Source organism: Eschscholzia californica, unplaced genomic scaffold, assembly GCF_041429995.1.
Source record: "Eschscholzia californica isolate CP2 unplaced genomic scaffold, dmEscCali1.0.p SCAF_3, whole genome shotgun sequence".
Lineage (NCBI taxonomy): Eukaryota > Viridiplantae > Streptophyta > Magnoliopsida > Ranunculales > Papaveraceae > Eschscholzia > Eschscholzia californica.
The window spans coordinates 36739316-36809857 of NW_028238420.1; the positions used below are offsets into that span (position 1 = coordinate 36739316).

A 70542-nucleotide genomic window follows, 5' to 3' on the forward strand; every position below is an offset into this window, starting at 1 on the left:
GAGTAGTTTGACCATGGAATCCAAAGACTTCTACTCTCGTAACATTTGAACTTTGAAACAGGCAAAAGTATTTGTTAAATATACCTTGACATGAAGAGTTCGTATTCTGCTTCATGAATTAGTGAACCCCTATATGCTTAACGATAATATTTGTGCCTAAAGATTCTAACTTCTATTCTGTTGCAAATATCCCACCTCTAACCGCCACATATGAAAAGGAACTCAAGAAAACTTGCTTAATTCTCAATTGGTCTAATTGGTAGGTCTTACATTATGGGTCTGCCTGAAGATTCTAACGAAATTACAAACCTGGGGCAAAGCATCTCGCCTCCTGCCAGCTGCATTCATTACCCGGGCAATTTCAGCACGGTCGAAGCAATTCCTACTGCAAGGTCTGGCTGCTGAGTACCACAAGAAATCAGCAACAGGGACTTCTCCCTCTCTTCGTATATGCTGCCTCTCAGGGTCAAGTAAAATAACTGTCTGGTTTTTCTTTTGCAATTTCTTAGTAATCCTAGCTGGAAGACCAGTTCCTCTTGATCCGTATATTACATGGCTTGCACCAGTTACCACAACTAGCATACCGGTGGACCCTCCGTCTTTCATTGCATTGAGAATGATTTGTGACATGGTGTAATCCTCAACCACTCTGGCTTGTGCAGATAAATACGAGCTGGGTCCAAAAGGAACAGCATCAATTGGAGAACTTCGATCAACTGACAACCTGCGACTTATGGCTGTAAAGCCTCCAATGAAGCCTGAACCAGCTGGAGGCGCATATATTTTGCGCTCTGCCTTGGAAAGGCCACGTATGCCTTCTGCTTGAACAGTTCTTAGTACCTGGTCAAGTGAAAATAATTCATAGAAGGTCAACCAAATATTAGGGCATAAAAAACTGAAACTGATTAACGAAGTGTGTTAACTCTTGGATAAGTGGCATGGTACCCAGATTCACAACTAAACTTTAGTCTTATGTAAGTGCAACCAAAACCATGGTCACATATGGCTTCTATGAATGCATTGCAGTGTCTAAGTCCTAAATGTTTATGAAGCTTCTGTTTAAAGTAGTTGTCAGTATCTAATAACAACCATATGTGGTAGGAGGCAGTAATCAAAAGCAAGGACAATGATATGTTCCAATTACTATCCTGCCTTTTTCCTCATACTGAAGCCACGGCGAACTACTGTTTCAGTGTGACCCCACGGACACTCGTGTAAGTTGTATGATCTAGAGTGAAAGTTTTGTAGTTCTAGTATGACATACTTATTATTTTGTTATAAGTAAGTTTCAGATGATAGCCAGACTTAATAAGTTTCTTATTCTAGAAAGACTGTATGCTAGTATGATGTTCTTAAGCAGGATTCTTATCAATAAATTCAGTTATGGCATTTACTCCGGGTCCAACTAACACACACACAACCATAAATCATTGATACATGTTAGAAGTGGGATATACCTCAACTGGAGTACCACAAGCAACAAGTCGAACTCCATTATCACGGCAATAACTTAAAAGGGGTTCATATTCCTGCCACCGTTCTGTTGGCCAATATGACGTGTAAGACTTCAAGGTTTCACCATCAATCCTGCCATCAACTCAAAATAGTGCAGCAAATAAGAGGATGTCTCTATTGTATTGTCTATTTCTTTTTTCCAGCCCACAGCTACCTACTACTATGTAGATGTAAAGCATCAGTTATATCCAATCAAAAGATGAAGAATGCACTTCCGAAGCACAATAGCTAACTAAATGGATGAAATAATCCACTCGTTTACCCTTTTCGAAAAAAGTTCAATCGTCCACAACATGTTCCTATACTTCAAACTACTCTAAGTCGGTAATTCGGTACAACTGTCAGCGGCAAACATTATCATACAGAAGTACCAGTAAAAGCATTCACAAGTACCGAACACATGTATCATGCATGCGTCAACATGGCAGAAAAAGTCATAAAGGAGTGGCAAATTACAAAAATGAAAATATGTGGCATAAGATACTACAAACATACTAAATACGTGAAAAAGCTCAGGAATACTATCAATGATGCAAAATAAGCAATACTCAAATCTCTAACGTTGATCATCTAAACATCCTAGGCTCCATTTGGTAATTGTTTGAACTTCCTCGGATGCAAATATTTGTAAATTCATCGTGTAAGCAGAAATCTAACAATAATAATAGATTGATTTCGCAATTGGCGAACAGAATCTGATGTGACATCTATTTTATAATATAATATCCTAACATATAAATTTTATTAGATCCAACAAGTACTATAAATTTTATCACTTGGGGATATTCACAACATAGCAATTAGAACCTTAGATTCGTTTGCATTTGATATAGGGCGTCAACCTACTGATTATATATTTCAGACACAAAAATAAACAAAGGGAACTCGACAAAAGCATAACAAACTCCTCAGATATCAAGATAAAACAGAACAGATATGATGTTAAAGGCCGTGTTTGTCTTTGTTCATCCTCTTCTGAACGTCAAATCTAAAACCAGACCATTCAAGTCATTGATCAAACCAGAGATCAAGTTATGCGGTATATCTCTATGATTACAATGATGTATCAACTTTGATTACAATTTGTGATCCTAGTGATTTACAACAGATTTTGAACTTGCAAATATAGTAAATGAAATGGAAGAACCGTGAACACAAAGACTTATTGTTAGTTTGTGGTCATTCAACTAAAAACCAATTGACAATGAGTGGAGACTGAGGACCTATACATTCATATTCTTGGTTGCTAGTTACCCCTTCTCCCATGTGAGACTATTCTCACACGCCCCTCACGTGTGGGGTAATTAGCCTAACACGTGTTTTTTTTTTGGGTGACGTGGAGCACGTGTGGCTTTAAGCCTATCACTTGTGGGTCTAGCTCTGATACCATGTTAAATTTGTGGTCATCCAACCGACAATGAGCGGACAAATTGGCAAAATGGGCAAGAAGGAAGAATAGTTCAAAGACTTGGAAGAATGTTCCATATATGTTAATCTCTTTATATTGTAATCGCACGTTAAAAGTTTAATAGATGCAATATTTCAACAAAAAAAAACCGACAATGAGCGGAGAGTTCTATACATTATATTCTTGGTTGCTAGTTACCCCTTCTCCCATGTGGTGGGACTATTCTCACACTTATCTAGATGTTCAATAAACACATAAAGAATTATGACTTCCCCAATCCCTACCAAATAAACTAAACTACGATTTATCAATAACACGTATATAATTTGGCAAAGAAAAAGTAGTCACCTTTTATCTATATACTGATTCAGTTGTTCTTGTAAGCCGAGAGGAAAAGCTTCAAGAGCAATAGATAATGATCTTTCCTGCTCCAAACATTTATTTCTCAAATTCTTCACAATTTCGAGTTCAAGTTCCCTATCATCACGAACTGGTACCTGCTCTGATTCACCTAAATATATAATTCTAGAATTCATTAACTTATCCCAAACCCTACTCTTATCTTTCCCAACAGCAAGAGGCTCTCCAATGGCAGTAGCATCATAAACCCTAGAAATTATAACATCTTCCTTCTTCTTCTCCTTAACCACCTCAACCGCAACTACTGGTGAACTATCAACTCCTTTCTCTTCAATTTGCGACACCGATGCCTCTTTCTCTTCAGCTTTAGCAACAATTGATCGTAAAAAATACGATCCAATCGCCAGAACTGGTGTAACCAGAATTTCTCGTCTCTTTCGATCTGGAACCTTCGTTTTATCTGTAATTTCGACATTTTCATCCGGTTTGGAGCAACAACAAAGGGTAATACTTCTCCGGCGATATGATTTTAGTCTGAGAGGCGAAACTGATCTGAGAATCAGATTTTGAGGAGTGAACTGCTTGGATTCAGTGAGGAAACAACGACGACGGTGAGGAATTGAAGATGTAGTCAGTACTGATTCTGAACTTACAAATTTATATGTTTGTATTGTCATTTCCTTTCCAAAACAGTTCACTCCTAAAAATATTGCCACATCTAGAGAGAGAGAGAGAATGTAGAGAGAGATAGAGTGGATTGGACATTGGTGGATTGTTTATATTTAGATATGGCCGTCGATTTTGAAGATAATGATGATGATATCTAATATCTACTAATATCTAACGGTGTTTATAGTGTTTGGATTGAAGCCACAAATGCCAGCAATTTCATACGTGGCTGATCGAATAAATTTGGAGGTTGTAATCTAAGGAAAGGTACGTGTTTGGTTGTTAGTCAAGTTACTAGTCTTGAGTCTGGACTGGCCGACTGGTTTGTAGATGTGGCGATTAGGATACAACATTTACGCGTTTCCTCCTTATTCCGAGGTTAGGAAGGATCAGAGGGTCGATTTTTATTAGGTTCGACTATGATGTTTCTGCTTAGGGTTGAGAAAACAGTCCAAAAAACTGGGATCTGAAGGTGAGCGCCCGGACCACGAAGGACTCACGGGCAAAATGACCTCGAGTCGGACCTATCGGGTTGTCACAATGGGGTGAAGCAGTTGGGACTCGGGTAAAGACTTCTACCCGAGTACCGACCCGTTATACCCGACCAATAAGGACTAGCTGAAATTTGTCCGAGAACCTGCCCCTTTAGTCCGCTCGATTACCACCCGTTGAGGGCCCGCAGAACCCGCATGTGAAGGTTGGATCCAACAGCTGAGGTATCATGTCTCTTCAAGAGAGACTCTCAGCCATTGATCAGAAGGGGCGTCAGATCAAAAACTTAAGACGCCCCCCTTTATCCCCTATTTACAAGGGGGAGATTTGTTGTTTGCCGTTTGGACCCCCTTTCGTATAATTGACTTGCTGTTTGGACTTCCTTTTTTCAAAGTTGTACTTTGGACTCCCTTTTGATGGAATCACTCGGGAATATTCCGTCTCTAGAGTTATACTTTTAAAAATTCCCACTTAACCCTTATATAACTAATATTGTAATTTGACCCCTAATTTATTTAATTGAGCACGATAGGATTATACAAGATTTCTCTCTCTCTCTAAAATCCATTTCATCTCTGCCATTAAACAAACACAATTTCACACACTCTCTAACTATTGATCTTCTCTCTCAAACTCTTGATCTAAAGGTTTCTTATTTTTGTTTGACATTCAAAAGATCAAGACAACTCTCTGGTGCTTGATCTTCACTTTATGTAACTAGAAAAAGAACACCATTATCAACATTTCTATCTCCCCCAACCTCTTCAATTCCACTACTACTACCCATTTCTCTGGCATATCGACTACTTTTAGGGCTCAATTGGACATCAATTTCACAGTTACTAGCTGAATTTTCTACCCAACAAGTGCCCAAACTAGAAGAACCTATCTCTCTATCATTTATAGATGACAAAAGAAAATAATTCAAGAAATTCAAACATTTTGATTCTCAGTATAAGAACTTATAGCCCATAACTAAATAAAAAAGGAACTCACTCCATGATTAAATGTAGCAACACAAAGACCAGTAACAAGACCTAAAAGACAAACAATCAACATTAAAGGACATTTAGGTGGGGCATCATCAACAAAAGGAACATTCGATGTTCATGAAGATGACGAGCCAACATCTTCACTATCCCTATTCCTACCAAATTCTTTCAGACTACCCATTTTTCTTCTTGAAATCTATGATCTAATTGTTTTAACAAATCTTTTAAAGCTTTCTTCTTCTTAACCCGATAAGATAGAAATGTTAATAATCCCACCATTATCAACATTTCCATCTGCTTCAACCTCTTCAATTCCAAAAGAATTGTTTCAATCTCTTTATCATCTTATATATTCTTCGGCCTGTGAAGTTTTGGTTAGATGGGGGGAAAGAATTTGGGATAAATCGATTTTAGCCAAAAAAAAAATCCAATCGTATGGAGGAGGAAGAAGAAGCTCGATTGCTATTTAGAACCTACAGGGTCAGCTCGCGGGTCAATACTCGGGGTTAGTTAACTCGTGGGCAAAACAGTATTTTCATCTATCATGTGTTTTTAAACGGTTATATTTAACTTTTTTTTGAAAAAGGGAGTCCAAAGTGCAACTTTCAAAAAAGGGAGTCCAAACAACAAGTCAATTATACGAAAGGGGGTCCAAACAGCAAATCTCCCACAACAAGGCCCCATAACCCTCTCTTAACTTTTAATGCCTCACTCCATTTTTGAAATCTTCTCGCACCTTCTCTTGTTCTCTTCATCTTCTTATCTTCAGACTCCCTCTCTTAAGCATATAGAAGTGGATCGTCGCTTCATTCGTTCCAAATTTCAAACTAAGCACCATTTTGTTTCTTCTTCTAATCAACTCGCAGATATCTTCACTAACGCTCTTCTTAAAAGTCAGTTAAAGAGTATATGCAGCAAGCTTGGAGTTTCGAATAACTACTCTCCAGTAGGGGTGTACTCGAGTCGAGCCGAGCCGAGTAGTAAGATGTTCAAGCTCGGTTCGTGTATTTGACTGTCGAGCTCGAGCTCGAGCTCGTTCGAGTAATTGTTCACTTGTTCAAGCTCGGTTCGTATAAGTTTGAAAGAGCTCGAGCTCGAACTCAAGCTCGCATTGTTTTAAGCTCGTTTATCAAAATACTTCAAATTAAAACTTTCTAAATCATCAAAATACTTCAATGATCATTTGTCACATACAATAATAATGATTAATGATTCATATTTCGATAATTTTTTAATGGTTGATATTTCATGTACAAGTTTCAATACTAATACGTAATTATGTATTATACTATTATAAGAGTATGTTAAACGAGTTGTTCACGAGTAGCTCGTGATACACTAAAGAATGTTCAAGCTCGGCTCGTTTATGTAAACGAGCTTGATTTTGAGCTCGTGTTAAGCTCGGGCTCGTTAATATTTGAGTCGAGCACGAGCAATAGTCGAGCCGAGCTCGAGCAGCTCGTTAAGAGCTCGGCTCGTGTACACCCCTACTCTCCAGCTTGATGGGGGTGGGGGTGCAGGGGGTGTTGAAGTTATGACTTATATGTAAATTTATATATATATATATATATATATATATATATATATATATATATATATAGTTAATGTAAGGGTGATCTAATATAAATTGTTTTTATTTATTTAGGTCTTTTTTTGTAAGAACTATGAGAGAAAATAATAAATGAAAACTAGTTCAACAAAGTTAAATTTTTCTTTACTCTCTTCTCAACTCTAGATCTACAATAGTACTCATTAACTGTTTGGTTGTGGGTGAATCCGTCGATACGTTCTTGGTTGATTGTCTAGGGTTTGTAATGACATTCAGATGGTTGTGAAACATCTTCACGAGTTGGTTTATTCGTTAATTCACCATGTGCATTGCTAACCATAAAGCATTGGTCCCTCACTCACGGTCGATGCTTGTGTTTCTATCCTCGCCTTCTATCGTTTAGCGATGAGAAACCTTGTTCTTGGTACTAACTGACGCAAGTAAAGCTCGAAAAGCTTTAAATATATGTCCAAAACTTAGAATACTCGAAACTCACAAAGAGTAAAAGAAAACTGAAATTTTATTGATAAAAACTTGATGAGTTTAACAACTACCGGATCCCCTTTATATAACATTAGAGTTTCCTGAATCTAATTAAATTCGAATTAACAACTATTTAAACAAAGAAATTTAGAATCTCAAAAAAATAGAAATCTACCTAAAGAAAACTTTTGAAGTAAAACTTACAAAAAATGGTAAAAGTAAAATATTATAAAGTCCTTTTTGAGGACCTAAACAATGGAATTTGACCCCCAAAGTGGGTCAATAGTGGAGTTAGCGACAACGAATGTGTGGAACGTTATTTCGCTCCAAAGATCAATATTTCGTCTAATTCCAACACCCGTAGCTTTGATTTTGGTCGTTTCAGATGTTTGCCTTTATTTTTGGCCGCATTGATTTCTTCCATATATTTTTCAGCTAGTTCCTCTACATCACAAGTCGATATCCATTTTGGCAAAGTTTGGGTTGTGTTGAGTGAGACCCTAGTGCTTCATCTTTTGGAAAGATATCTTGCTACAAATCCGAGTTGGATCATGTTGTAGAAGAATTTTAAAAATTTGATATTTCGAAACGCCTGAAAGAAAAAGATAAATGATTTCATTGTCAATTACTTGAGATGTAATGGTTGTCAATCTTTATATCGTGACTTCAGAATCTGTCTTTCCATTAGGCAAGAGAGTCATTGGTAATGAGTAGAGTAGTTTGATCCATGACATGTTGGAGAGCTCTGTGTTTCTACAATATCTTTGGAAAGTTCGATTTGAAGAATTTTTTTTTCAACTTTATCATCTTAATGATTGTATTACTCCAAAGGACTTCGTGATTGGCAAGGATCAGACTACTCATGTCGCATAATGTCTCAAGGTTGGTTAAATCTGATTTGTTATCTCTCTGATTTGTTATTTTCTGGTTTTTTAACTCTTTGTGTTTTTCTAACTTTTTGGTTCCTAACGTTCTACTTTTCTAACTTTATGGTTTTCTATCTCTCTGATTTTCTTTATCTGTGTTTTTATCTATTTAACTCTACCGCTCTACTTTTGTTGTTGCAGTTTTGATGGATGGTTATGATGTTCATATGATACTATATGTTGCGCTATCTCCATGTACGAATACCTCATGGAATTTTCGAAGACTTGGTTTAAGAAAACTACAGGCAAAGCTTGAAGATGAAATATGAAGTATGTTACTCTTTAGTTACGCCTCTGGCTCTCTCTCTCACAAAAAACTTTCTATCTCTGATTGTGCCTCTTGATTTATCAATGGGGGAAGAAGAAAGATATACAGATGGTGGTGGAAGCGTCGAATTCGTTCAAGATTCATAGAGAATTTATCACATACAAGCAAGAAACTAGACAGTGAAGGAGGAAGTGTCGAAGAAATCGTCCATTCTAGTTTTCTCTCTAAACTCAACTCCTTAATTGTCATGTGACTCCCTCTCTCTCTAAAACCAACAGTCGTGTTTCATTGTAACCAGAAAAAACATCGAAAAAATCGTCCATTCTAGTTCTCTTATCCAAATCCCTTGATTCTTGATTTGAGTACATGATTTGAGTTGAGAAGATGAAAGTTGGATTAAGGTTTAGTACATGATTTGAGTACATGATCTGATTACATAATCTGAGTACATGATTCTGGTTTATTTTAGTTTGAGTACATGATCTGGTTGATTTGTAGTTTGAGTACATGATCTGATTAAGTACTTACCTTGAATCTTGATTTAAAATCATCAAAGTTACCTTTGATTTTGATGATGATGATCTACTAACTAATTGCAAGTTGACAGTACCGTCGACTAACATTATTGATCTTGATTATTGCACTTCTGTACTAAAATCCCAATCAGGTTGAGAAGACGAAGCCCTAGCAGTGACGAGGGTCACAGTTGAAGGCTGAAATTGATTTGGACTTCAGAATTTTATGATTAACAAAGGGGTGTTGTTAGATTTTCTAAAGGCACTCCGTCAAGATTTTATAAAGGCACCATTTTCCTACCACCCAATCAAACACTCAAAGTTCCAATTTCACATGTGAAATTACTGATTTTCTTTCACATGAGAAAGATGGATTTTCACATCCAAACAATTTCCTATGTAACAAAATGGACTCTAAAGTAAAAAATGGTTGTTTTGGCATGGGACGCGAATTTTGTCCGTAACCCGAAACCTAGCTTGAAATGTTGGGTCAGATGAGAAAACATTTCACCCGATGTCCAACATAGATAGTGCCTACCTTACCTACTGATGAAAATTGGGGGGGTGGGGGGGGTGGGGGGGGGAGGGGGCTGGGCTTCACACAAAAAACTCTTTACGCGCTCATATGACCCATGTATGTACTGAACCTGTATCTAATACCCACCACAGAAGAGCAAGCATTAGACCTATCTATAAGCACCACGAGTTTAGTTTTGTAAGAACCCTAGATCCTCTCTATACATTAACCATAGCAACTGATGGTTGTATTCTCATTTTGATGGTTTTCAATATAAACTGAAGGTTATGTTTTACCTAATCCCTAGTTACCCTGAAAGATAATAAGAGGGAGGGAAAAAATAGGAACTAGAAAAAGAGAAAAGGGTAATCTTGGAAAGTTAAAATATGACGTTTTAGTCAATTCATAGAAAACACACAAAAGGGGGCCATCTCGACATTTTTCATACTTTAGGGGACCATACAGGAATCCGATCACACTTTTGGGGGCTAATAGAGAAATAACCCAAGAAATAGAGGGAGAGAAAAAGGGATTTTTGAAGCCTGGAGGGGAGAGCGACAGAGTCAATGTTTGAAGTTTGGAGAAAGATTGGGAGGCAAAGAGTCTACGTCTGAAGTTTGGAAAAAGATTGAGAGCAAAGAGTTTATGGTTAACCTTCGTAGTATGGTTGTGGGTGAATCCCTCAATAAGTTCTCGGTTAATGGTTGATTGTCTAGGGTTTGCATTGATATTCAAATGGCTATTAAACATCTCCACGAATTGGTATATTTGTTGATTCATCTTGTTCATTGCTAACCATAAAACATCGATCCTCGATCACCATCGATGGTTGTGTTTCTATCATCGACTCCTCCCATTAAGTCAGGAGAAACTTTGTTCTTGATGTCACGCACTAAAAAATTCATAAAAATTTACATCTAAGTCTGAAACTTAGAAAATTCGAAACTCACAAAGAGTAAAAGAAACTGAAATTTTATTAATAAAAAAACATGGTGAATTGAACAAATATTGGATCCCCATTATCTATATAACAAAGCAGATTGGTTGTGACTAGGACAAGCTGACTAGGACAAAAAAGAGAAAAAAAATTGCCAATTAGATTGATTTGTGTGACTAGGTCAAATCCAGAGATAAATGATCTTTAATCTAGACCTTTAGATTTCTTACCTTCTCAACAAAAATATTAATTTGTTCAGCTTCTCTATAGATCAATAATAACCTCCCATTGAATCATTGATTTGTCTTAAATCACTCAAGTCAAGAATTAATTAGTTTAAGACTTTGAGTTACAATTTCTTAAACTCTCCCTTTAATAAAAAAAAAAAAAACTCTCCCTCTCTTCATCCAACGCTCTCTTCATCGATTCTCTCTCTTTTGCAACAATTCTTATTCAATCTATCTCGACAATTGCTGTCTTGATTACTCCATCTTCAAATATTTATTTCAATTATTCTCAATCTCTTTAATTTCCTTTCAAACCCCACCCAATTTTATTCCTCATTTAGTTGAGCCTAAGGTTACAATATTACCCCACTCATTCATTCTCTTCTCAACACACGACCAAAACACCACCAAAACTTAATTAAAAATTGAAATCGAGAAGTAAATAGATTCATTCTTTTCCTTGAAATTTGAAATTACTTATTAAATAATCCTAAAACCCTAGCAAAGTTTGAAAATTCTTGGAGTTGTAGTTGTTTGATGAAAGTCCTCAACCAGTTCAGACATTATATCTCTAAGGTTATGTCAAATTTGTGTTATTAAGGTATTTGGTTATTTAACGTTGATGTTATTACGTCAATTTTGTGGATTCAATATGTTGTTTTGACCTTCATTCACTTTTGTTTTCATTTGTTGATGAAAGAGGGAGAGTAGTTTCCTTTATTATTTATTTGTTTTGTTATGTATAGAAGAATAATTCTCTTATAGAAATTGAAGTATTGTTTCAATGCACCGCGAGGAACTGAGTATCCTTCATGCTCAGACTTTAGTAGGATAAAATTCATCTCATTTTCCTGTCTTTACATGTATCTCCAATTCAGTAAATAAGAGTATTTAATTAACCTATTCATTATAACCAGGTGCAACTGGAAAGGCATAAAGAACACATTCCATATTTCTGAGCTCTACAAAATCTCTAAAATGATCTACATTGTTAGTAGTGAATTTTAATCGAAGACTCCTGATCTTTTTTTCGTCAATATTTTTTTTTTGAAACCAAGCGAAACCATTTTCCATTCATAAGTGATTAAATCACAATGTTACATGGATGGTAATTCTTATTTCTCTCATCTGAAAACTTCATGAGAATTACATACCTTTAAATGTAAAGTGCGGTTGAAAGCCGTCATATAAAAAAAAGAGCCGTTATAAAAAGTCCCGTTGCAAATACAGTTGCAACGGCTAGAGGCCGTTACAATAACTTTTTTTATAACGGCTTGTTGTGTTTCGGCCGTTATAAAAAGAGCTCACCAAACTGGCGGGAATGTGATGGCGCCAAATGAGAAGAGTCATTTGCAACGGCTGTTTTGAGTAAAACCGTTATATATGCCTCCTCTTGTAACGGCTCCATTTGAAAGTAGCCGTTAGAAATGTCTTTTTTTGTAACGGCTTTGATTAGAAAGGCCGTTATAAATGTCTGATTTCAAAAAAAAAAAATTTCAAAAGCTGTGGAATCCAGCTGCAAAATATTGCAGCTTTACAGATGTACCTGTTTATAATTAAGAAAACCAAAACAAAAGAGACATCTCGAGCTAACCACACAATAAATAAAACGAAACAACTCATATTGATTGATAGTAACACAAGTTTCAAGTTCGTGCATCGATCCAATCCAAATAGACCACATTATATAAAATCAAAATCTCACACGCTTCTCCCTTACATTCAAATCATCAGCAGGAGTTGGACCACTTCGTACCTCGACCTTGTATAGCTCCACATTGCATCATCTTTAACTCCTATAACTGTTAAATAAGAGTTACAACACAAATTAACCACATTTAGAATATTGATACGCTTGTATGCCATAAACTCTACTATAATCATTCAAATCAAATTCTAAAAGTTTCAAACATAACAAATATTAACAACTAACTTAGTGGTTCAGCCTAAGTTCGGCTTCGGCTAAACCCGAGCTGAGTTTAACAAATTATGACTTAGTTCATCAAAAAAAAAAACAAAGTATGACTCAATTCTCATGTATCACTACTGTTTTGAGACCTATGTGCAATAAGAAGCAGGTATAGGTTTGGTGCCAAATATTTAGAATTGCAAGGAATCAATGAGTAGAACTCAATTTTAGTAAAAAGGATTTCGTCATTGTTCACCATGGAGTAGAACTCATCACAAACTGAAGCAAATCTTGTGTTTTTTTATTGTGTACTTTTTTTTTCTTGGTTTGCTTGTTCTTTGTCATAATACCCCAGATAAAAAAGGTGAGCTAGTGGGTTCTGCCAGCCCACAATAACCCACTACCAACATCTCTCATGTGAGATGTGTCATCCTTTGTCACTTATAATTTTTTTCTTCAGTGTCAGATCATGATCTTCTAATTAATCTAAAAATTAAAGTATTTAATAGAGGGAAACAAGCTTACCTAGGTTGTGAAGATTCTGAAGTAGTTGGTTGTCGTTGTTGCTGCAAGAGTGTCATCAATGCAGCAATATCTCTATCTCGTCTCTCTGCCATTTCAGATTGTCTCTCTATCATTTCACGCATTGCAGCTTGGCCTTCCTTAAGTTGATCAACTTCCTTTCTGAGCTGGTTATTTTCATTTTGAAGATTTGAAATGCCACCCGAGTTTGGCTTTTTAAAACCTGCTTCCTTTGGTGATGTAAAGGGCATGAGTCGGATTCTCCCACGTGTCTCGGGTGGCATCTGGCTCCCGAAAACATCATTTGAACCAGGGGTGTCGACAAACTCGCATCCTGAGGTGTTCTCGCTTCGTCGTTGTTCCAGGACGTTGTCACACTTTTCCTGTTAATATTATACACACTCGATAAGATTGACAAAAACCACATGATATGAAATAAAAACAGTAATTAAGTTTGATTAAAACGTTACGGCAAATATTCCCGCTTCCTCGGTAACCCAAGTTCCATCACTTTTTAATCTAGTCTTCTTCCAAACTTGAAGTTGACTAGCCTCAGTGCCATATTTCTATTCAAGCTGCAAAATACAAAGTAAATGAAAATTATCATTTTAGTACAAAAGTAATTGAATTGACACAAAAAAACGTAAATGAAACTGAAATTGTTACATCATGGTATTGTTGAGCCATAGATACACGCCCTCCACAGTACGGGTACATATTCTTAGCCTTATTCATCCTGTTGGTCTCTGCTACCTTCTGTATTTCGAAAAAAATATTTTGTTAGTACATAAAAGTTTAACTCAATATAGATATGGATCGAGAAAGAATATAACCTGTACTGTGTCCTTGCTCCAATAGTCGACTACTCCAAACCATTGAGTAGCGGCAACACCTGGAGGGACACATGATTTGCACTGCTCTATATTTGGAAAGTAAGGTGTAAAATATTTACGCTTCACTTTTGCTTTCCAGGTTCTCCATCTCTCATTAAGTTGCTTCTTAATCCATTTCATGACAATTTCATGTTCGGGGAAATCCGACTGATGTTGTCACACAGGCGGTAATCATCGAAGTAAAAATTAGGGCAGGAACTTGCAAACGCAAGACAGTGGAGACAAGTGAGGCCAGACTTATATTAGATAAGTGGAACCTATCTATTCCACTAGTCAGGAAGGTTCAAATGTCATGTAAATGGAGTAATAAATAGCGATGGGGCTTTCGATTCCTCCTATGGTGGTTATGGTGCTTCTTAAGAGACCAGCAAGGGGAAATTACAGTGGCAGCAACTGCCATGACATAAATAGCAATGGGGCTTTCGATTCTTCCTGTCACACCTAACTTGTATAATAGAAAATAAGATGAGTTCTTATCCATGATCCATATGAATAATGACATTTGCTAGGGTACCTAATTAATTAAGTAATTAGTAAACTAGACTAGAAATAGTAACTGCAGACTTTATAAATCTATAAACTGTTTAAGGTAAAACTTAAATAAAAGAAGAAACCTAACTTAAGGACTATTCTAATTAGGGTTAGGGTATCTAAATACATATATCTAAATTCATTACTAGAAAAAAACTACATATTTTAAACCCAAAATCACTAAAATTTATAAACAAAATAACAAGTAACCTAATGCAATCACAACAGTTATCAAGCAAAAGCATATAATATGAAAACCCTAACTAACTAACCATGGAGTGGGAAGCTTGTTTCTCCTAAATTGGATTTCATCATCAAGACCAGAAACAAGACCCACACCCATTCCCATTTTCCAATTGAAATTATGATGAGATTGAGCCCTAAAAATATCGCCATTTTCAGAATTCATCAAAAGAAAAGCTGAAGAAGATTGAGGAAATGGACCTGAAGGTGGTGGATTATCATGGGTATGATTGTTCCAACTATTAAGCATCCAAATTGAGTAAATTATAATTGAGACTCCAACAAAAGTTTGAAAGAAATTTAAGAGCTTTAGATGAAAAGCTAGATACCCTCGACACCAATTATCCATATATATATATATATATATATATATATATATATATATAGAGAGAGAGAGAGAGAGAGAGGCGCCAACCTGACTTCAGGGTTGATGAACTAGAAGAAGTTGCAAGTAGCAGATAGACCTAGAAGAAGAACAAACGCAAATATCAAACAAAAAAAAAACCTAAATCAGTTCCAGATCGATAAAAGAGGAAGGAAATTATCGATCTAGGTATGAGTAAAAAACCTAAACGCAAATCACCAGAAATCGTTCCAACCGAGATACTCTGAAATCCGAACCTAAACCTAAAATCGAAATAGGAAGTAGAAAGAGAACTGGGCAACTGGCCGTGATTTCTAGGGCTCCCAATTATAACGGCCAAAAATACTAAAGGCCGTTATATATAGATACAGTTGTAACGGACCTAAGCCGTTACAATAAGTCCAGCTCATTTATCACGGCTACGCCAAATAAAACCGTTACAGTAAGACTCTGTTATAACGGAAAAACACCCGTTATAATAAAACGACAACACGCCAGAGGCGGGAAATAAATTAGCGCCATCAAAAAGTTGGCGCTAACTTAAAGAGTCCATTTGCAACGGCTATCCATATTAAAGCCGTTACAAAAGAGTATATAATTATAACGGTTCAGTAAAAGCCGTTATATTTATTGTATTTATAACGGCTCATGCGAAAGCCGTTACAATAGGCCGTTACAAATAGGACGTGTTTTTGTAGTGTCATGAAGAGAAAGAAATTGACTAGACACCGACTCAATAAAATGACCCTAAAGGTCTAAAGATGAAAAGATCCTGAGGATCGTGAATGAAAAGATTCTAAAGGTTGATAAAATAACAGGAAAAATTGCTACATTTATTCATATATATATATGCAATTTTATACGATTTGATTTTGCGGAGATGCTCTTATTTTCACTATTGGTACGATGATGTTTACACTTAAATTTTCTAAATATTGTAAACTTAAATCGCAAAAAATTAATATTTTATTTATATCAAAACTAAAATTTATTTTAGTTATAAATGTTTATTTCATGAACCGTTATATTTTATTATATTTTCATTGTTTATGTAAATTCATAAAGGTACGATTTCATCTTTATATTTATCATAGTCATATTTTTACCTCAGTTTCACTATGTAAGAACAATGAATTATAACATACTATTATATATATATACTAGGGTATAGCCCGTGCCTCCGGCACGGAATTATTTTGAAAAAAATTCACGCGTTTGAATATATATAATCGGTGAATAAAGAACTAAAATAGTAGAATATGATACGTCTTAAAAATCAAGCAAATCTTCAAATTTTAATTTTAATTTTAATTTATTATTGTGTAAATTTAAATTTAACATGTAATAAACACATTTGAATTGCATATATCACCATATTCAACTAATGGGATTAAAATCCTTATCTTCTAACCATTCTTTTATTTTTCGATTACACAGAGTAAAAAAGGCTAATCAAACTAATTATATCTATATTGTTCCAACTACGTCGGATGTTTTCGATAAAATCTTCAACTCATCAGCTGGAACCAATACACTTTGACAACAATGGTTCAATAGGTACAACATAAAGTGAATTCCAATCTGCATCAAAAACTTCTCGACGTTGAGAAACAATGGCAGGATTATAAGAACCAAACCTCACACCTGAAGTAGTATAAAAGTAATCCCAAATGAGATTGTTGGTTCCAATTAGAGCTCGATCATCGCTAACTACAAACTTAGCATGACTTACTCTTGTTCCATTAGCTAATGTTGGACCCTTTGAGTTGAATCCTGGAACCATGTAGTATTTGATATCTATTTTTCCAATACAGCTTTTGTCTTCGTACTTGCCGGATTCAGAAAGACTGCTTACAGTTGGTTTAAAAAGTGAAAAGAACTAATCAAACACTATAAGAAAAATTCTAATAAAAAAGAAAGTAAAACAACATTCCAAAACAAGAAACTTCATAAGAATACAAAAAATTAGAGAGATTTACATGAATATCAAGTTATCAACAACCATTTCCATGTGAAAGTAGTAACAACATTAAGAACATTTCCAATGTGTGATAGTTCTGGCTTTAGGGAGGAATCGAACCGAGTTGGATGAGGAACACAATGGTTTGGTAGGTTATGGAAAGTGACTTTGGAATTCTTTGAGGAACTCCACATGATAGCACAAAAATCTTCCACTAATTCCTCGAGCCTTTGTTTCTTGTTGAACACATTTGTTAGCCTACATGCAGACTTCAATTAACCATAAATGAATCATATACCAAAATCATTTTGTTTAAATTGTTCTTGCTATCAACCATCATTCAATTGAAATACTACTTCTAGACAGTTAGACAAATATTTCAATCCACGCGATAAATACTAAAGAGTCTGCAACATTAACATTAGACGATTTCATGACGCCGGATATAGGAGATCAAACTTGCACAGGACATTAATTTCTATTGACTTGTCATTGCCACTGTATTTTGCAGTATTGACAACGTTACATTATGCAAATGATAATTAGATTACTGCCTGCCCGAACCATTTCCATTAGGTAGTCCACTATGGCCAACTGCACTTTTGCATCAAATATATCTACCACCTATAGTAGTCCTAGTCCGTTGTAGCCCAAATATAACAGCGACCACGCACCAATTTTACTAAAACTGAATTGTTTTAGTAAAACTGAAGGTTCATTTGTGTGATGCTAATTGGCTTCTTGAATTCCCGGAATCTGGATTGTTTCATTTGCCCAGATATAACAGCGACCACGCACCAATTTTACTAAAACTGAAGGTTCAGGGTCAAATTCTCCAAACAATCTCGAAATACGAACTCTTTTGGACTAAACACGAGGATTATGAAACTACTTTCAAACTGGAATGGGATAGAGTGAAGGGAACTTTCCCAACAAATTACAATTTGTCAAAAACTCAATTCAAAGTTGGAGCAAAAGGGCTTTTGGTATTATCAAAACCAGATTAAAAATTCTTTGGAAAAGGTTGACTGATATTCAAGCTCTTACTCCAACTCAAGATTCACTTAATGTTGAAAGTACTATTCAAGAAGAAATTATTTTTCTGGAAGAGGTCCAAAGATCAAAAGCAGAACAAAGGTCTAGAGCAAACTGGGCTAAAAACGGAGATAGAAACACATCGGCATTTCATATTGCAGCCTCTATGAGAAAACAGAAAAATCAAATTAATAGTTTACTTTCAGAGAACGGTCAGACTTTGACAAATGAACAGGATATAGCAAAAGAACTTACGGAGTTTTTTCAGAACTTATTTCGGGCTGAACTTGTGGGTCAACCACCTATTGAGATCTTAAATGCATATAAGGTAATATCGGCTACGGATCTGGACCACATCTCAAGGGTGCCTTCAAGCGAAGAAATTAGAGCAGTAGTGATGGAAACTGGATCGATCAAAAGCCCGGGGCCAGATGGACTACCAAATTTCATTTTTCAAAAACACTGGGACATTATTGGAACCGAACTTACCTCTTACATCCAATCGGCATTCCAATCAGGTTCAATCGATCCGTCTCTCAATCTCACTACTTTAGCTTTGATTCCTAAGTGTCGACACCCGAGTTTAGCCTCTGATTATAGACCAATATCCCTTTGCAACTCAATTTATAAGTTCATCACTAAAATAATTGCAAATAGAATTCGGCCTTGTCTCGAGGACTCTATCATGTGGACACAAAATGCTTTTGTTCCTAATAGACAAATTATGGACAACATTATCGTGACCCAAGAACTCTTGCATTCTATGAACAATTCGAGAGCAAAGAATGGTACTTTTGCCCTTAAGATGGATATGGCTAAGGCTTATGATAGGGTAAATTGGGACTTTCTTAAATCAGTCCTTATTAGTACTGGGATCACTGGCCGTATTCTGAGTTTAATCATGTCTTGTGTAACCACATCTAGATTCAGGATCAAGTTGAATGGTAATTTAGTGGGGGATTTTCAGGCCACTAGAGGCCTGAGGCAGGGTTGCCCTCTGTCCCCCTACCTTTTTATCCTAACCTCCCAATCACTCTCTCTCCTTATTTCTCATTATGAAAATCAAAACCAACTTACAGGGTACAAGATTAATCAGTCCAGCCCAAGCATTACACATTTGCTTTTTGCTGATGACCTGATAATCTTTGGGAAAGCTACTGAGCATAATCTAGATACTATTATACACATGATGAATGAATATGCAGACTTTTTAGGGCAGAAAGTAAACTTCAACAAATCTTCTTTGTACTTCAGTAGGGGAGTGCCTGAATCCACAAAATCCTCATTTGTCTCTCTTCTTAATGCTCCAATCATGACCGACCAAGCTAAGTATCTGGGAGCTCTCATTCTCAAGCCGGGCAATCGCATCAAAAGTCATCAATGGTTAGTGGAAAAATTTAACAAACACTTATCTGGTTGGAAACAAAAACTAATCTCCCAAACAGGTAAAACAGTTCTTATCAAATCTGTATTAGCTTCTTTTTGCACTTATCCATTTAGCTATCAAATGATTCCTCATAATACTATTAAAAAGCTTGAAATAGCTGAAAAAAGTTTCTGGTGGGATCACAATCAAAATAGCAGTAAGATGCACTTTATCAAGTGGGAGATTATATGTTCTCCCAAGAACCATGGGGGATTGGGCATTAGAAATCTCAAACTTGTTAATGAGGCTTTAATGGCTAAAATGACTTGGCGTCTCCTAACCAATTCTAATGCAGTGTGGGCGAGACTCTTAAAGTCTAAGTACTTTAAAAATGATGACTTTTGGTCATCCGAGACACCTAGTTCTACTTCTCCCTTCTGGCAGTCGATCATGAAAACAAAATGCACAATGAGAAACAACATTTTATGGATCATTGGAAATGGTACTACTGTCAAGATTAGAACCGACCCTTGGCTGCCCCATCTCTCAAACAAAGTACCTAGTTTTAGAGATGAACTCCCTAATAACATATTTTGGGTCTCTGATTTAATGAAACAGGGGGAAAATAATTGGAATTTAGATCTCATTAACAGATATTTCGATCAATTAAGTGTGCAGGCCATCACAGAGATCTCTATTCCACATAATAACAGAAGTGATAAGCTAGTATGGTGTCCAACAGAGAGTGGGAGATTTAATACAAAATCCTACTACACAGAACACAGATCTTTCCCCATTCTTAGTGATGATGCTCATAACTTTCCTTGGAAGACTTTTTGGAATATTAAAGGCATGCAACCGAAGATTCAACAATTTATTTGGAAATTGATTCACGATGGAGTGGCTACATTACATAATATAGGTAAAAGAATCCAAGAAGTACCTCAAGATTGTATTTTATGCGACTTGAATGAATCAGAAACGGTGGATCATCTCTTTTGTTCTTGCCCGAAGTTCAAAGAGCTAATACAACTCACGGCCAATGCTCACCTACAACAGATGAACCAAGGATTAGTTTCAAATCTAAAATCTCTTCTTCAACAGAAAGAAAAGGAAAAAGAATGGTTCATCTTTACTCATCTGTTATGGGAGTGGTGGAAGACTCGAAACGAAACCCATTTTCACCAAAAACCTCCAGATCTAGAAAGATGTTGATGGAATACAAGAGAATCTCTAAGGTACGCACCCCCTTTACTCACCTCTTCTTCTTCGTTTCTTACTCATGATGCAGATAACTGGATTCCAACACAAATGGGTCAAATAAAGATCAATTGTGATGGTTCTTACTCCGAAAATAGGGCTTCAGCAGCAGCGGTTGCTCGTGATTTCAATGGAGTGATCGTGGGTTCGAAGAACTTACATTTCAGACCACGTTCGCCATTACACAGCGAATTTCTAGGGTTTTGGCTGGGATGCGACCTAGCTGAGGAGATGGGTTTGGGAGACTTTATATTAGAGGGAGACAGTAGGGTTTTGGTTGATATGTTATCAACCGTAGATGCTGATGTCCCGTGGAGATTGATGGATGAGATCGAGAGTCTTCGTAGGAGGCTGGCAAGTCGACACGTTACCATACTCTTTACCCCTAGGAATTGCAATTGGGTAGCCCATAATTTGGCTATGGCCGCATTCACCCCCTAAAGTGGAATGATTATTGGTTTAGTCCTTCTCAGTTAACTCTCATAAGTTTATGCTTACTCGTTTTGTTGTAAACTTGTGTTATTTTAATGAGATTTATTTCCCCTCAAAAAAAAAAAAAACCTATAGTAGTCCTAAAACATTGTCTAGCAATTTTAGTTTTTGTCACCATTAAGGCCACAGATCATTTTAATGGATATAATTCATTGAAAGACATTAAGAAATAGGTTTAAAGAGATAGAAAAGTTAAAGAAATAATTAACAGTGTGAGTTATGACAACTTACAGTATACCCATAGGCCTCTTTAAAGTGGGCAAGAGCTCCAACATATTCCAAGTAACTGCAACATTCATAATGAGAGACTCATCTGACGCTTGAGATCGTATTAACAAAACAAATAAAATAGTAGAACATCGTTTAAAAGCAATAAGGGTACTAAAAGTTTGCTTACAAATGGGTAATGATGATACTTGAGCATAAATAAGCCACCCGATTTAAAAATTAGAGAAATCTGGATATCGTCAGTGATCAAGATACCTCACATTCATTCTACAATCAAACATTTTCCTTCAATTGAAGCTGAAACAAAATAAACGGAATCTGAAGATTAATAGGGAAAGCGACATAGCAATCATCATCAAATATGAAAGAGAAAAATGAGAATAAGATATCTAAATTCTATCACAGATTGATGACAACATATGCAACAACCTCAACAAATTAGTATTTCATGCATATGTTTTTTATCACAAGATGAAGACTTGCAACTGCTAGTAGAGGTTCCCAATCTCTATTTCATGTATCCAAGGTCAGTCAGACATCTCAACAAACATATAATGAAGGTATTATCATGTATAAAGTTTGATTAGAGCAACCAAACTCAAAGAATGAAATCAAATCTCAAATCTTCTTTTCTGAAACATGAAGAGAATATAGTGTAACAACAAAAGAATACACCAAAGATATCACAGCAAGAAATAGTATAACATTTTCATCTTTTTTACTACACAAACCTTCTTGCTTTTGTTATTTCTTTCCTTGACTTCAACACAAACGTATCCGAAATGATTTTTGCCTAAAACTTGAGAGAAAAGAGTTTTGCCTAAAACTTCATTTTTGCCTAACACCTTCACGGGGACTCCACAAACGATCCGAAATGATCTTTGCCTAAAACTTGAGAGAAAGGAGTGTTCTGGCGAGGTGCCAAACTCGATTGAGTAGTTGCTAGCTGATGGGGAAGGTGTGTGTGTGAAGGACATGTATGAATACTATAAATGCTCTACGGTGTCGCACGTATAACCTTGTGTATAAAGTTTTACAAATATTTATAGCCCAAATTGTGGATTGACAATATAAAACTTGATAACTTGATTTTATTTCATCCAGATAGAGAGAAACCAGGGTGGCCTAGCGGTCGAATCTCTGTTGAGCTCTCATTTGTAGCACAAAATCTTAACCACTATTGCTAAAATTTATGTGAAATTGTTATAGTTTTCATTTGTGCTTTAAGATCACCCAGCCCCTTGGCTGTGCATACACGTAAATGTATGTTACATCTATCAATATAAGGGAACCTTAACTGTAAATAGCATAAGTGTTGGACTACTTCTTGGCACCCCTAAACATGAAACAGGTTTGAGACATCTTTAGGTCATAACTGAGTGGTAAAGGAAATTTTCTATCTTTTAATCGACCCAAGCATCATCAACAACAACCTCTCCCACCATTCTCGGAGGAGGTGTATATGTCAACTTGTATATATCATCTCCCTTTATTGATTTCCGACCAAAACCAGAAAACTTAGACTGTGCAACCATACTACTTTGTGTGTAGCTGATGCTCCTTTCTCCCTCCTCATTGCCATCTACATCACATGTCGGTATAAACTTATAAAAGATAAATTCACCATCAAGACATAACATGAAAGAGTAAAAGGCAAAAAATGGATAGAAATAGAATAACCCCATTTTTAAGGAATATGCGAACGTATTTACCAAGTTTTTAGTGGAAAGAAACCATGTCAGCTCACGAACATTCTTCGGCAAAAGCTTGTCCAAATAAATAATTTTTTTTAATGACCGTGAAATTCCGATGTCAGAATGAACAACTCCAAATAGAGGGCATGTTTTTTAAAGAATGCAATATTCAAATAAATGTTGCACTTTTTCAACGGAAAACACATAAGAAAAATCACATGAAAACACAACGGAAAACTTTTGAAATTAGTCGTTACTAAGAAAATCAACAAATACTATATTACTTAAATGATCTGACCTATTCTTTGAACTATGTTGGTTTCACGCTAACTTTCACATTAAGCAAACAAATGATATTCATCTCTCCATACTCATACAAACTCATCAACAATGAGAAGAGTTTGATAAAAACTCTATGCACACTGTTACTAAAGTTTGTGTCAATTAGATTTAAAGTCCCTTTACCGAATATAGAGTCTTTGTAAGTAATAGATTTGTTAACTACATGATGCTTAGAATGTAATAACTAATCAAAATGGTAAATGTGAACAAATCAATTTGGATTCTTAATATTCCCAGAGACATTTTCCATTCTATGGATTTTTGAACCACATACCAAAATAGAAAAAGATGAAAAAAAAAAACAACCCAAACCAAGTGTATGTAACAGCTAATCAAAAAAGGTAATCAGAGCAAATCAGTTTGGATTTCAAAATCAATGATGAAGTACCCAAATATTGAAGTGAAGAAGAGAAAATAAGAAATACCTTACAAATTAAAGTGAGAGGTAAAAAGAAAGAAAATACCTTAATTTTCTGGAATTGAATGGAACATCCAATATGTCGAGAAAGAAAAGAGAGATGAAGGGTTGTGTCAACAAACCCTAATCGGTGAAGAAAAGAGAGATGAAGGGTTTTGTCAACAAACCCTAATGCTGGAAAGATATGTTTCCACGAATGGAAGAAGAAGAAGGCTTTAAATCTCTTTCTGATGAGGGAGTTTCTTCTGCTCGGATTGAAAAGGAGATGGATTTAGAGAAACAACTTTAGTGAGGGAGAAGCCAATCGTTTAGAAGGAAAATAAGTCAATTTTAGAGAAACCAGGAACCGAAAAGATATGTCCGGTGACTTTGAGTGGGAACCGAGGAGATATGTTCGTTGAAAAGATAACTCTATAAGCGCCCGGGGTGAATCCAATGATGTACACGAATGCTGATGTGGGACGGACGGCTGGATTTATCCAGGGTTTGTCCCAGTCAGCATGTTTCAACCTATTTTATTATATAGACTAGGTATGACCCGTGCCTCCGGCACGGATACTATTGATCACTTCAGCTTATAAGTACTTAATAAACGAAGAAAGAACTCATTCATTATCAAAACCTTCTAGTAACCTACACGAGTTTAAATTGTTTGAGTACTTTTCCACATTGAACCAAACCTTAAGCATTGCAAAATAAGTTTTTTTTGAAGGTTAGGAACATACGTTTTACTTTGGTGAAAAACGCTAACAAACAACAGAAGCACAACGAATGGCTAATCTGAGAAAAAGATTCATTAGAACTCCGTGATCTTGTTTTATCAACTCAATCTTTGTCGACGAACGAATGATCTGTTTCTAAGTATTTGCGCTGATAGTCAGTCCGGAGTATAGCCTCCAGGGTGCCTAATTGCCCATTCATGTCTCTCAAAAACTTCCCCAGCCTCATTCACACTTAAACTCCCATCATGATTTGTATTGAGTAAATGGTACATGATATTCACCATATTGTTCGGTAGAGTTATGCCACATACACACCTGCCTGAGCATGATCAAAAAGATATATTTACATGACATTTTTCGTAATACTACCATAGTGTCCAAGTATAAAAGCAATTGAAAAACTACAAAGACGTAATGATAGTAGAAACATATTAGAAACAGTTAGTTTGGAACCCTTTTTTTTCAAAAAGCTTTTTTAATTTTCCATATGTGAAGATTGCCAAGGACACTGGCTCTAGTATCTTACGTGGCTCTGCAAAGGCCATGAATTCCGCCTAAGTGATTCAGATGTCTACGAGGTATGGTTCATTGTCTACTTCTTCAACTCAATCAAATGTTTTTCATAAGACCCATATCAGCAGAAGCAACCATGGACAATGCAGAATCCTGTGACGATATTGTTCCTTGTCCCCCCTGTAGTCATAATGAGTAAACTGTAGCTGCAATACCTAAAATTTTATTAGGAGAGTATTTTAACGTAAATTATTTGGTAGTGCATAATGGAAAGTAGATAGTACTCAGAGGCACTACCTAATGTAAAATAACTTAATTATGATTCTTTAGTAATGTAAGTACTTCTCCTTCTATTTCCTCGACTTTCGTCTGTGACTGTGCTTAGGCATATTACTTGCACTAAAGATGTAACTATCTTATGTTCTTCTGAAATATGCATCAAACTGCATTCTTACCAATGACGCCGGAAATTAATTACATTCCCGCATTATCTTCTAACCGAACAAGTTGAATTTATAAGAGAACCCAAGTACATCAAAACAGTCGAATGGAGCAATTTTCAAATATATAATGGCTATCAACAAAGGGAAAACATTAAACTACAATAGCAAAGAAGAATTTGCATTCCAAGTTGCAGTAACTGATTTGGCTAAGGATGAGCTCCTGCCATTTAAACTTCTCAACTACAAATGGAATTACCAAAAATAAGCTTTACATTTAATCAAATGGTATAGGTTTACAGTTGCCTTGATTATTATCAATGATTCTCAAATAATAAGAAATAATGGTGCAAAGAAAATCGCACACTCATCTCTACAATCAGTTTACATAGCTAAGTGGAAACAAAAGCGTGCCCATGTGAACGCCAATAAATCTTTTCTTTTGGACATGGGAGTGTAGGTTGTAGCTGGTTCACAATAAATGTTGGACATTCTTCCCCTGGGATCAACACTGAACAATCCTGGGAATACGACGTCCACATTTGTTCAAGAAAACCCCATAAACCAAAATACCAAAGAAAAAAAATATTGTCTGCATCGTAAACTTGATAGGAGGTTGAGTACTGATATGAGGATTTTGTGTCGAGTTACTATTTCAGATGTGCACAAAATTCTCACTCCCCATTAGAATGTAGGATTTAGACACATTAGAATTGTTGTTTATATATAAAGAAGATGGGAAATAAATAAAATAGGAAAAAACCTTAAAGTTTAGGCGAAGAGTACTTACATTTTGTGAATTTCCAAGTTTCTCGAGTGTATGGATTTGAACCCGGATCTCGTTCAGTTCTAAAGATTCTTTAGCTACATCAGGACGAGATAAGAATGTCGATTTAGGCCATATCAAATGTTCAAATATAGCCATGATAATAAACATGGAAATTAGAATTACAGTAGCAACAAAGCCAAAAGAAATTGCATTCAATGAAGTTTCTAAGCTTTCCGAGGGCACTACTTCTGGATCTCCTCTCCTTCCTGTATGAGATGGCCTTGGTGTATTCGCGCTTGTATAAACACTCCATGGTTTAGGTCTCTCTGGGTTGAACTCATTCATGGTGGGTTAATCACGGTCTTCGTATTTGAGTCTGTTTTAATGGAGAAGTCTCAAATTTCGACGACAAACAACGTGAATCAACTGAAGTATTCAGAGCTTTAAAGTTTCTTCTACGGAACTGCTGACACAATTCACCTGTAACTGATCACATATAAAGAGTGAATGAACCACACAACCATAAAGAGAGAAATGTAAGATCATATAGGGCCAAAATATGACACATTTTGCCAAATGAAGTTGAGAAACTAAGACAAAGAAACTATCAACAAAGAATTTGGGCATATAAAGAGTCGTCGATTACCGGATGAAAAAACCCAAGTTGATACAAGTTGTGACAGACTTTTCCCTTGTTCCCAATCTCTCAACCAACGATTAGAAGCCACAAATGTAAGAAAAATGACATTTTTAGTGACGAAAATGTGAAAAGAAGGATTTGAAAACAGAGCAGGGTGACAAAAGTAGTGAATTAAGCAATCTTTCAGAATGCCAATTACTAAAACATGAGCTGCCTGAAAACTCTGTTCTCGTACAGAACGACAAACTTGGGAGGACTTCTCTCTGACTTAGAGAAAACCCCTATGGGAAAATGAAGAAACTTGGAGAAAAAGGAAAAAATCTCATACGAAGATTAAGAAACTTATAGAGAAACTTTTGTGTACACTTAATGGGCAGTAAAAATCTCATAAGAAGATAAAGAAACTTATAGAGAAACTTTTGTTTACACTTAATGGGCTGTAAAGATTCATTGATGGGAAGATGAGGGGGTTAGATGAAACGGTTCCAAATAATCCCTTGAAGTGGTTGTCCTAATAAGCATTAAGGGTCATTATTTTGTCCTAGTCAGCCTCATTAATTTTGTCCTAATCATCCTTTGTCCCAATCACCACCGTTCTGTTTTGTTATATACAAGTGAATTCAATGAGAACAGTATCATATTTCATTATAGATGATTAGATTCCAATGTTGAACCAATCTATTGAATCATAAAATCGTAAATACAGTAATGCTTTCAGCTCCGCAAATATAAATTTTCATTTAAAAAATAAGAACAATGGTGTAGTACATCGTCGGCCATGCTTTGTGCACAAGAAAGTAATGAGAATACCACAACAGTCATGTTGCACAGTAAAGTAATGAGATTACCACAACAGTCACGTCCAAAATATACCCCAACATTATACCTCTTATGCTTCTTCTCAACTCCTTTTTTGTTTAAAAGTTTTACAGACCTCATTGAAAGTCAAAATACTAAAAGACAATAGAAAAGTAGAACTACAACTTCAACATAATAAAACAGGCAGATGCGATGTTCCCAGCATTAGCTTTTGTGACAAAAGAAGGTAGGTGTTAATCATAGGGTACGTGTCGGGTCGTTGTACTTGTAGTTCGAAAAACTTAGGGTGGTATTTATTGAATAATTCAAAGTGCTCTCCAAAGTTCAAGCTCTCCTGAAAACTGAATATCTTCCAAAAACTATCTCTAAACATAAATTGAACACTCAATTTATTTTCAAAAAAAAACCCCCAACCCAGTTTGTAATCGAAAGACTCTTCCCTAAACCTAATGGACTCTGTAACAACTTGACCAAATGGACCCAAAATCTAGCTGAATTCAGTCATTCAGATGAGAAACACTAAATCTAGGAAAAAAGTAAACACTAAATCTAGGAACTCTTTAAACCAATTAATAGTTATCCTTTTAAACAAAGAGAAAAAAAAATCAAACTGGGTTCTGGCTGCTCCATGCTCACTTATTCCTAATCAGATTCACATCAGAAACACTAAGAGTGTCAACTTACGTAAGCTAAAAGGTATGGCGTTGAGCCGGGGTTCCTGGTCACTTCATGGTGAAGTTCGGATAAATTATGATAAAGCAAAATGGATGACTTATAAGAAATCATTAGTACTGCAAATCCCCAGGGCGATGTTGACGAATTGATATGTATGAAACGTGTATTAAAATTTCACACATATAAACATTACAACATTCACAACATTCACACATATAAACATTACAACATTCACACAGACACTTAAACAAACATGTAGTGTGCAGAAACCAATGGAACATGTATCATTTAACCAAACTGATTCAAACAACCAAAAATTTAATGATAAGGAAAAAAATAAACTAAACTTGAAATTAGGAGAAGTGATTCAAAGAAGGATGACTGAACATAACACTCACCAAGGATGACTGAACATAACCCCCACCTTGCCTCCTTCTGCCTATCAAATTCTGATCCGGTGGTTTTTTATGAAGAATACTGACGCCACAGTGGTTTTTATAGAGGGAATTGAGAAGAGACATGCCGGAAAGATATGACTGTCCGTGAGAAGGGATAAGCTGAATCGAGAAGAGACATGCCCCCATAGTAACTCCATCCAGTGGTTTTCTCTTCCTTCCCCAAAGCTGCCATCAAAACCTTAAGCAAGGGGAGAGAAAGTACTGAAAAGATGTGTCCCGTGAAAAAAAGAATCCAGCATTGAGAAGGTGCGTCCGGTGGCTATAGGCGCCCCACTTGATGATATACTAATATTGATCCAAAGGTTTATATCAATGGTGATGTGGCACGGACGGCCGGATTTATCCGGGGTTTGTCCCAGTCAGCACCCATCCACCTGTTTTATTATATAGATATACTGCATTTGAATTCGTAAAGTGTTCACCGAACACGTCGTGCCGTAGGCACGGGTTATGGCTATATAGCATAAATTGCAAAATCTCAAAACAACAATAAAACATGTTGGAAATTAAAAGACTTTAATCTTCGAATGATAAAGGAAAATAATTTCGCAACAAAGAAGAAATTAAGAAGATTGAACTTGAATTTGATACTTCACTTGATTTGATTTGATAGAAAATAAACTACAAAGACGGTCTATTTATAGACCAAAGTTCTACCCACTAACTATGACCGCTACTAACATGATCCCACTAACTTATCCATTAACTCCACTAACTTAATCCTCTCATTACTTAATTAGTTAAAATTGAGTTTACATATCTGTTTTGGAACGGGTGCTTCTAAAGGCACCAAGCCAAAAGGTTGTTAGCATTTATCTCTATTAGCACCAGGCTCAACTGCTCATTTCTCTGTTAGCACCGTACAACTATGTAGGCACCAGTCAAAGCCAACTTAACCCTAACACCTCCATCCGTTTATCACAAAACCAAACAAAATCTATCGGACGGACTGAACCAGTCCGAGCCTTAAGAGGACTAAACAGATCAGCTGATCCGGGACCTAGGAGGACCAAACGGATCAGCTGATCCGGGACCTAGGAGGACCAAACGGATTAGCTGATCCGAGACCTAAGAGGGCCAAACGGATCAGCTGATCCGGGGCTTGAAAAACATCCCAATCCTCATTCTCTTTCTCGTGAACTCGACCATGACCAGCTCCTCTGCTACTTCTCGCAAGGTTTTCTTCATCTTTCTCTCTCTAAAAACCCTTATTCTCATCTCACTCTCACTCTCTACCTTTCTGAATCTTTCAATCTTTCTTCTACATTTACAAAGTGGGTATAGAAGGGATGAAGATGAACATGAGAAGGAAGAGGAGAGAAATTCAGTTTATTTTGTGGATGAAATTTGGTGAAGAAGGAAGAAGAGAGTGGACGCGTCTGGTGCTTGGACTAGCGTCCTGGCTCCGGCCAGGACGAGATCAGGCCTATTGGCCTCGGCTCGGACATGCCGGCCCTATGGGCCGTGCCATATCCGGACCTTGTCCAAGCCCTTTTGTGGGCTTGGGCCGGGACTTGTCTAGGACTTGTCCCGGGTCTTTTCAAGGCTTTTCGGACCACGAAAAGGGACCACTATTCGAGTGGGAGTTTTATCCAAATTTTCTCCCAAAATTCCAATCCAAATATTTCCGAAATTAACCCGGGCCATTCAAGGCCCAAACGGAATTTCTCTTTAAAATCAAATTTTAAAATCAAACCAAGACACACCATTAGTCTAATCTTTTGATGTAGACTTAAGGTGCGTACATGACATACGGATGTCGACAAAAGTATCTCCCGGATATACATGCATATATAATTGATAGCCTTGAAATATATTATATGATTGCATGTGATGTGAATGTGGAAACTAGTATGGCCATAGAATTTATTTCTTATTCTTGTTTTGAGCACGGATGGGTGCATGTTTTGTAATAATTTTAATTTCAAGTTTACACGATCTGCGAATTGTTTGAGTCTTGTAATTAGAGTTTAGGGTTTATGAGTCCATTGATGAAACTCAAGGAAGAAATTCAAAGGCGAGTGGGAGAAATCAATGGAGGTTCAAAGACGGAGATCTAGACGAACTAAAAAGGCGAAACAAGAAGCAAACCAAAGGAGATTAGATCTTCTAGGTTAGGGGCCATACTAGGATCCATATGTGCTTGATTTACTTTCTCGCGCGCATTTACTTACTTATTTACGCTTTATGTCGTGGATGTTAGTTAGGCTAATTAGTTCACTAAAACGAACGCCAGACTAGCGTAAAAGTCCCTAAAAGTAATTTTGAGTACAGTGCCTATCCAAATTAAGACACTCCTTGCGCCCTTGTTCGAGGAAGGTGGGTCGGCCTTCGCAGAGTACCTCCTCTACCTTGGGACATTGCGGGTAGGCCTATAGAAGAGGCCTACATGTCTAAATGGTTATACTCAACGAGATCAGCAAGAGAGTCTTGGATACTCGAGGCAAGAGGATGGATTTTACACTTAACATGTAATCCATCAACCGAGAATCATATGGTATGATCAGTGAAAGTATTCACTCACCTAAATCAATGGGAATTAAGGGCAGGGCCCTAGTCCGCTTAATCCTTGAGAGATGGGATCTCGGAATCGCATTATTCATCTAGGGACACGTTTTATCTTGAATAATGTGGCAAAAACTTAGGACTTTTTGCAAAAATTATCGAATGTAATACTTAGCAAAATCCTTTTTTCTGTTTCATGTAGTTTTACTATGGCAAAAATCAATCTTTTCAACCTATGTTCAATCCTTGATGAGGACAAATTGAACATGGATAACTTCCTTGATTGGGAAAAGAGATTGAGAAGTGTTCTCAAATCTACAAACAAAGAAAGCGTACTGGATACCCCTATTCCAAGAATAACTGCGAACTCAAAGATTGAGGAACAAAAGCAGGCCAAAAGTATCCGGATGAAATCAATTTCAGTAACTTGCCTTATGTTGGCAACCATGGAGCCTAATCTTCAAAAGAGATTCAGGAAAATGGATGCGCACACAATCATCCGTCGATTAAGGGACATGTCCCGAAACAAATCACGGTTGAGGAAGTACGGAACTTCTAAGGCAATCCGGAGAGGCATTGGAATGTCTGAATCAAAGAAAGAACTTCAACTGATTCAGAGGAACAAAAGGAAAAAGGAAGGAACTCACGATTCCGACCAAGGTATCTATGTTATCGAAGTTAACTTAGCAAATACATTTGATTCTCAATCCTGGGTATTCGATACCGGATGTGGTGCTCATATCATTTATGATGTGCAGGGCCTTAAGGGAATCAAGTATTTATCTGGAAGGGAGCTTGTCCTACGAGTAGCAAATAGAGCAACGGTTGCTGCGAAAGCTGTAGGAACTTCCAGTCTACCTTTGGAAACTGGTCTAGTTTTAGAACTTCATAATTGCTATTATGTACCCTCTATTTCTAGAAACATTATCTCAGTCTCAGAATTAGACAAAGAGGGATATCACCTATTAATAAAAAACCAGCGTTGTTCTTTATACAAAGGTGAAATGTTTTATACCAGTGCTAAGCTATACAACGGTCTCTATATTACGAATATTGAGAACGAAGTCTTCAACATAGAAACCAATAGGCTACGGTCAGATGATTCAAATCCAAGTTACCTTTGGCATTGTCGTTTGGGTCACATTAACATGACACGCATGAAGAAGCTCCATGAACATGGACTTCTAGGTTCGTATAATTTAGAATCATATGACACATGCGAATCATGTTTAATGGGTAAAATGACGAGGTCTTCTTTTAAAGGAAAAGGAGACCGAGCCAAAGAACCCTTGGAACTCATACATACGGATGTATGCGGACCAATGAGTACTCCGGCGAGAGGTAACTATGGCTACTTCATCACGTTCACGGATGACTTCACTCGTTATGGTTACATATACTTGATGAGGCATAAGTCCGAATCGTTTGACATGTTCAAACAATTTCAGAACGAAGTAGAGAATCAACTTGGCAAGAAAATAAAAGCCATTCGATCCGATCGAGGTGGTGAATATTTGAGTCAAGAATTTGACGATCATCTTAGGAGTTGTGGTATAGTATCTCAACTCACTCCGCCAGGAACACCCCAGATGAATGGTGTTTCTGAAAGGAGAAATCGCACCTTGTTAGACATGGTTCGATCTATGATGAGCTTAGCAAATCTTCCAAACACGTTCTGGGGGTATGCTCTAGAAACGGCTGCTTTCACACTTAACCGAGCTCCGTCAAAAGCTGTAGAAAAGACGCCATACGAGTTATGGTTTGGAAAGATTCCAAAGCTGTCTTTTCTCAAAGTCTGGGGATGCGAAGTTTATGTAAAACGCTTACAAGGAGACAAACTCGCACCTAAATCAGACAAATGTCTCTTTGTGGGCTATCCAAAAGAGACAAGGGGTTACTACTTCTACCACGAATCTGAGAACAAAGTGTTTGTTGCTCGAGATGGTGTCTTCCTTGAAAAGGAATTCCTTTCCAAACAGACAAGTGGGAGAAATGTAGATATCGATGAAATTCGATATGAGCAACAAATAAACACAGATATAGAAATATCAAGAGGTTTAGCGGCTCCTATCTATACACAAAGTATGGAAGAGGAAAATGAGGTCGAGAGAGTACCTCCCGCTCAAGTCGAATCAAATTCGCAGGAGACATCTCAACTAGTTGAGAACACTCCAAAAGTTGCTCAGGCCCCTCGTAGATCTCAAAGGCTCCAGGAATTATCTCAGAAAACAGATATCCTACTATTAGAAGATAATGAGCCGAGTACCTACAACCAAGCTATGACGAGCCCCGACTCCGAAAAATGGCTAAAAGCCATGAGATCGGAAATGGATTCCATGTCAGAAAATCAAGTATGGAACTTGATCGATTTGCCCGATGGAGCAAAACCAATCGGATGCAAATGGGTTTTCAAAGTAAAAACTGACAAGGATGGAAACGTTAGCGTTTTCAAAGCTAGACTCGTGGCAAAAGGATACAAACAGATTCATGGCATAGACTATGATGAAACCTTTTCACCTGTCGCAATGCTTAAATCCATTCGGATCATTCTAGCAATTGCAGCTCATTATGATTATGAGATTTGGCAAATGGATGTCAAAACCGCCTTCCTGAACGGACACTTGGAAGAGGATGTGTACATAACACAACCCGAAGGTTTTGTAGATTCCAAAAATGCTGGAAAAGTTTGCAAGCTTAAGAAATCCATTTATGGACTCAAGCAAGCAAGTCGGAGTTGGAATCTTCGATTCGACGAGAAAATCAAAGAATTTGGATTTCTCAAGAATGCAGAAGAATCTTGTGTTTACAAGAAGGTTAGTGGGAGCGACCTAGTTTTCTTAGTCCTTTATGTCGATGACATATTAATCATAGGAAACAATATTCCGATGTTGGAATCAGTTAAAGACTGGCTTCGGAAATGCTTCTCTATGAAGGACTTAGGGGAAGCAGAATACATATTGGGAATCAAGATCTATAGAGATAGATCAAGGAGGATGATCGGACTTAGTCAAGAAACTTATATAGATAAGATTCTTCAACGGTTCGAGATGACAAACTCCAAAAGAGGATTCCTTCCCATGTCACATGGTATGGTGCTTAGCAAAGATCAGTGTCCTAAGAGTCCTGATGAGCTAGCACACATGATGAAAGTACCCTATGCTTCGGCAATAGGATCAATCATGTACGCCATGATCTGCACTCGCCCAGACGTCTCATATGCTTTGAGCATGTGTAGCCGTTACCAATCAAATCCAGGCCAAGCGCACTGGCACGCCGCCAAGAATATCCTAAAGTACCTGAAAAGGACTAAGGATCATTTCCTGATATATGGCGGGGAAGATACACTAAAAGTTGTAGGCCATGTGGATGCAAGCTTTCAAACGGATAGAGACGACTTCAAATCACAATCTGGGTTCGTCTACTGTCTGAATGGAGGAGCGGTATGTTGGAAAAGTTCCAAGCAGAGCACAGTTGCAGACTCTACCACTGAAGCAGAATACCTAGCGGCCTCGGAAGCTGCAAAGGAAGGAGTCTGGATCAAGAAGTTCATGATAGAACTTGGTGTCGTACCTGGCATGGAAGAGGGCGTGACTCTCTATTGTGACAACAACGGAGCTATAGCTCAAGCCAAGGAACCAAGAGCACACCAAAAATCCAAACATATCCAAAGGAAGTACCACTTGATTAGAGAAATCATAGAGAGAAAAGATGTGGTAATTTGCAAGGTTCATACGGATGATAACGTTGCAGATCCGTTAACCAAACCGTTACCTCAGCCCAAACATGATTCACACATGAGGGACATTGGTATAAAGCGCATTGGGGAATGGCAACAAATGTAATTTGGATTCATAATAGAGTTTATGTGCCTAATTACTTACATTCGATAAATAAAATAAAAGAAATTTTATTTTGTCCTTAAAATTTGGTTTGGTATTTTAAGAGACAGTCCACACGATAAAGAAAACGCTCCGAGTAGGCTTGTCAGATACGTGATCTGATGAATGAAACCCTACTAAGTGAACTTGGAGTGATTCATTATCAATTCCCTAGTCCAGGTCATTGCATGGACAACAATGACTCACGAAGACTAGTACGGGAGTCGATGGGATAGCGCAGTTTCATGGGCTATAGAAATAGTGTATTCGATTCGACTACGTGAGTGCATAATAGGGATTATACACTGGAATAACCCTCAACGTGAGAAGTTCATCCAAAGAATGATGAAATCGTCAAACTTCTCACAAAGACAAGATTGAAGAGATTCCTCAAAACATGAGTGCTCAGCTCATCTTATGTAAGGAATGTCTGACTTTGGTTCCGTTAAACGCCGTGCCGTAAAAGGAGGTTATAAAGGTGGATACTGGGAAGGACAGGATAGACATGAAGTTGAGTGGGAGCGCAAGAATGGATTATGTCCTCCTAACCATGTTAGGGTACAGTGTCCTCGGGCCACTTGACGAGCAACAACTGAAAATGCATGGCCGTGCTCAAATGGATTAAAAGTTAATCATTTGTTTTGACAGTTGTACTCGAGATCAAGAAAGTCTGAATGACGTGACGTATCAGATGGGATACTAAGTGACATGGGAATCGAGCATTGTACTTGTTCTAAGTCCAAGTGGGAGTCTGAAGGAGTTGAAGGAGATGTCCTTCGACCAAGGTGACAATGCGAACAATTTGTCGGATAGGACAATTGATGTGGAAGATCATCAAGTCCGATTGATTTAGGGATCGTAGAGTTGTAGCTAGAGACCAACTACGATCGTCGAATTACGAAGTAATTCGCGGCTAACTTCGATCGGATCCTACAACGGGTTACACATAAGAGTGACAAATTGATCTAGGATATGACTAGTGGGAGTGAGATATAATCATGGGAGTGTCCCATAAACATATCTCATAGGCCTAAAAAGGAATTAGGCAAAGATAGTACAAAAAGGCCAAAAACAGGGTTTTTGGGCCTAGACCGGTTCGGGTACTTCTAGGACTCGGATTGGGCTGAATTTTGGAGGGTTAGTTGCTGATATAATAAACATTATATCTGCCAATTTTCGTGGTGTTTGGGCACCTCCTCCTTAGGTAATTGAGAAAATATCAATAGTTGCTATTTTCGACTATTTCCCTAAATCTTATTCTAAAGGGTGTTTTAGGAAACCTAAAAGGAGGTGGATTCTTATTAGGGTTCTATATAAACACTCTTAGGGCAGAGAATAAGGTGTGGAATTTCTCTCTAAGCTTTCTTACTCTACCACATCAAGTAGAGAGGAGAAAGTGAGCTAATTCCCATTAACTATCTATCTAGTCAAGAAGAAAGGAGTTCTTCTTTTCAACCACCATTGGTGTGCTAGCTATACAACAAGGTGGGAGATCAAATTGTTTGCTCGTGTCCCAAGTAGAGGAGCTACACTTGAAGCTCTTGATCTTCTCATAAGCAATTGGAAAGGTTCGAGGGAAAACTAGCGAACAAGGTATTTATCTTTCTAGTTTTAATTAATGATTATCATAGGTTTATGCATGTGATCCTGGGAATACTAGTGTAGACATTAGATGTCTTAATTCCGCTATAAACACTAGTAGAAGGGTGTAAAACCCAAAAATTCCTCTACGTGACAAGTCCATCTCCATGTTGGCAAAGTTTGGGTAGTGTTTAGTGAGACCCTACTGTTTCATCTTTTGGGAAGTTATCTTGCTACCAATACAAGTTGGATCATGTAGTCGAAGAGTCTGAAATTTTTTATATTTCAAAACGCTGAAAAATAAAACAATAAAAGATTTCATGTTGTCAATTGCTTGAGATGTAACGGTTGTCCACGTATCTATGGTTAGGGGTGGGAATCGGACGGGCTCGGACGGGCTCGGGCTTCAAAGTTCCGGGCTCGGGCGGATCGGGCTCGTACAAGCCGAGCCCGAGGTAGGGAGTCGGGCGGATCGGGCCGGACGAATCTCATGTTTTAAGTGTCCGAAGCCCGTCCGAGCCCGCCACCCAAGCAGGTTCCAACGGGCTCGGGCCGGACGGGCTCGGATTTTTAACTTTCTCTCTCTCTAGAACTTGATTCTGTATGTGTAAATCTAACCAAAACCCTAATTTCTAAAATGAACCCTAATTTCTAAAATGAATCCTAATTTCCACCTTACCTTCTTCTCCCACTTATCTCTTCAAACCAAAACCCTAATTTCTAACTTTGTAAATCTAAAATGAACACGAATGTGAAAGAACCAACTCTGTAAATCTAAAATGAACCCTAATTTCTAACCAAAACCCTAATTTCTAAAATGAACCCTAATTTCTAACCAAAACCCTAATTTCTAAAATGAACCCTAATTTCCACCTTACCTTCTTCTCTCACTTATCTCTTCAAACCAAAACCCACTTCCTTTCAAAACCTGATATACTATTTATCTCTTCATTTAAAATAAAATTTTAGGGTTTTCTTTTCAAAACTTGATATACTATTTAACTAAATACATCCATAATATAATATCATCAAAAAAGAACCAAATAAAACCTAAATATAACAAATCTATTAGTGATATAAACAGATCTATTCATGATTTCTTCAGATCTGTTAATATCACTAATAGATTTAACAGAAGATAACATATGAGCTTTACAAAGAACAAGGATAGAGAAAGAAACAAAAAAATATAAATCAAATACTTCTCTACAAGAACATCAAGAACATAGAAGAACTCGGTGCTAACACTCATCTCTTTAGGTTAATGGCGACGAAGAACAAAGAACCGGAAGGGGAGACACTTCATCTCGTTGATAGCAATCAATCTCTCTCTAGAAAACTCTCTCTATTTCTCTGTAGAAAACTCTCTCTATCTCTCTGTATAAAAGTCTCTCTCTCTCTCTAGTAAACCCTAGAAAATAATTAAGGTATAGTGAAAAGAAGGGTTTATATATGTAACCCTGTCGGGCTCTACCATCGGGTTCTTAATCGGGCCGGGACTCGGACGGGCTTAACGGGCCGGGACTCGGAATTGAGAACCTGTCCGAGCCCGGCCCTATTAGCCCGTTATATCGGGCTAGCCCGACTCGGGGCTGCTTCGGTCATCGGTCTCTCACGGTTCGGGCCGAACGGGCCGGATCGCGGGTTTCCGGACCGTTTTCCCAGCCCTATCTATGGTCTCTTCAGAATCAGTCCTTTTTTTTAGGCAAGAGAATCATTGGAGTAGTTTGATCCATGACATGTTAGAAAATTCTGTGTTTCTACAATATCTTCAAAAAGTTAGTTCAAGAACCTTTTTTTTCAAAAATCTTAGCGATTGTATTACTCTTGAGGAACCTGATGATTGGCAAGAATCAGGCCCTCCTGCTACATAATGTTCCATGATCTGTTAAATGTGATTTGATATCTCTTTTATTTGATATCTCCCTGATTTGCTATTTTATGGTTTTCTAACTCTGGCGTGTTTTCTCCTCAACAAAAAAAAAAAAAAAAACTCTGGCGTGTTTTTTTTTACTTTCTATTTTCTAACGCTCTAGTTTTCTAACTCTAACTTTCTAACTTTATGGTTTTCTATCTCTCTAATTTTCTTTATCTGTGCTTTTATCTATTTAGTTCTACGACTCTAATTTTGTTTTCTTTTGTTTTTTTGAGAAATCCTACGATCTACGTTAGTCGTTACAAGACATTGATACATCATGAAGATGTGATACTCTATATTACACTATCTCCATGTACGAACACCATTTCATGGAATTTTTGAAGATTTGGTTTAAGGACTACAGACGAAGCATTGAAGATGAAATACGAAGTCTGTTACACTTTAGTACTTTATTTGGCATTGCAATTACTGATTTGGTGTTCATTATTAGGATTGCTAACTTTCTTAAATTGCAATGCCAAACTTATATCAATTTCTTTCTAATGGATGTTAAGATTTAAGATGATATTACATGGAACAGGCTTGCTATGCCCGATTCGACCCTGAGTCTTGCCAATTGATATTTGAAATGTCCTACTGGGAAATAAACTCAAACCTAAACTACCCACGGGTCCGAATTCGGCTTGTTTCCCACCCCTGGTTACTAGTAATAAATTATTGTGATTTCTAACTGTAAAGTACAATTTTCAAAGTGCCGATCCATGGGAGAGTTTCTGTTACTGTTTTTCTAATATAAAATAGATAAATACATAATTAAGATGCAGACAACATGAACACTCCACAGGCACGCCTCTCCTTTAAAGCACCATGCGGGTGCCCTCTCTTTCTCTCTCTTTTTCAATTTCTAGAGAGGGATGGCCAGAGTCATATTTCAAAAATTAAGAGATACAAAAGACACTAGTCAATCAAAATTTCACAACTCCAACAACTTTCAGACCTAGAAAAGCAAAAGATTTAACTCACTTTGGATAAAGACATCAAAATGTGCATTTCTCATGTATTCAGATCACATGTGGGCATTAGGTTTAGTTCGTCAGCGTAGTACTGAGTTTGCGGCCATCCAACTTAAAACGGTAGATATACCCGACCACGTGGACCACGTGGACGTAGCTCCATTATATGTCAATAAGTAGATAGAGAGAGAGAGCAAAAGAACATCTTCCTTCAAGTTATTACAACACATTACTTAGTACTTGCTTCCTATAGAATCCCAACGCCACAAAATCAAACAAACAAAAACACAAGAAAAACTATAGCATATTCTTGTACTACTTAGAAGTGTTTCTCAAAGTTAACCCTAATTAGTTCATCTTCTGATACGAACTATAAAATAATACTTTTACATACATTTATAATCAATAGTATTCTAAGCATAAGAGGTGGGTTTACGCACAAAGTATCGGTAAGCAGCAACCTTCCTTCTACGAGAGTTTGTGTTGTCCACAGAGAGAACCATCTTTCCAAGTTCTTTCGAAGTGAATGTATCGTGAATTGGTTCTTCTGATGCGGCTATCCACCTTGGTTTCTGAATTGCAATTGTGTAGCTTCCTTCAGAACTCGGAACAAATTCAGCACTATAATCCAACTCCCAACCACCCACCACTATGTCCCAAGTTATGGTTGCACCAGCCTGAGTATCAAATGATCAAATACGCAGTTCTTAGTAAAACTACTACGAATCCAAGCTAGGAGTATGCATTAAGAATATAAACATACTTTAACATGAATCGAAACAATCACAATTTAGTATCAAATCAACCGTTCTATTGCGCTCCAACTCGAGAAAGTGTCAACCCACGTAGTAGAGACGCTTCATAAGGTTAATCAATTTATCAAGTGTTTAGCTTGACTTGAGATAAGTAAGAGATACAATAGTAGATTTCAAATACCTCAATACCATCGATCTCTAAATTCACTTTCTCTCCTCCCTTCATTGTGAACTCAGATGCCGGTTTGGGTGGACCGTTCTGCGAATCACCCGGACGACTCAGCCCACCATACTGAATCGGCACATACTCTGGCCGGATAAACCTGAATGAAAATTGGATATTAGTCCATTAACCATTAAACCATAAGTAAGACCACCTAGCAACTATGGAGCAAAACTCAACCCATTTGAGTACGAAGATCAAAATATCAAATATTCAAATTGAAGTAAAGAATAAAAAGAAAGAATGCAATTTAACGAGAACAAGCTGAAACTATGGTATTCGAACTCAAATTAACATCCACAGATCTACGCGCTATCACAAACATTTAGGACGGTTAAGTTTGGGTTATGTTTGAGCGAGTTCACTAATAATACTTAAACATTTAACTAGTAAAGTGCAGGAATGTTTTAGAAATTTAGATCAAAGATACTAAAACCAGAGGAATAAACTCAAAGATGTAGAAGAAAGCAAAATAAAGCTTTACATCAGATCTAAACCAGAATATTTAAAATGGAAGAAGTTTCACAAAGAAGGTCATTAAATAGCCTTATCCAAACCCAAACACAAGAGAAAAGTAATTTAAAACCTTTCAAACCCACTTACAATTTCTAAAGTTGCTATAAATGAAACAAAGAGTTGAAGAAGTCTGATTTTAGAGGAAGAACAGACTTACTTGTATAGGGTTTCTGCAACATTTCCTTCTCTAGCTATCACAAACTTGCTTTTAGTCCTTTGTGTTAGAAAAGGACTAAACATTGAATACAACATACTGAAGTACCATGGAACATTGATGAATACCTACATCACCATTACCCACTTAGAGAGAGAGAGAGAACATTAATGGTTTCTAGTAATTCATAAACTAAGCTAAATTATCACATTTAAAAGAGATAAGGAAAATGGGTTTACCTTCCTAGCAACCATTTCAGGGTAATTATCTTGAAAGAGAGAAAGAATCTGATTTGAAGCAACCCTAAGTTCTCTTTTAGGCATATCTTTAAGATCAGTAACTTGAATAATGGAATTAACACCACCAGGTTTAAAATGAAGAAGTTTTATACTTTTCTCCAAAACTTGAACTCTCCATCTAAGAAATGTTTTGAGTTTTTCTTCATCCCCAAAAATCCTATCATACATTTCTTTATCTTTAAAAACCCCATAAGCATTATAACAAACAGGATGTCCATCTCTATCTTGAGCATGCATGTAAGATATTACACCTTCAAGCTCTTTAAACCCTAAATCTTCATCAACAATGGTTTCAGCACCAAACTCTTTCCTCCAAGCTAAACATTTCTGTAACATTGAAAATGAATCTGAAACTTTGAAATCTCTAGCTCTTAGAAATTTTAGTAAAATCACATCAGCCCTTTCATCTCCACCTAAAAGAGGAATACCCCACATTGATTCTGATGAGTGAGAAACAGATAATTTGTCTTTCAGTTCTTGTAAAGCTTTTTTCTCTGATGTTTTGAGGTTAGAAGGAAGATAAGTATCTTCTTTGAATGAAGGAGAACGAAGGGTAGCAACCTCCATTAGTGAAGAAACAAAGCTCTTTCTAGAGGGTTTTTGTTTTGGAGAAGCTTCTGGGGTGGGTTGTTTTGGTTGGATAGGAAGATGAGATGTTGCGTCCATATCCATTGAAGAAGGTCTAGTGAGAGAAAGTGCAGAGGGAAATTTGAGTGTGAAAGAGTAATGTCGATTTCTTTTTCTTACTCTGTATAGTAGGAAAGGGTGTTGGATTTATACGGTTCAGAAGCTCTGTTTTTGAAAATGCAGAGAGGAAATTTCTTCTTTTTCTTTCTTGACAGAGAAAAGAGAAAGACGTGAAGACAGAAAAGAACAGTGGGTCTGAGAAGGGTAAGAAAGAGAAAGTAGAGAGAGAAAGCGGTAGACATTCTTTCTTTTATTATAATTAGTAATTAGTATTAGAGCATCCCAATGGTTAGCACCAAATTAGTCACCAAAAAAGAATCTTCACCAAATTATTTGGTGTTTTCAAATTCTTGAACCCAAAGGCAAACACCAAAACTCCACCAAATCACTATTCATCACACTAGATTTCATTTTTATCATTTTTAATACTCATTTTTTTAAATAAAATATGATGACAAATAATTTCTTAAAATAGTAATTAAAATTATAAGATTTAAATTACAAATTAAGATCATTACGACATTTTATTGTTTTATGGGGACCAAACAAAAATATTTTATGGGACCAAATACAAACATTAAAATAAATAAATGGACTAAATAGAAAACAATAATTCAAAAAGGATGATTTATATATTAAAAATTATGGGGCCCACTTCATCACAAATTTGATGAAAGGTGAACAGTAGCCGGCCATATCTGGCTGGCTACTGTTCATGGCACGGGAGATCTTTGGTGATCTCCCGTGCCATTGGGTGCCATTTGCCCTGGAGATCACCAAAATTTGGTGATCTCCAGGGCCATTGGGGATGCTCTTAGTATATGTTAACTGGATGAAGCGGATCAGCCTTTCGGACCATTGGTGATCCTGTCTGTTTTGGTAACTCTGTGCCTCACCGTTTTAAAATGCTTCAAAGAGTGTTTAACCTCTTAACAGAAGTACCACACTCCCTCTCATCACAGATGTGGAATTTGCTTTACATCACACCTTTCCTAAGACCACGTCACATTAGAACGAATCGTGTTGATAATATGTTACAGGATGATGCGGGTCATCTTTCTGGATTGCTAGTGATACTGCTCGTTTTAACATTTTTAGGCCTCAGTTTTTTAAATGCCCGTTATTTCCTTTTCGACCCTCTAGTTTGTGACCGTCTTCCTTTTTAATCATCTGTTTCTTGTAAATTCAAAAATGCCCCTTTTTTTAATAAAATCGTCAATTAACTCTGACAGCTGGTTATTTTGTTTCCTGAATTACTCTTTTATTATTTAATTGTTTCTTCTTATTTCTTTTTTTTCTCTAAATTTCTTTTTCTACTTCTTCTCTCTAAAATTCTTCTTCTTTCTTCCTTATTTCTTATTCTTCTTCTTCAATGAGTAAAATTACTCTTAATTCCCTGGGAGGTGGTGTCATGAAACACATATTTCAGCTTAAATTATGCTAGATCTAAATTTCCACTAGAAGAATTTGCAGTTCATGTCTGTTTACTACAATTGGGTATCTTTAAAAGGATTCCTTATAAGATTGATTAGTGAATAACATCCCCATCTAATTATATGAAATCAATACTAAAAATCTTACCTAATCTAGAAACTTAGCACAAATGAATAAAGAAATAGGAGATTAGGAGGTCCTTCTTATTACGTAAAAAAGTGTAATCAATTCTGAAATCTCAAAGACAAATGAAGTATACAATATTTCTACCATGAAATCAACAACAGGTCTACACACAAATACCTCTTGGTACAGGTTTCACCTTTCCACTACACAAATAAGCCAAAAAATCAAACCCCACTTCAAAATCTTCAGTCAAGTCCTTCAAATGAATTTTTCTCCCTCTTTCTTCCTCGTCTGGATTAGCAAATTTATTTTTGAAGGAAGGATTTCTAGCAGCTAAATACATCGATGAATTGGGATTTCACGAGAACTACAAACAACGATCTTAGCATCACTACAATCGAATTTAGATGAATCAAAGATGTTTTCTAGGCTAGCATTCGACTTTTTTAGTAAAAGCAAAAAAATCTAACATAAAAGTAGAAAGAAGATATTCTAAAACTACCTTTAACTTTTAATCTTAAAATTGAGGCGGCCCAGAAAGAGGAGCTCGGAGATAACATTGATTAGAGATCCTTGGAAGTATGAAGGAAACTCAATCTTTTGCTCAGCAACAAGAGAAGAAAGATACATGTAATTAGTAAGAACCTGACATTGTTGTCATACTCCAATGCGATCATTTGTTTGAATTTGTTATGAACCTTCTAGGTGCTTGCATTTTAATTCGACCCAAGGTTTCGAGATTTATTAATATGGTTGTAAGATCTCAGGTATGTCTAAATATCTTGTTGTTTGAATTTGAGGAACTGAATGGATTTCTGATAAGATTCTTTTCATGATGATTTTCATAAGATTTAGAGTGGAGAATAAGAAGAAATTTAGAGAAAAAGAAGAATAAATGTAGAGAGAAAAAAAACAAATTTAAAAAAAATTCAGGAATAAAAAAAGAAAAAAAAAGACAAATGTACAGTGATTATATAAAGAAAAAACTTAAAGAGAAGAAGGAATAAGGAAGAAGGAGCAATTAATTAATAGAAGGGTAATTCAGGAAACAAAATAACCATATGTCAGAATTAACTGATGGTTTTATAAAAAAAGAGGTCATTTTTTAATTTACAAGAAATAGAGGACCAAAAAAGAAGCTGGAGACAAACTAGGAACCAGAAAGGAAATATCTCTTTAAATTGTAAGGTTTTTTGAGTTTACCCCCTCAATACTAATTGGTAATTGAGTTTACCCCCCTTAATAATTGATAATTGAGTTTACCCCCTTAAACTTACTATTTTAGGCAAAATACGAGGGTCATGTTTGGCGTAAAGGAAACGAATCACAAGTTAAATAGTGTACAGACAAAATAAGTTTTTGCGAATCATATTCTTGACTAAATTTAACATACTAAGATATTACAATTACTAAAATCACCCTACCCAATCATTACTTTTGATAGGCATATTCTTTTTCCACACACCATCAAACATTGTCTTAGTGTTTTTAATAAAAATAGTAAGTTGAGGGGGGTAAATTCAATTATCGATTATTGAGGGGGTAAACTCAATTACCAATTAGTATTGAGGAGGTAAACTCAAGAAAACCTAAATTTTAATATGTGACATTAATTTTGATAAAAAAATTACTATGTTTCTGACCAATTCTCTTAAATTTTCTCCACTTTTCTCTTACTTAAAGAAGAGTGTGATACAGACTTAGGAAGAATTTTAAATTGTTATTCATCATTTGAGAAGATGAGTTGTGAGTTTAATGAGAACTTGGGTCAAGTTCTTTCAAAAGGAGGAAGACAACTTGATAGCCATTGGGTTTTTAAAAAGCTTTTTTTTATCGCATTTTGTGTGAGTATGATTAAGATAATGCTCTTCATAATCACGTTACCCATTTAAACCCTAGCTAACTCTTTTTACCACTAATTTCAAAAGTTAGATGGGCAAGAATCATTAAGGTAATAGTCTTTTAATCAAACAAACATTAAATAAAAATGTAAAGAGAAAGTGAGAGGAGAAACGAAGTTCAGAGTTAAAATCCAACTTTCGAAGAAAGCATTTAGAAAACAAAAGAGAGAGTGACTTGCATAATTTCTAAATGCGAAAACGATTTTTTAAAGACCGGTGCTATTGATATTGCAGTACTCTGATTTGTTACGAGCTACGATAAGAATTTTGAAACACAAAGCACACTTGCAAAATCAAGCTGACCTAGTTATGATGTTTATGAGTGAAAATTTACAATTTCGAAACACAAAACCTACTTGAAAAATATCGTACTTTGCTACAAAGAAGAGTTATCAGAAGAATTTATTAGTATAAGAAAACAATCTAACCATCCTTTACTTTTTTGTTTTGTTGTGAGACCATCCTTTACGTCAACAAAAAAAAATCTCTCCATCCTTTGGTCTTTACAATTTTCAAAAATTTTGTTCTTTACAGTATATGATTATTTATGCTTTTTCTCTTTTGATCTTTATCGATCAAAGGAAGTGCTTTTATCGGATAAGGTTTAAAGAGTATAGGGTTTTTATTCAAATTGTCTTACTAGGGTTTGAATTTGGTCCCTGATTTTATGGTACCCATCACTTTATTTCTTAAAATAATTGTTTTTGGTGTCTTTATCAATAGAATGTTTGACCAAAATATCTTTCTTTTTCAGTAAAAACAATAAAAAAAAAGAATGATTTCTTTAACAAATACTTATTAGCTTGGAAATCATGGGATTTTGAAATTTGAATAGCCAAATGCAAACCTCAGTCTTTAACGAAAAAAAAATCAAACCTCAGATCTCCTAAAAAATCAAAAATGTTAATCACATTTGGAGAACAATTTGACTGTCAGACCAACTGAGCTACTCCGGCTTACAAATGTCAGAGATATAACTTCTCATTGTGTCCCCAATCATTTTATAGATCTTATTCTACTCCTAGTAATAACAATAACAACTTCATCAGATACAATCTCACAAAATAAATTCCCAATTGCATTATTCCCTCTATTTCACTACACTAGCTACTAGTTGCTCTAAAGAAGCAGTTAAAAAACACAAGAAAGGAAATGGGGGCACAGAGAATATGAGAAAACTGGTGAACCAAACCTAGAAGGGTTATAATAGATGAGAGCGAGAAAGATGACAATGATGAAGATCACTTAATACCATGAAACGATGGAAGCACTGCGATAAGTGGGTCTCCATAACCAACAGCTTCTGCAAATTCGAAGTTAAAAGAAGATAATAAGAAACTTTTACTTGTTTGGACAAACTTCTCTAAACAGTATAAACTATTAAACCAAGTTTTCTTTTTTTTTTGATGAGAGAACTATTAAACCAAGTTAACGATCAAAACCTCAATTTATTAATAACTATTTTTCGAATCATTGTGAACTTTTAGATACAACGACTAAAAATTGTTCATGTTGAATACTCGAATTTCGGATTAAAATGCAGACATTTGTAGTTTACTAACTTATCTATAGTTTGTGAGAGTCGAACTCCAATTTGATGTTTAGTTAAAATAGTTTCTGATTCTAGAATTCTATTGAGGGAACGAAATGTTGTTTTAGGAAACTTTGTTATATAAAAGGAGATGTCTCATTGGGTATGAGAAATCTTACCGCCATCATTGTATAGGAGTTTTAAGACCTCTCCAGCTACATCGGACTGCGTACATGTCAAGAAGAATTAGATTTTAAGAAGTGAAGATATGTCAAGTAAGAGCAAGAATATCTGCAGGATATGGTAATACAAATCTCACCTTCACAGGTAGCTCGCTACCGAACTGATCCAGAAAGCCTATCACTTGACCTTCTTTCACCACATCACCCTGTTTATTTGTAGTACATTTGGAATTGTGAGAATTCCAGGTTGTTGGTGCCAATGTTTTAAAAAAAATCGTGCCTCAAGGCGGTTTGCTCCAAAAATGCAAAGCGCCTCCTTGAGGTGTATGCCTCGATGCGGAAAAGGCGTATACTAATTCTTTCAGAAAAATAAAGAACCCCATGTTTATATTATAAAAATAAGATAGCGTAGTCTTTTCCACTTTGCTAGAATAATGTAAAGACTTAATTGTTTGACAAACAAGAAATATAAATGTTGTTACTTCTTATGCTTTATAAACTTAAACTATGCTTGTAAGTTGTGTTTTTACTATGGATGCGTACGGCTCAAGGCGAAAACTGTCTGCCTTGCCTCGAGGCGTGCACATGTACCGAATTCAAAACATTGGTTGGTGCACAAAATGACAGCCACGGATAAAAGCTATAATTTTAACTTACTGCTGCGAATAGGAATCTGATCTTGTTGACCCACGTGTAATGTGGGATAAATTACCCGATGCCTGATGGGTATGTTTTAGCAAGAAAGTTTGTAAAATATCCTCAATCTCTACCTATTAGATGCATCTTCAGCGTCTGACAGAAAAAACTCATACCATCAGTATTAGACTGCCGTGAAGCAGCATTAAGATAAGCTTGTTCCGAGGGGTCTCACTATTAATGATTTTTAGACGAATTAATTGGCTCAGTCCAAAGGTATTTTCTCCCCACAAAGCGAACTCTATAAGAAGGAAATTATTCTATTACCTCTTTGCAGATAGGAGGTTGCTTTTTTCCTTTAAGTGTCCTTCCCCTTCTGAATGAGCCAACCTAGACGAAAAATGAAAAGTGCAAGGATTAGAAGATCGTTTTAAGTGCATAATAGTAATAGAAAGAGAGCACAAATGCGTATGTGATTTCATACCGTTGGAGATGATACTAAAACGTATGTGTTTGTTCCAGAAGCTTCTAGAGCTGCTAGCTTTGGCGACTTCGCAAAGGAGACATTTGTAAATGGAGTGCTAGTCTCTTTAGAGGATTTCGACATTGCAGGTGCTGGTGGTGGTGCAGGAGCTGAATCGATCATTGGTTCACTTGGAACATGTGGTGGTGTTAAAGGTGAAACTAAAGGTTGAGTTTTGTTGGCTCCAATATTCCGCCTCAGATTCATTTCGAAGTCACCGACCTTTCGAAAATTAAAGAGACGGCTATACATTTAATATAATGATGGATCCTATGTTCCTTTAAATGTCAGTGATATTAAAGTGGTTACAGCACAAAGTTTCACAGCTATTTTTAAAGCAAACATCTAAAGCCTAAGTTTTGTTACCAAAAATGCTTGAAAATTGAAAATCCTAAAATCCCAAAAACTACAAAAAGGGGAAAAAAAATATCGAGATGTTCAAAACAAAGATACTTAAGGGTATCTGAATTGGATACCAATAAATATAAATTCTTTCCATGCAAATTGCAACATACAAGAACTGAGACAAGACAAATATAAAAGACTTGAGAGACCATGACCTTGCAACACAAGATTTATTTACTCTGGGATTAGGTCAATAGCTTAATTTCATATAGTTAATCAGAGTTTTGTCTCAGCTCGATCCATTGAAATACCATTGACTGTTCAAAGCCCAGTTCACAATTAGATGCACAAGCTTTGGACTGATTACCTTAGAATCTAGGCTTAATTTGGACCATTTCAAGTTGCTCTGGATGAACAGGTATAGTGATGTACTATATGGTTCATATTTCCTATGTCAATATGGGTCGGTCCTGGGTCTAAAAAATCAAATCAGTCAAAGAAATATGTTGATCCTATTCAACGAAGCATGTTATACGACAACCATTTGTATAAAATAAATTGTAACATAGGAAGCATAAGTTATTTTCAAGGTTAAGGTATTTATGGATATTTGGGATAAAAGGCTTCGCCACGATCCAAACCCTTGCTTTTTATAATACGCAGAAATAGTAACATGTTTTACTACCAACAAACTGGCACTTGAGCAACTGGACAATGAGCTTACTTTTAGTTTCAGTTCTGCGATCTCCGTCTCATCACATAATTCAAGGACCAGTTCCTGAAAAAAATACATAATGCTACTTATTTAGCACATAATAATGAAACGGAATGCTTAAATAAGAAAAAAGGATAAAGAAATGTATTGATGAAACAGAAACAAACCAGAGAACGATGTAATTTTCTAACTTTCTACTACAAGCATAATAGTTTACATCGATCATAGGCTTCAGACTTGGATAGAAGTGGTTTCCTACTCATTGGTGTTTAGAGAAAAGACGATAAAATCGCACAATTTCATAACAATAACAAGTTATAGGTTCTACTAAGTACTAACAAGGACATGATCTAATGATTTTTGTCAAAATAAAGTGTAACATAAGCTATAACAATATAGACAATGTAAATAATTAGAATGTCTTAGAATTGGTCAGCAAGAAGCATCTGGTCCCAGAAACCATTTCACAGGTCACAGCAAAGTAATCTCAAAAATCAAACTAGGCAACATCGACCTATCTCTAATACACTGTATCGTACGGCTTTACTGAATCTACATAACAAGTGGGTATAAGAAAAGTCAGAAAGAACGGCAAAGCTCCAGGACATATCAAACTATCAATCAAACGGAAAGTATGGGCGGAAGTATAAAAGATTTCGTTCGTAATATAACTAATGAACCCTAAAAAGAAGACTTCATGGACAGGCAAAGTTAATATTGAACTATATAGATTTCAAAATGCAAACTCGCCTCAAATCCATTAGGAAAAGTTGCAGTCCGCAGAGTTTTCTTCTCTGATTGTCCTTTTGCACCACTACCTGATGAAACAGAACGGTCCCCAAACGTTAGCATGTAGAGTCCAGTACTCCAGTTACCAATTGCAGACAATTTTTCCCCGAATTACATATGCATATAAATTTGAAAGTGACCGATAGCTGAAAGGTTATTCTCATAGAAGCTATATAAATACAAATCAGCTCTTTAGCTCAAATATCTTTTCAATACGTATGCATAATTGCATGTAATAGTTACTTTCATCACTTGCTCATCAGTTAAATTCTTTGAAGGAACTATTATGTGCCACACATCCCTACATAAAGTACAGAACTTATCATCTGGATAGAAAACCCTTTTTAAGAATTCTAATATAATGAGTTATGAGGCAATGTTCTATGAGGATTATACTTGCCTTTCTGAGATCCTTCTCTTAACATATCATTGACATGTTGATCATTTTCACAAAAAACAGCATATTCAAAAGTTGTACCTTATTGTTAGAGTATACTCATGGATATGGTAGAATTTCCATAGGGTTAAAAATTTAAAGCTTTCTGATTTTCTTTTTTCCTTGATGACTCCCATGTAGAAAGAGGCAAAAGGTGATTCACAATTGTTATCCATTTCTAACTTTCGCTGAAAAGTGGAAATGTGTGGGCTTAAGGATTTGCCCCCATGAATTAGGTCATTGTAGTGCATTGTGTCGTCCGTCAATGTATATCAACTCAACGTTGATTGCGAATTGATTCGGAATCACACTCCCAAGGAGTATCATGCCGAAGCAATTTCTTAACGAAAATGCACGAGGAAAAATATGGATGTTAACCCTGCACATTATATTATAGAACCAGCAGACAGCAGTAACGGTATCCAACATGAATAGAAGTATGAGGCATATACTTCACACAATCACACTATACCGTGTATATTATTAATAGCCAAGTAAAACTTCTCAATTGGTGAAACTTCAATTTCTATCGATTCTCTATAAATAATGAAACTAATTTCAAGGTTAAATTGGCCTAGATGCTAGAATGCTTTTAAGCGAAGTAGTAAGTACAGTAAATAATCTTCCAGTTTTAAACATCGAACGTGGTAAGATACTGACCATCAGATGACAACGTGACTGTAGGTTCTGATGCCTTCGTGCACTTCATAGACATGCCTCTTCTGGCCATTTGAGAGAAAACGCATCGTCTCCCGTCAACTGCTGCGCCTGGGGTAAATGACAAGCTACCCGACCCACTCATAGGTATCAAAGTGCGCTTCTCCATTGAAGAATTCACATGTGCTACTGTACCTACAGCACCTGGACAAACGATCGAGACATGAAACGCGTGATAATACATATATATTCGATCTCATAAAATCTGGACCAATCCTTTCAAAAAGTGCATTTTAGACTTAAATCACCTGAAAACGTAAAAACGATGATAACTAGGAAAAATAATAGAAGGAAGGGGGAAATGTAGTTGAGAATCGGTAGTCATTGATTTATTCGATCTGATATTCAAATCTAAAACTCCAAACATAAACAAGAATCATTTGTATAAACATTTCGTTGAATTAATCAGAAACAAGTTTCAAACACAGGTCATTTTTTGTTTAATCAGCACAAATCTAATGATATCACATTTGATATTAAAGAGAGAGAAAAGCTTACAGTGAAAAGAGTGAATAGATGCGGCAGACTCCATTAAAAGAGCGATCAACAAGAAAACCAGTTCTAGAGAGAGAGAGAGAGGGAGATCTGGAAAGTTGAGCAAAAAAATGAAGAAGTTGGTTTGATGAGTGTATTTATAGCAATGAAGAAAATATGAGTTCGTTCGGTTGGTGATTGACAAGTCCGTTGGAGTTTCCGTCCTAGAAATGTCCGCCCTTTCCAATTTCGGGCCTCCGCCTAGGGAAGATTATGACACACTCGGGGTAGGAACCGGGCCAGGCTCATGGTTCGGGTGCTCCGGATAGCAGTCGGAGACCAGTGAACCTACTAGGGGGCGCGGGCGGGGCAAAAACTATAATTTGGTGCACAGAGTCCACCATGACTACTAACCCGTGGAGGTTTAACAAGCTTTGGACGGGTCAGGCTTTTCCCCACATTCATCACGAAATGAGAAATTTTTTTGAGGACTGAGGTCCCTGACTAACCAGTCAATTTGACACAAGTCCTCAAAATTTTTGTCATGGACAAGTCATTCCGTATAGGGCCCTATGTCTCGTACTAGTTAGTCTTAATGCATAAGTCACAGACGGGCTGGTCCAGACGTCCAGTCCGCCCGGTTGATATTTAAGGCAAATTCATGTTGTTTTCTTTAATCAATAAAATATACTCGAAATCAAAGTAAATAGCATGCTTCACAGTTTATCATGTGTTATTCACTTCCTAGATCATTCAAACACCTTCAAAAGAGAAAAAAAATTCTTAAAATTTTGTAACAGTCTTTCTTGATCAAGATCTTCAAATAAGTACATTTTGGGTGCCAGGATTTATGCAAGAAGATAGAATATAAGAAAGAGAAGAAAGTAGAATTAGAAAGAAGTGAGAGAGTGAAATGAACAAGAAAGTTCAGAGAGAAACAAAAAGGTAACGAGATTAAAAATAAGGCTTGTGAACACTTCAGAGGGGACTCTGTTTTGACTAAGGTGGGATGTTTGTCTGACAAGAAAGAAATTCTAAGAGTGTTCAACCAACAAATTCTACAATTTCTAGTACCTTGCCCCTCATTGTTGATGAAATTAAGATCAAACCTACAGCTTGGAAGGGTAGGATTGAGGATAATGCTTTAAATCAGGCCTTTGTTGAGAGATGGAATCTTAGGTGCTGTTTGTTTTTTTAGTTGTGTCTGAATCTGAATTGGCTGAATCTGGATTGGCTGAATTGTTTTATTAATTGGATGTTTGTTTTCTAAATCTGAATAAGTATGTCTGAATCAAAAAATTGACCATTTTATCCCTCACTAATATAATTAAACCAAACAAGCCCCAAAGCCTTTAAAAAAAACAAACAGACATTAACGTGGGCAAATAAAAGTGGTAGTAAAAGCTAGGGTTTTTTATTTTTTCCTCTCCTCCCTCTTCTTGCCGTCTTGCCCTCTTGCCGGAAGTCTCTCTCCGACGAATATATTATCTTGATCTCTCTCTCTCCCTCTCTAACCGATGGCAGCTCTCACCGAATCTCTCTCCCTCTAACCGATGAAAAGATCTCGCCGACTCTTTCTCTCACGATGGAGAGAACTCTCACCGGATCTGTCTCTTTCTTTTCTCCCTCTTTCTCTCTCTACGCAAAGATCGAAAAAGCTAAACCCTCGCAGATCCGGCGAGGGTTTCAAAGAAAATGGTTTAGTGACCCTCGCCAGATCTGACGAGGTTTCGAACAAGACGAACCTCTTTAGATCCGGCGAGGGTTTACCGATTTTCTTGGTGTGATGGTTCTATTCTGTTGGCGGTGTTCGTTGTGTGTTATGTTCGTGTTGCTTTCGATGTGTGGTGGTTGTCTGTTGATGGTGGTGGTGGGTTGTCTGTTGGTGGTGGTGGTGGGTTGTCTGTTGGTGGTGGTGGTGGGTTGTCTGTTGATGGTGGTGATGGGTTGTCTATTGGTGGTGGTGATGGGTTTTCTGTTGGTGGTGGTCTCCCAAACAGCCTATTGTGTTTTTGGTGGCGGTGGTGGCTTGGTGGCGTTGGTGGTGGTGGTGGCTTGGTGGTGGTGGCGGTGGTGGTACTGTTTGCAGTAAAATGTTGGAAGATTTTTTATTTATGGGGGCAGAAGAGTCTTTTGACAAATTTCAGCTATTGACCCTATATTTCAGACTTGTTATGAAGTCTGAATTTGTGGGCTCTTTTTCAGCCAATTCAGACCTTGACCATTTTCAGCCAGATTTTCCGATTTTCTTAAACTCAAAAAACAAACATCTGAAATCTGAATTGGAACCCAATTCAGATTTCAGATCTGAAAATATAAAAAAACAAACAGCACCTTAGTGTGAATCTGTCCAGCCTAAAGTTCAGGGGCAGGGCTGCCCCTAATATTTGGGGACCAATTTTTGACATCAACAGTTACATTTTCAGGATGAAAAAAAAAGACCGTTACAGTTAGTAGTATATTGGTCGGGTGCCTTTAGCCCATTAGAAATGGTTAAGCGAAAGAGGGATAGTTTCGGAAGACGTTATCTGGTTGCGTGGTTGAAAGGGTTGAGGGTTTCTACTTTCTACTCTCCAGTAGTTGATTTGTTGGTGTCTGGGAGTCGAAGAACAAAAAAAAATGCCGTGCCTGAACATCTCAAGTAATGTTAATTTGGATGGAGTTGATACTTCTTCCATTCTATCTGAAGCCTCTAAAGCTGTCGCTAAGATCATCGGCAAACCTGAATCAGTCAGTTCTCTCTCTCTCTCTATGTTAAATTCCTCTAAATTTCATACCCGCAAGCCTTAAATACTGTAATTTCTAGTGTCTGAGCTCTGGAGATGGCATGCAATCTTGCCTTCATTTCGTTTAAATCGTATTCTTTAAGTGAACTTGGGTATTGTGGTGTTTTCTTTAACATGGGTAGGATGGTGTTTGCCCTATTTCCTTTTTTTATATCATTTTGTTTCTATGGTCAATTTGATTCTAACAAAGAAAATCTGATCCTAAAAAAGTGATCTCTCAAACTTAAATATTCTCATCATTTGCACTTTTTCTATAAAGTGGGATTCTTAATGAGTTATATTAGACTGTCTAGTTCAAGGTATAAAGTTCTCAACCATGGATTCATGGTAATTAACCTAAAATCTATTTGAATCAGATACCAGGGAGATATCTTTCCCTTGGTATCACTTGTGTGTTCACAAGACCTTATCTTGAGGTATCTTATTATGTTGAGCTTGAACGCCGTGAGGAGTTCAGTTCTTCACGCTTGTAATAGACCCACTATGTATGTATATCTGGTTGGGCCATGAGGGGTTGTTACTTGTTAGGACGTTAGGTAACCCAATTTCGTGCATGTTGAGAGTATCAGAGAAAGGGCAGTTTAGTCAGAAACCATGAAGTTCAGGTATTTTATGTATAGGAAAGGCTCTGTGGAGTCGAGGATCACTTCGATTGGTCTTATTGCGTCTAGGCATATAACCAAGTTCAGCTGTAACCTATAATTTATATGATATAGGTATATCATGTTATCATTGACTCGAATTGACCTTTTATATCAGTTTAGGATGTTATTTGTTCGGGTTGCAAACAGTATAGAAGATGACTTTACCCTTTAGTTGATGACATGCTTCTAGTTCTAGGGTCTAATCTTGGGTTTCCAGTAAATGTTTTTTTTTTTTGTATCGGTTGTCTCTTAGGGTTGTGTTTGTTTTTTCCGAATATTCTGAACCAAAATATGCATAATTTTAGTTGTTTTACATGCTTTTATGTTTCCAATAAAGTTAGGTCTTATAGCAAGTCTTCCTTTCCAATATATTTTTTCAGCCTCAAAAGTAAGCTTGTTTTTATCAAGAATTTTTTTTAAAGATCTGATTTTATTGAAGAGATTAATACATCGAAAACTCCATATTGGACAAGTAATATAGGCTTATAGACTATAGAGCATAACTATATTCACCTTTCAGACTCAGGTCCATTTGAAAAGCAAATACAACCTTAGATTGGTTGTCTGGTCCATATTAGTGTATAAAGCACATTGTCATCTTGACATGATAATATGCTCGTCTCTTAAAACTATTTTTGTCTTTGCTTTGCAGTATGTCATGATTGTGCTGAAGGGATCAATCCCCATATCATTTGGTGGAACCGAAGAACCTGCTGCTTATGGTGAACTAGTATCAATTGGGGGTCTCAACCCTGATACAAACAAGAAACTGAGTGGTGCAATTGCTACGATCTTGGAGACCAAGTTATCTGTTCCAAAGTCACGATTCTTCCTGAAATTCTATGACACAAAGGCAAGCCGTCTCAAACTCGTCAAGCTAAATTGGGGCATTAGTAGCAGTATCTTTTTCATCTCATTGCATTTTTCTGTTTGTTTAGGCCCATCAAAGCCAAGAATTTGCACAGTGTTTGCATGCTTTACACCAGCACTAGATCATGTAAATAGCCCATTACTATAATCTTATATAATATCACAGTCAAAGTTTTCACTATATTAACTTCTTTTCTTACCAAGCGATGATTCTCGGCTTCAATTTATCCATCTCTTTTAGTTGGCATTCCTTGTTATATAATGTTATCTGAAAAATCAAAAGGTTCTGATTTCCATTTTTTCTTTCGCAGGGTTCTAACTTTGGATGGAACGGGTCCACATTCTGATTCCATTTACTTCGGGTGTGTTGTCTACTTCTCTTAATCTTTAACAAACTGGAACTACCCTTAGTAGTAAACTTATGTGTGGCTATGGTTTCTATCTCCTATTTCTATATGGATATCAACTGTGAACCTTTGCTTTGTTCTTGCCGAACATATATTGCTGGTAGTTCAAAACTCTCTATGTGGTTTTAATGGCTATTTTTTTTCTAATTTATTATTATTATTATTATTATTATTATTATTATTATTATTATTATTATTATTATTATTATTATTATTATTATTATTATTACTATCAATATTGGATATTATTATTTGTTAAGTAAGCAGATGAACATAAATAGATAAACTTTCAACATATCTACTGAAACCCTAATTTGTCACCACATATTCTAATTTAAAAATCTTTTGGACTGTCAGTAGATCGTGCTAATCTGTAAAACTCCTTCCTCAGATGAATTCTAGTCATCAGAAACCCTTAACCATTTCTAGTCAAAGATTATGTGCTTCCTTTGTTGACTGTTTGTTTTGAGGCAGAAGGTCTATAAGAAGTGCATTCGATGATCTGGACCCAGAAGTTCTCAGCGAGGAGAAATAAGAACCAAACAACGTTGCTTTATTTATTTGTCACAAACCTAGAGCAGATTATAAGAGGTACACGAGTTAGTTAAACAATGGGAATATGGAGAATTTCTCTGAACTCTAATGATCTAGTCTCATTGTAAAATGTTCTGTGCTTATTGGGCCAGTAAGTTAACCATATTCGTCCTTTTATCTCCCATTCCATAGTCTTCCCCAGCACAGATCTATCTATTTTCCATATCACTCGCTCTCCATAAATATCTCCTGCAAAAACCACTCCTCCTTGCTTAGTGAATGGTCGATATGCACTCGAGTAGCGATTCTTGAACCATGCTCTGGGTTGTATAAGTGCCATCATAGAAGGCTTTGTAGAGTAAACCTCTCGACCATCGACACTATCATGAAGGAACCAATTCAAATTTGCGCTATACCCGTAAATAGATTCTTCAAACTTCCACGGCTTCAAGCTCATGGTCATTGTCTCTGATGCGGAAGCTTTGAACCCTGGAAAAGGGTTTGGGGGATCGAATCCACCTTCGATGTTCTTTTCTATACCGATTTCACGAATAGGATTTTCCGAAGATTTGCTCACTGATACAGATATCACATTAGCTTGAAGAGTTGGAGTGAGTTGCAATGATATACGTGAAGGGAAGTGCTTCTCTGCTGCTCCAACTCCTTGCTCAGTCAAGAGAGTCTCAGACACGAGTCGAATCACGTCACATCTGTTGGAAGCAAGACAAAAAATTACATATAAATATACATGGATATTAGAACATAGTGTTTCTGTTGATTGAGGAAAATTGATTAGACGAGTATATAAAATTCTTGCACCGCGAGTTATTATATGATTTCTGTGGTGTTATATAAATTTTAAAGATCTTGCTAGACGAATATTTGAGTACCGACCTTATGTTATCGACATTCACTACAACGTTAACCCACTTCTCTTGAGGTATGACTTTGTAGCCGAATTGGATCACACCTTCCAGTTGATGATGTCTTAGTGAGAATTGTAATCTTTCATCTGCAGAACCGTTGCCTGAACTTTCGAAGTTCATGGCAATCATTGGGCAATATAGTTGAACTTTCCATAACCCGATTGTAGAGATTGAATAAGAGAACAGAGGTGATGGTGTCTTTAATATATTGTTTTCTGCTCCTAACTCCACAATCCAATTAGTAATAGCAAGGTTTAATGATCTCATCCATTGTTCTTCAATATTTGATCCGAGTAATCTCATAAATATCTTTATTGTTTCCCTTGATGTCGAACACGAACTGATTAAATGATTCTTAATTGTGTTTAGACAATCTAATCTCAAATCTTGTGGAGCTTCATAGATGCAAACAAGGAGATTAAGAGTAAAGAAAGCTAGATTAAAGATATCCTTAAAGTTATTAATGGTATCCAAAGATGGGATATGAAGAAAGGAGGTACTATTTGCAGGACCATAACTAAGAACATCCTTGATGATATTGCAAAGTAAACTACAGATAGTTCCATTATCTAAAACCTTCGGATTTTGCTCATTGTGTTTGAATGATTTTGAGGTCCAAAGAGGGATGGGGAAGTTTAGAGCAGCAACAATGGAAAATGAAAGAGATGGGTTTTGGTTTTGATGGGTTTTGGTGATTGTAAGATTAAGAGATGTTTGTGTTGATTTGGAGGAAAATATGCAAATAGACATGGAATTCGTTTTCCATTGAGTAACTGGTGGAAGGCTTTGAATCCATACCCATATATCAGGAAAACAATAGGAAGTCATTGTTAGCAGTTAAAAAGTTTATGAACTCTCTTATCTTTGAAGTTTCATATTTATAAAGAAGATTAAAAGCTAGTTTAGTTGCAGAGAAGAATATAAGCTTTGAGAGAAACTGAGCCAAAAGAAAAGATCAGTTACTATTGGTTTATTGACCTCAAAATAGGGTTCTTATTGGAGACTAACCGAATCGGATTCTTTCTTCTTTTTTCCGTAGCAAACGATTGGAGTTAGGCGAACCTCGTCTTGCCTTGCCTAGATTCTTCTCAATCATTCTTGAATTCCTGTAGATATTCATGTCAGTTAAATAGTTTTACAGGGTTGCTTTAAGTTCTGAAATTCTTTCATGTTAACTTAACCAATTTCTAGTTTTTAGACAAACCCACACATAATGAATATGAAACTATGTTTTTTACTCTTCTTTTCCAAATTTGGAGTCTTAAAACAGTTTTTAAGAAGGGTAAATGTTATTTAGTTGTTAATTACCTAACCTAAATAGTGATGTCGTTTTACCTTGGGGATCAAGTAGAAATTTGGATAAGGTTAAGTTTAGAAGAACATAAGAAGCCATAATTCTCCACCCACACACAAAGATATACTTATTCATTGCACTTTGCCTTTTTCTTTCTTGTAATTGTCAAAAGAAATATCAGTGGCCTAATTGAGAATCTATTCTCTTAATAGTTTTCATCACAAAATATGATTATTTCCATGCAAACTTGTAATTGACAGTTTAGCGGAGGGTGGCACTCCCTTAGGGCACAAGTTATCCCTACCGGCGCGTGCAGTTTAATAGACCTATCCATCATACGTGTGTTTTTGTACATCACGTATGGTCTTTTCTTATGTTTCAATCTCGGAGCAACAGATCTGAAAATAGCAAATTGGAAAGGTATAACATAAACAATTTGAGATCCATAATTTGGACTTTCGTAGAAGAGGGGGAAAAGAAACATTTCCCTGAATATGGTTTCACGAAAATTTTATCCAGTTTCATATTTCTGAGAGGGGAATAGGACACTTTTGCAATGACTGTAAGTAAAAGGAAAATGAGGTTGGGTGATGTTAAATATCAAACTATCTGATGGTGAAGAATTAAAAGAAACGGTTAGTTCAGTAATCAACCCATTCAGCCTTGCTTTAGGCTAGATGGGGTTCTTTTTCATAACGTAATGTTTTTATTTTTGATCAAGTCTGAAGCGCAAGTTTCTCGAAGCCTTGATCGAGAGACACAAGCGTTTGACCTCTGTATCCGAGAATTTTGACACTAGATAGCATAAACCAAATGTTACCGTGGGAAAAACATTAAGCCATTGCTATGAGGGTGCCTACAGCCTACCTGATAATAAAATATTGCTCTTAGTTCAACAATTAACAGTTAAGACTTGGCTGCCCCTACAGAATTTCCCATCATTAAGGGTCGTGTTTGGTATTGTTTTCTTTGGTTGCGGCTTTAAGGAATAAAGAAAAATATCCAGGGCATAAATTTGACTTAGGGATCATATTCAATTGAAAATTGACATTTTTTTATTTTGTCCTAACCTTCATCTTCTTAGATCTTTCTCTCTCTTGCTCATTCTCTTTCTCTCTCTCTCATGCTGATGCTCTCCGTACCCCTCTCTTGTTGATTCAATTTCTCACTGTTGTTGATTTTATCTCTATCTCTCTCTCTCTCACTGTCGACTGCTCATTCTCTCTCTCGATCTCCTTTCACTCCCTCACTATTTCTCTCTATTTTCTCCTCTCTCCTCAAACAATTTTGTTTTATTGTTGTTAAGAGATTTTTGTTGTGAAAAATGTAGACACATACAAATCTAAGTAACTATCCAAGATTCCATTAACGGTGAACTCTTTCCCAAATTAAAATCCTTATTCTCTCTCTCTGGCATTTTGTACCTAGATTTATCATCGTTTCCGTTAGGCAATACAAGATTGAAAATCAATTTATGTATGTGAGTGGTTACTGGTTAATAGTAGTATTAGATTCCCGGCTTATTAGGAATTTCGCTTCCAGTTTCTAGGGTTTTTCGGATATCCTTTTTCTTCTTCCATTTTGTTGTATTAGAGACGTGGAGGTTTGGAATGGTTAGAAGAGATGGGTCGAGAAGAGTTAATCGTTCCTGTTGATCTTGAAACGGCTCTTGTGAAAAAACTGCAACACAAGGAGTTGGACTTTGTTGGATTGTACAAGGAAAACCACAGGTTTCGATTGTTTCTCTAACTCTATTTGATTTTTTATTTATTCCATAAACAACATAATGAGAGAAAGAGAGTAACAGTGTAAGAGAGGAGAAAAAGAGAGAAGAAGAGTGGTGAGAGAAGAGGTGGCAATAGTGGTGGTGGGTGGTCGAAAAGGTGGTGGTGGGTGGTCATAAAATGTGATGGTGAAGGTGATGAGAAGATGATGATTTGAAGAAAACTTCAATCAAATTAAATTTAGGGTTAAACAATAAATATGTTCTCTAAGTCAATCTTAATTGACTAATTATTTATTCTCTGGAGAATTTTCTTTATACCCTTTAGCCGTGACCTTTTCCTTTTGGAGTTTTACATGTGGACTAAAATCTGACGTGGGGAAGTTGTAAAGTCTTTTTTTCTTTTTATTGAAAAAGTTCTAAAGACTTTAATTGCAAAATGCAACCATTGCGGGAGGAAAATTTTGTATACTTGCGTTTCATACATCCACATTTTTTAGTTAAATTTTTTTCGTTGGTGTGATGATTATCGAGTTCATCTGAATTTAATTAGAAATGTGTGTATGCTTTAGGTGTCACGCTGTCAGAATTCATCCTAGTGGTGGCCAATGGGACGTGCCCTGGCGTGTCTAAGACACGCCACGACCACGCCAGGCACGACTTTGAGCCGTGCCCATACTCCAAAGTCTGGGCACAGAAACGCCCCATGGAAACGACTCAGTCGTTGCCAGGCTGTTTCCGTGGCGGTTCCGGCCGTTGCTCTGCCGGGTCGTGGCCAATGAGTCAGCTGTTGTCGACCCGTTCACGAATTATTTATTTATTTATTTGTAAGCAAAAAAAGTAACAAAATGAAACACTAAATATTTTTCAAAACAAACGTGTGCTCTTTGTTTAAACTTTAAAAAACTATATTTATTTTATTAATTAATACTTTTATTAACTATTAATTTTATTAATAAATAACTACTTTCAACAAAACGACAATAATCTTTTGTAAATTGAGTACCCGTTTCTAACGGATTAGCGTAGCGTGGCGGTTTAGGAACGTCACGAGCCGTGGTGGTCCGTGGTTGATGAACATATTGGCCTTCTCGCTCATATGAATATTCTCATCAACAATACTGACAAAGTCCCAGAAATTTATAAAAGAAAACCGAGTGTTAGGGATACTTGAGAAGCCTCCTACTGTCCTACATGATTTGGAAAAAGAAAAAAGCAGTGACTGTTCCAGGTCGGAGACAACAAACTGACATGATTGTTAATCAATTGGCGAGAACTTCTCAATAAGTTCTACAACATACTAGGTTATAGCTCACCAATATGTTTTCTTACGCATCAGAAATTTTGGGTCGATGGGTCTATGTACTTTTGCGCTGGTATGTCCATAGTTTATGTTCATGAGTTTTTTTTCGCTTCCCAATACTAAAACATCACTTTCTTTGAAAAAAAAATTTAAACTGAGATAATGGAAGGTTTTGATACCTTTTGAGTTGGTGATTCTTCTGCATTTATTTGTTGGAATCAAAATAAAATTTTGAATTTTTCTCATCATTTCACCACTAAACCGCCGATACAAAGTTTCGACAAGTAGAAGGTGAAGATAACGAGGTGGTTTCAATGTTCCTAACGACAAAGAAACTTGAAGTGGTGGGATAGACTGTGATTAATGGATAAGTGGATATAGGAATTCCTAGATTTTGGAACCACGTAGAATTTTAGAGTTTTTTTTTTTACGAGTGTGTTTCTTATTGACCAAGTGGTGAGTGTGAGTGATACTTGATCAATATAAATTGACAAAGTGGATGTATATAAAATTTGAGGCTCTCCCCCATGTTTGGGCACCTAAGCAAAATTAAAGCCTGGAGTCTCCTTTGCCCCAAGTGAGGTGCCCTTAGAACGTTTCTCTAGGCTTTTATGGGGTTTAGGCTTAGAAATCTTGGTGGTGCTGGATGGAATCAAATGCTTATCAAATATTCAAATATATCTAAATATGTCTTTTAGGATTGTGTGAATTTTTTTTTGTTGTTGTTGAACTTGTGTGAAGTTGTTGAAAAGTTGAGGGAATATAATAGGGCATGAAGGATGATGATAGACAAGAGTAGTATCATCACGTGGAATCCAAGTCATAGCACGTGTTTGAGAGCCAAACTGTGTGCATCAAATAAAATATTATTATTATTTAGAAAAACCAGATCATTAACAATGGGCCGGATTTTGGATTTTATTTGAAGAAGGACCATCCTAGATTCATAGGGATGGGAGTTGTCACAGTGAGAAAGTTCTTTGCTGGTATCCACCAGTATAGACTTTTTTTTTTTTTTTTTTTTGTTGAAAGAAAAGACCAAAACAAAGAAATTACAACTTAAGATCCCACTTCATATTATCCATCGATTGCCACGTCCGATTGACCCTGTTTTTCCTACCCCACTTCGCCAAAGCGTCTGCCAGAACATTTGTTTTTCTCGGGCTGAATTGAAATTGTATTTGCTCGAAGTTTGAGAGACTGGCACGGATATGTTCCATGTGATGAAGAGACTGCCAGTTGATGACCTTGTTTTTATCAAGAATATGAGTAATCAAATTGTTATTGTCGCTTTCAATCATGATGTGATTGAGATTAAGCTCCTCAGCCCATTGAACTGCTTTCAGGATAGCCAAACATTCGCATTCCTCCGCCGTCTATCCCCTAATGGTTTCTGCCTTAGCAGTGACGAAGTCTCCATTCGCATTATGAATAATGCAACCGATACCTGCATGGTCTGTGTAGTTGCTGAAAGAAGCATCAACATTAATTTTGAGAAAGGGTTGTGGTGGTGGCAGCCACTTTGGCGGGATTGCTTTGCTTTTAGGTTTTCGATCATCGTGTAAGCTTGTAGCATAGCATTGAATCTTCCGAATAACCTGCTTAGGCATAACGTCTTTCTTTCCAAAACACATCTCGCATCTTGCTTTCCAGATAAACCACATGATTTTGGCGAGGTTCTCCGTTATTGAATCATCCAGCGACGGCCAGGTCATAATCCACTCTAGCACCGAAACAATGCCATCAGTTCTGATGTTGTAATGAAACCAAATGGCCCTCGCAAAATTGCAATGTAGTAGTACATGGGTTGTAGTTTCCCGTTCCTCGCAGAAGGCGCAGCTATAATGGTTGCCGATGTATTTACCTATTTTGTCTTTAACAGGGAGACTGTTGGTGCAGCACTTCCAGAGAAAGAGTTTTATTCTAGGTACCGTTCTAATGTTCCAGATAAACGACCATTCCACAGTTTCAGGATCCCGAATGCCATTGCTCAAGAACCTGTACATAGATTTAATAGTGAAGTGACCCGAGTTTGTGAGAGTCCATACCATTTCATCTTCTGCCGTCGGATGGAGGTTTATGCTAAGAATAGCCCTGCAAATCGCATCATCAAAGTATGTCTGGAGCAGTTCCACCTTCCAAGAATTGTTATCAATCAACTGGTCCACCGTGTGAAAAGGACAGTTATTTTGGTTGTGCCACCAGTATAGACTTGGACTTGACTAGAATATACTACTCACAAGAAAGATCACTTTTAATGTGTTATAGGATGGTTTCTCATTGAGACTCCCTTGGGAAGATTTGGTGTTTGAAATCCCATTCGTATAATTGACTTGTTGTCTCTCATTTTACAGTGGTGCACTTTGGACTCCCTTTTGACGGAATCAGCCGGAAATATTCCGTCTCTAAAATTATAGTTTAAATAATTCCTAATTTACCCTTATATAATCAATATTTCATTTTATACCCCCTAGTTTATTTAACTCATCTTCTTCTATCTTTTAACTTATCTCCTTCCTCACAAACCAAACAACAAAAAGACTGATGATTTAATATTTACCTCCTTTTATGATGCTCAAACAAAACAACAAGATAATAAGGCAAAGATCACAACCCAAACCAGTTTTATGTGAGCAATTTACAGCAATAACGTTTGATTCTACTGGTTTATCTGATTATCTAATAAGTACTTCTTTCTGATTCTTATTACTCTCTTACTTACTCTTATCTTTATCTCTTATTTCTTCTCAAATCTTAAGATGAAATCAGTACTTCTTACTGATTCTTATTACTCAATTAGTTTGTGGAGATAGTGACAATAACACAATTAGTTTGTGGGGTAAATAGAATAATGTCAATACAAAGAGTTATGAAGGAGGTGAACTACTAAATTACATTATTATTTAGACTATAAAATAAAACAAAATAAATATAAAAAGTGATGTTTTTGTGCAAATGGGGCAACCATTAGTACGAGTGATGTGTTTGGGGGGTGAAGATGTTGTATTAGTTTGGGCATGAACTAATTTTGACTAACTCTACCATCTAAAAAGTAAAGGCGCGCGTCTGACTACTATTACCGTTAGTTAAAAAACGTGTGACGTTCTAAACACTAATCCTTCGACCTTTTGATGTCCCAAACACTAATTTCTTAAATTAAATGTCCTTCACACTAGTCTTACAATTTTGTTTCCAGAAATATAAATATAAAATAAAATACTTACATCTACACACATATACCCAACACTTGAATATCTATACAAATTTATAAATTTCGGGCGCAAAACCTATGGATCACATAAATTATGACCATAGAATTTGGTTATATACATTCATTTGTTCATTCAAACACAAATTAATTAGAATGTAAACACGTGTTAATATTCATTTGTTCACAAACACTTATGTATCTTAATGTAATATCTATCAATACTCAAGTAACTTAGTGTTATTAAAAAAATATCAAAATAGACCAATTCAGGATGCGACTTTGTGTAATAAAGTTTTTTTCAGGGGAATCCAAGATTTTAGGTGGAAAAATCTTGGATGCCCACCATCATTGTCGTTGTTTCCTCTCACTGGTCTGGCATAGAGAAGGGTTCAACTGAAACACATCAAAACTACTAAAAAAATTAGTGTTAGGGGATCTGAAATTTTGTTTTTATTTCAAATATTTATGAAAAATTGCAAAACTAGTGTTAGTGGATCTGAATTTAAGAAATTAGTATTTGGCACATCCAAACTACAAAAAGAATTAGCTTTAGAGGCATCTCACGTTTTTCACTAGAGTTAACTGACGTTAAGTGTTGTTATACTCTTTTGGATGGTAAAGTTATTTAAAGTTAGTTCATGCCCTAAACCCAAAAAATATATCTTCATGCCCCAAACTCATCACTTGGTAATTATGTTTGCTTCATTCACAAAATAACTCGTAAAACAATTAGGGATCTAATTTTGACAATATCTCAAGGAGGTACATTCTTGCCTAATATTTTACCAACCAATCAACTACTCGTAGAAACAAGAATCACACAGTATTTTCTCAACAAAACAATAACCGAGTACTTAAATTTGAACTTTCAATAAATTAGATAACTGAAATTTTGAATTTGCATTAGATAATGAGAAGTTTTATAGGCAATGTCCTTTGTTGTTAAAGACAAAGCTGGTAAAGTCAAGGCAATGGAAGCAAAGGAAGGAATGTCTGTTTGAGTTTGACAAACATAACGACAAAATTGACGTCGTTAGGTCAATGGTGAAGTCAAATTTGACTTAACCAACCCTCTTCTTCTTCTCATTGTCATTCTCCTCTATTTTCTTTACTCTCTCCGGCGGTCTGATAGAGAGAGAAGATAATAGAAGAAGAAAAAGGAAGAAGAGGATGATGAAAAAAAGAAAAAATGTTTCTTGAGTTAAGATTGGTGAGAGGTCGTTAGACGATGACTTTTTGACGGAGAAGAATGATAAGGAGAAAAGAAGTGGATGATAAACACCTTAAAAGGTGATGGATAAGTGAATTGGCTCCAATCGTACTTGATCAACTTGTTTTGACAAAGTCTCGAGTCAAATTACATTGCCTCTAACGAGTATGAGCATTGCCTATAAAACTCCTCTTAGATATAGTTTGTTTTATTTTCTTTTAAAATAAAAACAATTCTCCGTTATAAGAAAAAAGTTCCTTTTTCACATCAACGAAATAGACTTATGTAAATCACTTGAATTTCATCAAAGAAATTTGAGTCCTCCGATCTAGTATATCTCATTAAGCTGAAACATGGATAAGCCTTAAGCGAATAGACCCTCACTCATCCAACACAAGTTATATAGATGTGTGACATATTCTGATATTTGATCCCTAAATGGCAAAAATAGTAAACTAGTCAAATAAAAATCCGTCATTGTGATCAGCATTCCTTTCATTCACACTCTGCAAGTGTCTCACTTCAAAAATATCGACCCCCTGATAAAAGACTAATTCACATTCTTGATTCTTGAAAGCTAGCATGTTATATATTATTTTTAATGACAGTATAATGAAAAGCGAGAAGGTTAAGCTTTGAATACTTCTATTGAGTGTCTTAAGATGGTAATGTTAGTTAAGTAGAATTAGAAGATTAAAGACTCCTTCACATTCTTGATTTGTGAAAGCTGGCATGTTATATATAATCATCCACCTATTTGTAGGCTTAACCAAAGCTTAAGTTATACTGTTTAACAAAGGAAAAGTAACAGAATAAGTAGCTAGATACCATCTTTCAAAATTTCAAAGTTTAACATAATTAGTTTGGTGGGTAACAGATAGAGACATCGATTTAGTTTAGTGGGTGATAGATAGAGAGATGATTAGTTTCAATATGGTTTTCTACTCCATTAGATTTATACTAACCTATTAACAATATTGAGTATGTATTTAGTTGATATTAAGGGTGATTTTCGACTTTGATTTAGGGTAATATTTAGTTTCAATTCGTTTATTCTGTTTCAAGTCATCTTGATAGAACTTCGTTAGATTGTTACTAACCTATTATCAATTTTAGTTTCAATTTAGATCTTTTATTGTTAAAGTGCTACAGGTGGTTTTATTGTTAAAGTTTGAGTCAGGTGTCGTAAACAAGGGACTCTTAATTTAGGCTCTTCGAGTCAATTTAGATATACAATTGGATTTCAGATATGATATTAGAAAACGAAACTTACGACCATTATCTTCTATGAATGTTGGTTCTAGCAATGGTATAAACTTATTTTTGTTTAATATCAGCTTGAGACAATCATCGGGGATATAGTGTTTGTGTGGTCACCGAGAATCATCACAAGTTTAAACGACAACGTGACGACCTATTTGTCGAGCACACATTGACTCGGACTGAAGGCTAATGTGGGAATCAATTTGTGTTGTTCCATTTAAACGTTAGGCATATGCTTATTAAGACCAACCCTGGGGAAGTTGTGAAGTCTGGTAAGATGCTGTTTTTCATTGATAAAAAGGTCGTCAAATATATTGTGATCATGATATTTTATGGTGGTCATGTCAAAATCAATACCGATACGAATGTGCAGATTTATTCAAAGCGATAATGTACCAGAAGTCATTCATGAGGAGAAAGTTGTACATATATTTCACTGTGGATTTTTGACTCTTTGACTCCAAAGCAGTGCAAGGCACTAGAGATTGCGTTCCTACTATGGCGGTAACTCAAGTGACATACATGGAGTTAGACGAATGGAAACAGAAAGCAATGATAATCCTTCTGTTCCAAGCTCAATCTCAATAGGCATATGAAGAAGATGAAAATATGCATGGTGGTACCAAGATGGTCCAATGAGCTCCACAGTAAGAAGGGAGTTAGTGAATTGATTTTGACTATTTTTTGGTGTTTATATACTTACACTAATTTTGAATGCTTAGATAATGCTCATCTTCACAACGGCTTAAGATTGTACGTTTACCTCTTTAATGCATTCGAAAGAACTGTACGTGCCCTACAGAATCGGGTCACACTCTCGTTTAATAGGTCTCCTCAAGGTAAATATGGCTAAGCCTTAACCAAACAGACCCTCACTCATCCAACACAAGTCACAAGTTATATACACTAGCCATACAATCTGATCCCTAAATGGGAAAAGGGGTAAATTAGTCAGATAAAAATCCGTCATCGTGATTACCATTCCTTTTCATCCACACTCCGGAAGTGTCTCACTTCAAAAATATCGACCCCCTGATAAAAAGCGAGCTATTCTCTCAGCTTCTCACACCTCTCTCTCTCTCTATCTTAATTTCAAGATCTCAGATTCACTCAATGCTCCTCCTCCGGTCGATTTTCTCTCTCTAACCAGGTTCTTCTTCTCTCTCTATCTCTTCTGGCTTTCTTTTGATTTCTCAACTAATCTCTATTGCATCTTCTGTATAATCTTCCGGGTTCTCTGAGTTCATATAACATTTTGATCCCTTTCTTCTTCTTCTTGTTCTATTTTTTCCGATTTTTTTTTTTAAATCTTTGATGATTATGCAATGAATTAGGTTTACTGTTGATCTGGTACAGTTTTCACTGACTTTTATATGTTTTGAATTAGGTTTTACTACTGAATTGATCACGGATGCTAGGTGAAATACTCTGATTACCTCCGATTCATTCATTCTCTGGTTCTCAAGATTATTGTTGTGTTATCAACATTTTGAAATCTGATTATGGATTTCATTAGTTTACCTTCAGATTTGAAGGATATTAAAGTATTTAATGTAGGCTTTATAATTCTAGCAACATTAATAGTTGGCAAGGTTCTTTCTTCACTTTTGATGTCTAGATCTAGAAAAAATCTTCCTCCAACTGTTAAGGCATGGCCAGTGTTTGGTGGATTAGCTAGATTCATGAAAGGACCAATTGTGATGCTGAAAGAAGAGTATCCTAAGTTAGGAAGTGTTTTTACTGTGAATCTGTTTCATAAGAAAATCACTTTCTTCATTGGACCTGAAGTATCAGCTCATTTCTTTAAAGCATCTGAATCTGATCTTAGTCAACAAGAGGTTTACCAGTTTAATGTGCCTACTTTTGGACCTGGTGTTGTGTTCGATGTGGATTATTCAGTAAGGCAGGAGCAGTTTCGGTT

At 36.4% G+C, this 70542-nt stretch overlaps 6 protein-coding genes and 3 long non-coding RNA genes across 18 annotated transcripts in view; 2 read left to right on the plus strand and 7 right to left on the minus strand.

Annotated features, from left to right (window-relative positions):
* Window positions 1-3996, minus strand: part of LOC147549934 (protein RETICULATA-RELATED 5, chloroplastic-like) — a 7393-nt gene extending 3397 nt beyond the window's left edge. The window contains exons 1-3 of the mRNA XM_086672637.1: window positions 3272-3996; window positions 1458-1587; window positions 310-840 (exon numbers count right to left, since the gene is read on the minus strand). Coding sequence (XP_086528763.1) covers window positions 310-840; window positions 1458-1587; window positions 3272-3960 — 1350 coding nt within the window. The 5' untranslated portion in view covers window positions 3961-3996. The remainder of the gene's footprint in view (window positions 1-309; window positions 841-1457; window positions 1588-3271) is intronic.
* An 8467-nt stretch (window positions 3997-12463) lies between these two features.
* On the minus strand, window positions 12464-15630 carry LOC147549935 (uncharacterized). The gene is made up of 7 exons (XR_015237707.1): window positions 15525-15630; window positions 15372-15420; window positions 14123-14329; window positions 13956-14045; window positions 13760-13864; window positions 13293-13672; window positions 12464-12660 (listed from the first exon to the last, which is right to left on the minus strand). It is a non-coding gene; the product is annotated as an uncharacterized LOC147549935 (long non-coding RNA).
* A 1023-nt stretch (window positions 15631-16653) lies between these two features.
* Window positions 16654-24644, minus strand: LOC147549936 (uncharacterized). 5 transcript variants are annotated; one of them, XR_015238632.1, is made up of 6 exons: window positions 23374-24644; window positions 22954-23243; window positions 21831-21958; window positions 21665-21719; window positions 17300-17538; window positions 16654-17167 (listed from the first exon to the last, which is right to left on the minus strand). It is a non-coding gene; the product is annotated as an uncharacterized LOC147549936 (long non-coding RNA). The 5 variants fall into 5 exon arrangements; XR_015238631.1 differs by lacking the exon at window positions 16654-17167 and having other exon boundaries at window positions 17251-17549; XR_015238630.1 differs by lacking the exon at window positions 16654-17167 and having other exon boundaries at window positions 17251-17538; window positions 22393-23243.
* Window positions 24645-24706: 62 nt separating this feature from the next.
* Window positions 24707-25550, minus strand: LOC147549937 (uncharacterized). Its single transcript, XR_015238633.1, has 2 exons — window positions 25364-25550; window positions 24707-25152 (listed from the first exon to the last, which is right to left on the minus strand). It is a non-coding gene; the product is annotated as an uncharacterized LOC147549937 (long non-coding RNA).
* Window positions 25551-40196: 14646 nt separating this feature from the next.
* On the minus strand, window positions 40197-42912 carry LOC147549938 (patellin-6-like). Its single transcript, XM_086669187.1, has 4 exons — window positions 41895-42912; window positions 41659-41783; window positions 40944-41085; window positions 40197-40684 (listed from the first exon to the last, which is right to left on the minus strand). Exons 1-4 carry the CDS (start codon window positions 42624-42626, stop codon window positions 40421-40423), a joined length of 1263 nt encoding a protein of 420 aa, XP_086525313.1. The 5' UTR covers window positions 42627-42912; the 3' UTR covers window positions 40197-40420.
* Window positions 42913-47026: 4114 nt separating this feature from the next.
* Window positions 47027-52707, minus strand: LOC147549939 (uncharacterized). Of its 4 annotated transcripts, XR_015238441.1 has the most exons (10): window positions 52475-52689; window positions 51920-52120; window positions 50785-50852; window positions 50044-50097; window positions 48936-49196; window positions 48779-48841; window positions 48473-48607; window positions 47953-48021; window positions 47813-47858; window positions 47027-47405 (listed from the first exon to the last, which is right to left on the minus strand). XR_015238441.1 is itself a non-coding variant. In XM_086671408.1 (9 exons), exons 1-9 carry the CDS (start codon window positions 52506-52508, stop codon window positions 47344-47346), a joined length of 858 nt encoding a protein of 285 aa, XP_086527534.1. In that variant the 5' UTR covers window positions 52509-52707; the 3' UTR covers window positions 47027-47343. The 4 variants fall into 4 exon arrangements, 3 of the variants coding, with proteins under 3 accessions (XP_086527534.1, XP_086527533.1, XP_086527535.1); XM_086671408.1 differs by lacking the exon at window positions 48473-48607 and having other exon boundaries at window positions 52475-52707; XM_086671407.1 differs by lacking the exon at window positions 48473-48607 and having other exon boundaries at window positions 50785-50861; window positions 52475-52647.
* A 2228-nt stretch (window positions 52708-54935) lies between these two features.
* Window positions 54936-57304, plus strand: LOC147549940 (Tautomerase/MIF superfamily protein). 2 transcript variants are annotated; one of them, XM_086668935.1, is made up of 3 exons: window positions 54936-55180; window positions 56533-56733; window positions 57062-57304. In XM_086668935.1, the coding sequence occupies exons 1-3, from the start codon at window positions 55070-55072 to the stop codon at window positions 57095-57097; spliced, it is 348 nt and encodes a 115-aa protein (XP_086525061.1). In that variant the 5' UTR covers window positions 54936-55069; the 3' UTR covers window positions 57098-57304. The 2 variants fall into 2 exon arrangements, with proteins under 2 accessions (XP_086525061.1, XP_086525062.1); XM_086668936.1 differs by lacking the exon at window positions 57062-57304 and adding an exon at window positions 56819-56887 and having other exon boundaries at window positions 54967-55180.
* A 79-nt stretch (window positions 57305-57383) lies between these two features.
* LOC147549941 (uncharacterized) lies at window positions 57384-59795 on the minus strand. The gene is made up of 2 exons (XM_086668934.1): window positions 58586-59795; window positions 57384-58401 (listed from the first exon to the last, which is right to left on the minus strand). The coding sequence occupies exons 1-2, from the start codon at window positions 59443-59445 to the stop codon at window positions 57762-57764; spliced, it is 1500 nt and encodes a 499-aa protein (XP_086525060.1). The 5' UTR covers window positions 59446-59795; the 3' UTR covers window positions 57384-57761.
* Window positions 59796-69508: 9713 nt separating this feature from the next.
* The window catches only part of CYP51G1 (CYTOCHROME P450 51G1), a 3120-nt gene continuing 2086 nt past the window's right edge, over window positions 69509-70542 (plus strand). The window contains exons 1-2 of one of the 2 annotated variants that reach the window (XM_086668762.1): window positions 69509-69771; window positions 70009-70542. The exon at window positions 70009-70542 is cut by the window's right edge and continues 67 nt beyond it. In XM_086668762.1, coding sequence (XP_086524888.1) covers window positions 70124-70542 — 419 coding nt within the window. In that variant the 5' untranslated portion in view covers window positions 69509-69771; window positions 70009-70123. Of the gene's footprint in view, window positions 69799-70008 lie in introns of both variants that reach the window. The other variant, XM_086668763.1, reaches the window with a different exon arrangement.

What these genes read in the sequence shown, in the direction of transcription:
- LOC147549938 (XM_086669187.1), bottom strand. Translation starts at nt 42,626, where the DNA reads ATGGATATGGACGCAACATCTCATCTTCCTATCCAACCAAAACAACCC. An exon ending in CTGAAATGGTTGCTAGGAAG is followed by an intron (nt 41,784 to 41,894) that starts GTAAACCCATTT and finishes ATGGTGATGTAG; the next exon opens with GTATTCATCAATGTTCCATG. An exon ending in GTTGCAGAAACCCTATACAA is followed by an intron (nt 41,086 to 41,658) that starts GTAAGTCTGTTC and finishes ATTTTCATTCAG; the next exon opens with GTTTATCCGGCCAGAGTATG.
- LOC147549939 (XM_086671407.1), bottom strand. Translation starts at nt 52,508, where the DNA reads ATGGAGTCTGCCGCATCTATTCACTCTTTTCACT. An exon ending in ATCTATTCACTCTTTTCACT is followed by an intron (nt 52,121 to 52,474) that starts GTAAGCTTTTCT and finishes TCGTTTGTCCAG; the next exon opens with GTGCTGTAGGTACAGTAGCA. An exon ending in AACCTCCTATCTGCAAAGAG is followed by an intron (nt 48,022 to 48,778) that starts GTAATAGAATAA and finishes ACAAATAAACAG; the next exon opens with GGTGATGTGGTGAAAGAAGG.
- LOC147549940 (XM_086668936.1), top strand. Translation starts at nt 55,070, where the DNA reads ATGCCGTGCCTGAACATCTCAAGTAATGTTAATTTGGATGGAGTTGAT. An exon ending in TCATCGGCAAACCTGAATCA is followed by an intron (nt 55,181 to 56,532) that starts GTCAGTTCTCTC and finishes TTTGCTTTGCAG; the next exon opens with TATGTCATGATTGTGCTGAA. An exon ending in TGAAATTCTATGACACAAAG is followed by an intron (nt 56,734 to 56,818) that starts GCAAGCCGTCTC and finishes CTGTTTGTTTAG; the next exon opens with GCCCATCAAAGCCAAGAATT.
- LOC147549941 (XM_086668934.1), bottom strand. Translation starts at nt 59,445, where the DNA reads ATGACTTCCTATTGTTTTCCTGATATATGGGTATGGATTCAAAGCCTT. An exon ending in GTGAATGTCGATAACATAAG is followed by an intron (nt 58,402 to 58,585) that starts GTCGGTACTCAA and finishes TGCTTCCAACAG; the next exon opens with ATGTGACGTGATTCGACTCG.